Here is a 63,728-nt window from a genome sequence, read left to right on the forward strand (position 1 = left end):
ACTGACAAAAGAAAAACGCAAGTAAACCTCTAGACGTGCACAACGCGGAGCTGTCCGGTCTAAAAATGAAATCAAACGAGCTCAAACGGCACTGCCCAAGGTTGCGGTCATTGAAGTGTGAATGTAAGTATAATTTATGAAGAGATAAGCCAGAAAATCTATATCCACAAGCGTCAACAATGGTCATTACTGAAATAATGCAAGAACAACCAATCGCATCTCAGCAGAAGGGCCCACAGATGTGTTTCAGCTAGCACACACATACAGAGGCATGCAGAGGAGCTATACGCACATGCACACACTCTGACGCACACGCACACTCGCACACGCAAATTTAACGCACATGTTGGAACCTATGTGAAGTGGTTAATTAAACACAGTGTTTAACTGTAACAGGTTAGTTAACTACAGTACGCGATGCGTACAGTATTTATTTTTCATTCGATACCTCGTGTAACAAACCTGCTAGAAGTGTATGCACACATGCTTTAATGTTTGGATAACAGCGCAAAGACAGCAGAGGGGACAGAAGAGAGAACAGAGCGCTGTAGGCATTGAAAAGGGCCCGTTGTACGAGAAATGTAATTAAGAAGGGTGTAGGATTGGGCTTGTTGGTAAAACATCCTTTAAAGTTTGAATAATAGTGCAAGGACAGCAGAGCAGACAGAAGAGGGAACAGAGCTTTCTGTTATCTCTTCTTCCCCTCTGCTGTCCTTGCGCTGTTATTCAAACTTTAAAGAATGTATTATCAACAAACCCAATCCTACACCCTTCTTATGCGCACACACACACTCACGCGCACACACACGCCCGCACGCATGCAAGCACGCACGCACGCACGCAGACGCGCACACACAAACAGAGCGTGCACGCTCTAGTATAACAATAATGCAACAAATTGGCCTCAAATAAGTGCATCTCAGCGCAATATGAGCTAATCGACGCGTCAGTGCTGCAAGAGCTTTCTCGCTATTAAAAATGCCTCCATCAGCTCACGTGCCACCTTATTGCCACTCGAGCCCAGAAATCTTAACAAGCGAAAAGCACGGCTCACATGAGTAGGCATTGCAGTGCGCGCGCGTGCGTGTCCTTCCTTTGTACGTCACCTTTTGCTCATACAAACAAGATTTAGCGTCGATACTTCTGTCGGTCGAAGCATCGATTGGAATAGCAAATTAGTAGACAGCTATACGAAGTAAGGATATTATCTTTATCGGCCGTATAAACTTGTAAACATTCGCTTACTATCTGAATTAACAAGCGAAGTGTCACTCGCGCACAAGCAAACATGAACACATCTTACTCGATGACCGCGGAAACTCGCTCTGAAAACGCTGGTGTGAGTAAGAGTGCCGGCGGCAACGGGCCAATTGACCTTCGTGCCGCCTTTCGCTTCAACGTTAACTAAGCGGCCAAAACACAGCGCACACGAAGCTATCAGCACTCGGCCCACTCTGTCCCAAGATTGGGTCCGCGCGGCTGCGCCATACGTAGCAGCCACCGGAGTTGAACGTCCCCCCCACCCTCTGTCCCCTCCTCCGGGTGGCTTGCGCGCGACGGAAGAAGGCGCGCTTACAGCACACTTTCCTTCCTCGCACGAGCGAGATTGAGCCGCCATCGTCGGCTCATCCTTGCACGCTCTCTCTCGCACATATAGCATACGGCGCGCAGCGACGATGTTATTGCCCTTAGGCTTTATACGCGACATCACGGCGACGGCAGCAATACGCCTGGAGTGTCCAGTTGCTATCGCAGTAATACAAAGAGACACTTGTCGGGATGGTACACACCGAGTTCTTCCCACTCCAAAGCACCACCACGGCTGCGGGAGCACAAGCTTCGGAATGAGTGAGTGAAAATCTTTAAATAAGGGCTGGCACACAGGCCTGCGTGGGAAAAGAGATTAATAGCCACCCTGAAGGTCAGCAGCTGTAACAAACTCCCAGAGGGAGCTGACGATAACAGACCGGGCGTACAGGTGTGTTGGGCAGATTCTGTTCGCTGCCACGTTTTAGCATGTCTCTTGCTTCGAATTAAGCATTCCGAAGCGTCATGGCAAACCACGGTGTCGCAAACTCAACTCACGCATTTCCAATTACGCTTACTCCTCTCACTAGTCTTTATGTTCGAGCGCTCTTATCAGTTGTGAAAAGGTTCAGCGCAAAGTGCCTGATGGTTAGACAATCGGACTTCTGTGCGGGGGAACCAGAACAGAACAAAAAAGCTGCACGCGACTAGTCGCCCGGAATTCTTTCGTATTTTGCGGACTTTCCTTCAGGTTTGGAAAAAAAAAAAACTTTAATGTAGCGTGTATTGAGCAACAGAAAGCTGGATAAGGAATTTTTCGGCGTGGTCTACAATTTCACCATTGACACTCTTGCTCGGAATATAATAGTTGAGCAGTTTATTAATTACCAACAACTAATTATGTAATTAGGCGAAATACAATAATAGTCAGACTTGCTTCAAGCGGCGGCAAACAACATTAAATCGGTTCTGTTCAGCTACGTAGCACTTGCGTATACTCAAATTTTGGCGCAATTTACGTGGGACACTCAGTATATGGACACAGCAGTAATCAACGCAAGGGCTGCTATAGCCTGGCACACCTATAGAGGCCGACACAACCAAGTTGCATGTATATCGAGGGCGATCGATCTGCAACAAGAGAGGCGGAGATATGAGTCTAAGAGCCCGACATGGGTCTAAATGTACTCAGACTCGCCGTAGGCAGTCAGGGCGCGCGCGTCTCACAGGACAGAGAGCCGGACAGTGAGAAAGATCAAGTCACTGACACCGTGAGCTGCAAGCATGTGGACACATACTCACTTCACACTGGTTTCTGAGCTATGCCCATACTCCAGAAAACGAGTAATCTGATGCGGCCACGCGAGGGAAGATCCTAATCCTACAAGGTCCTAATCGCGAATACAGTGCAAGAAATATTGAGTGCGCACTCGTCAGATATAGCACCACACGAGGAAATGTATGGACATGAGTAATACAGCAGACAAGTGAAAGCAGAACACGAGGCTGCGATTAAATGTCTGCTGCCGGAAGAACCAGACCTCATTCCACAAGAATACGGACGAGCGAGCAAAGTTCACATTTACGGTATATTTTGCAGCGATTGAGATTAGCATTGAAATAGTTGCGAGTATGTATGTAACCTGTTTCCGTCAAAGTATTTTTGTATAATAAGCATCATGCCAGCGTTCGCATACTGCCCCTCGCATTCGTGCCACTGTTCGCGCCTTCGTCGTCTTTTTCCACAGCTGGTTCCGATGCCGCTCATCTTGCTAGCGTTCCCATACTGCCACTCCCTCTGCGAATGCGCTGACGGCAATGACCCACTGCCATTCGATGCGGTGATTTCGGTCTCAAATTATCTTTGCCATAGCCTCAATATATCGCGAAGTGAAAACACGCATACAACTGCGCTCAAATTTTGCATTAGCGTGTATCGTCGGACATTTTTTTTTTTTGATGACTTCACACGGGTGTGGCGTATCTGGGATCTGGCTATCTTGTAACTCCTTCCAGAAAAAATAATGGTAAGTAACTTGTAGACGTCGTATGAAACTGAACATGTTCTCAAATAATACCTCGCCAGGCTGAGGACCCGTAGCAGTAGTCAGCAACGAAGGGTGTAATATAAAAGGAGTACGATTAATAGTAATCGCTCGTATAGAGCGCGCGATACCTTACAACTAGCGCCACCTACCCAGCATGCGCTTACTGGATACATTGAAGTCGCCAAAATCTCCTGACGTAGACTTAAAAAAAATAAAAACAAGCTGAGGTCGTATCGCTTCGAACACGAAACCCGAAAGATAATTTCTGACTTCAATGGTTTCCCCGGTTCTGAACTCATTTCTACAGCAAAACTCTCCCAGAGGTCAGAGTCCTTTTCTGTTATGTCATAATATTTTTCTGCGTCCTAAAGAATGCCCGCAAACCTTGGGAAAAGAATCGCGTGACGTGCACGCTTGCGCGTCCCGATTGCAGTGCTCTCATACGTGCCGCGTATGAACGAACAGCGCAGTTAGCCCAGAAAGTAAGCTGCCCTGTCTGCTTATCACTACAATGAACCGCCGCGAGGAAAACGCACCATCGGCGTAAATTGCGCGACCAACACCTGCGTCGCTTCGCTGTCACTTTTTAAGCGGCAGCACACCAGAATGAATGCGCTGTTCGTTCATATGCAGCACGTTTGAGACCACTGCAATCGTGGCGCGCAAGCGAGCACGTGACGTGGTCTCCTTATTCAAGCGAAGCTTGTATTGCCTCACTCGTGTCGGTGTCGTGTTTCCGTGCGAAAAAACCTAAGCCGCACGAAAATAAAAATTGCTTGTCGGGCTGCGGATTCGAATCGCCGACCACCTAACATATTCAGCCACGGTCGGTTTTTTTTCTTTCATGGTATTTATTACAGTAGCATGCAATCCGATAAAACATTCACCAGTTTGGCGAGGTGCCTATCCTTACTACCCTTCTAAAGCGGAACCAACGTTTCCACCCGAAGTATGAACGCAGGCTTTTTTAGACCTGCTTGTTCTGCCATGGGTCTAGCCGGTGCGCGACGAGTTCGCGTCCTCGCCGGACCTGCAATAAAGTTTTTTCACTCACTCATTCTGCCAACACCGCGGGCGTCACCTTCGTCGACGCAGCTGAGTAGCAAGATGGATGGCGCTTTGCGGCGGTAACCACAGCAGGTGGCTTGCTCCGACATGCTGCCAGCATCGTTACCCAAAATGCCGAGACGTCCGAGGAAGTGGCCATCGCCCTGGACACTCTTGACACAGCCTGTCGCACCATACTGAGCGATTCTCGCACAGCAATCAACAACTACATCAAGGGTCTTATTTCTCAGCAATCACTCCGTATCTTAAAACAAGCCCCGCATTTGTCTGAAAAATCAAATCGCCCTCGTCTGGATCCCAGCACACGCCGGCGTTTTCCACTCGCGCCTCACTAACCTCAACGAGGTTACACACTCCGTAGCACGAGGACTAGTCAACCGTGCCGGAGACGGTGCAAGTGCACCCGCAGGACACGACCGCCTTACAAGATACAACGACCTTGTGAAGTCATTTTACCTCGCAAGAAGAACCTTCCCCACCCCTCACCGCAAGTTAAACAGACCACAAGCAACCACCCTTCGCCTGTTACAGACCAATACATACCCCTCCCTCACACACTATCACACCATATACCCCGACACCTACCCGAGCCAGACGTGCAAGGTCTGTAAAACTCAATCAGCAACCCTACCCCACATGCTATGGGAGTGCAAAAATCAATACCCAGAACTTAATCCCGTGACCCTCTCGTCGAGATGGCACGCCGCCCTGCGCAGCTCCCATCACGACGACCAACTCTGGGCGACTCAGCAGGCCTACGAAGCGGCGAAGAGGCAAGACCTCGACGTCCCATCGTGGGAGGCCTAGGCCCAGCCGACTAAACTGCTGGTGCTCATTAAAGTTCACTCTCTATCTCACTCATTCTGTGTGTGACTGTCATTGTTGTCATTGTGCCATCCATTCAATGAATATGCCACTGTCGGTTCATCATACGCGTCCTTTAAAGTGGGGTTTTATATGCATGAAGAAGTAGACGCAGTGCGAGGCGCGAGCCAATCACACTTGTCCCCTCCCTCCGAAGGAGGGAAAGGGTATGATCGAGTGTTCGCTCGCGTCGCGCCCACCGTTTCCCGCCAGTTAAGGCCCAGCAGTTAGAGGGGGAGGCCGAATTTGGTTCTTTCTTCCGAAGAGCAGGCTGCGTCGAAGGAACGGCAGTGGTAGCGGGCCGCGCGTTCGGCCGAAGAAAAGGCGACGTTTGATGAACGCCACCGGGAACTCGCTCAAGAAAAGGCTTGTCGTCCACGTACCGACATCACCGTGAGGGAGCGCGAAGTCAAGGCGTTACGGCAACGAAGAGCCGCGCATCCCGAGCTTCGCTTGCACCCCTCTTCACAGTAGTGGAAGCGCGGTCATTTTTTTCTTCATATTTTGTGGGTTAGATGATCTAGCGTAATTGCATTGCTTGTACACTTCTTGTAGACCGCTAGACCTCCTTGTACAGTTCAAAACAGCTATCTCTGTGTTTGAGTCTATATGTTACCTTTAATAATTTTAATAATTTTTTTTAATTATGGGGTTTTACGTGCCAAAACCACTTTCTGATTATGAGGCACGCCGTAGTGGAGGACTCCGGAAATTTCGACCACCTGGGGTTCTTTAACGTGCACCTAAATCTAAGTACACGGGTGTTTTCGCATTTCGCCCCCATCGAAATGCGGCCGCCGTGGCCGGGATTCGATCCCGCGACCTCGTGTTCAGCAGCCTAACACCATAGCCACTGAGCAACCACGGCGGGTATATGTTACCTTTAGGCTTCTTGCAGACCTCTTTGTAAACAAGAGTTAGAAAACTGTATATGAAGACTGGAGCATTTCTTCTCAAGTTAATGTAGAGTATACAGCTAGCTCGTAACAGCTATCACTGTTTCACTCTGTAGCTTACCTATGGACGATTTGAAGACCGCTTTGTATATAATGTAAGACAATTATAAAGTCTAGACCACGGCATACCGTGTTTATACCGTGTACAATAGATTGGCAGTGGCTTAGCTCAGCTATGCCAGGATATACGTAGCGTAAATGTACGGTTATATGCTTCGTTAATCTCTTGCCTTGCTTGCTAACCTTAGCTTATCCGGCTATGGCCTTGTTTGGCCTTGTAATTCAAATGCCACAGTCTTTCACATACGTCACAAATGTGCCCAAACGGATTGTTCACAAAGTAGACGCACTCGCACTGTCACCGAGTTTCATAGCATGTTCAGTGCACCGACGAGTCTTGGGATCGTCTGTGACACTCTCTTGATCCTGCCGCTGTTGTTGGGAGGCCATAGCACGGCGTTGAGCTTGGCGACGTCTTTTCGCTAGGCGTTATTCGCGTTGCTCCGCTGTCTCGACCGCACGTTTTGCCTTGGCACGCTCGTTCTTTCGACGCTCGACGGCCAACTGCCAAGCGACAACCTCGGGCTCTGAAGAATTTAGTTTTTCCAGTGTTTTGCGCCGACTGGCAGCGGCTCGACTCTCCGTAACCTCCATGTCCAGCGCGCTGCGTCAACCGTCTCTCCCGCGCATTTATATGCGCGGTGCGCCCTCCTCGCGCATACGCAGTGCCGCATGGCGCCGCAATAGTAAATGCAGCAGCGGGCGCCACTGCGACGTCACACCTCCGGAATGGGCCGCAGTCGGCACGGAGCGCGTGCTGACAGCGGCGAGTTTAGCGGCGAGGGCTACGCAGCTGCGCCTCTCTTGAAGTCACGCGGCTCTAGCGCATGCGCAGTAGCATGCGAAGCTCTGCTCCAACCCGCGTAGTGTAGCTTTACGCTACTAAAAATTCCACGGAACCCATCTCACGACGACTGTCGACGGTAATGCGTTTAGCATTCAATCAATAACTTATTGCCACCGTTGAAATGAGTTATGTTTGAGGCTTGTACTGCAGCGTGACTCTTTCGCGCTTTCCTAAGAACACCCGGCGCCATCTAGAGGCGCCGCCGCAAAGCTTGCGTGTGGCCTCCAAAATGCATGGCGCGTTGGTGTGTGCTAACGCTGACGAAACACGCGATGCGGCAACCAGGCTCGACGCTTGTGCTTCTTTCTGGACATGCTGCTCCATCTAGTGGGCCAAGAAGTGCACGCGTGTCCTCGGAGATGAGAAGCGTGGGACGCCGGTGCGTGCGAACGCTGAGTATTGTTCCCTCGATTGCCACACACCTAGTGCAGACTAGGCACGCATATTGGGTACTTCATGAAGACTATTATGTCATCATCCAATCGGTGACAGAGTAATCAAGGATCACGTTGTTTGGTCGGTAGGCTGCAAATTTGAGATTAGTGTTGTGGCAGAGTGACCTCATGGCCACCCTGATTTGGGCTGTTCGCTGGGTGAACTGCGGTATTAAATTTAAATTATGGGGTTTTACGTGCCAAAACCACTTTCTGATTATGCAACACGCCGTAGTGGAGGACTCTGGAAATTTCGACCACCTGGGGTTCTTTAACGTGCACCTAAATCTAAGTACACGGCCAACTGGCCAAGTCAGCGGCCAATAGGGGCCACAATACCGCAGTTATCCCAGCCGCGGCAGCCGCATTTCGATGGGGGCGAAATGCGGCCGGGATAACTGCGGTATTGTGGCCCCAGTTGGCCGCTGACGCATCCTCGTCCAAAGTTTAGGCAAGGGCTCTTTGTGGTCACAGTCACCACTCGCCCATACTGTGGGTTCTTGCAGGCGGGAACTGGCAGCTGCAGCCGACGAGGGGATGACCGTCTGCAGGCGGGTTGGCCACAGTACACTTTGTTAATCTTTCTTTCCCTTTCTGCAGCAATAGCAGTTAAGATCCATCTGCTACATATAGATATGCAATGTCCAAGACTTTATATACGGTGGCTTAACTTTACATACAATGCCGTTTGCAAGAAGTCCAAGGGCAACCAACCGTGATAGCTATTATGACTCTGTACGCCGTAGTCTAGTTTTCACTGCAATGTAGGGCTCACTTACTTGCAAATCCAAAAGTCCAATCTTATAATCTGGCCTCATTTATTATTTCTTTTTAGAATCTTCTGAACTGCGCTTCACAACAGTTGTGTCACCATATGATAGCTGTGTTATGAGAAACACAACACCTCACCTAACTCATAATAAAAAGAATGTCCGACTATTACAACACTCCTTAATGCAAAATATGACCACAGCTGTATAAGTGTTTTCATTTCGCGACGTATTGAGGCAAACATTATGAGACCGAAATCTCGGCAATGACTAGCAGTGGGCCAGTGCCGTCAGCGCCATTGCAGAGGAGGGGGCAATATGAGAACGCTCGCACGATGAGCGACACTGGAGCCAGCTGTGGAAGATGAGGATGAAGGCGCGAGCAGTGGCATGAGCACGAGTGGCAATATGGCAACGGTGGCATGATGAGTGGCATTGGAGCCAGCTGTGGAAGATGATGACAAACTCATGAAGAGTTGGACAAGCGTGTTGGCACTGTTAAGCCAAGGGACGCCAGTGTGAGTTGTGTACATTGCAACGTACACAGAAGAAGAACAAGATGGTCCCGAATTTGAGAAAATGGCACTTTTGCCGTGTGTTCTGCTGTAAGTGGTACCATTGTTGCAGGCTATGTAAAGTTATCAATGATAGTTCATAAGACCGCAGGACCCATAATAACATGTTAAGAGAGCTCAGTGAAGGTAGTTTTTAAGCAAGCAAGGAATTTTCAAAGTTGGGTCACTGCTCCTCCCAGTAAGCTTCGATCTGCAGCACATCGTTACTGCAAGGCATGCATTAGCCTGCAGAGCAACTTTTTGCCGACAGAGTTTTTTTTTTCCTTTTTTCCCTATATGAAAGTGCTGCAATTAAGAGCGCTGGACATGTGATTTTCACTGCACTGCCATGTAGTTCTTCCTGCTGCATTTTCCAACTGAACACTTGGAACAGAACTTTATGCTGTGTATGGACGTTTCTTTAAGAGAAAGGAGCTTTTCAGCGGAGCAGCAACAGTTTACTTCACCATGGCAGATTTGATGTATGTCGCATAGCTAACCTAGAGTATCTAATGAATGAATGAATGAATGAATGAAATAACTACCAGTCGGTACAGTGATTTCGGTCTCAAATGGTTTACCTCAGTATATCGCAAAATGAAAACACCTATACAGCTTTCGCATTAGGTAGCATCATAATTGTCTGACAATCTGTTCGGCTGCAATCTGGCTGACACATACAACCAAGTTGTAGGCCAATATAATGGTGACCAGCCTGTGGCTCTGGCACAGGCTAGACTGCAGTTATAAGACACCAAAAGCAATGAGTGCAGAAAATCCAAGTTTCAGGGGCATTTTATTTCTGTGCAATGCATGATCTGCTGCAAATTAATAGCTTAAGTGAAACGGCTGCATAAAAAGCATTAAAACGATGCAACACAGACCATCATTATAAAGTATTTATCAATAACATGTGTAAATAGTATTGCTCTGTACATATTAAAAAAGAATTTGTATGTACATACTAATACAAAGTACTGTGCATTGCAACATCCACAGAAGGCAAATGAGATATTCACCATGCCAACTCAGAGACAGAGTAGTACATTAACAAAATTGAATATCAGCACTAGAGTTAAACGCAGTTCTGGTGTTCCCAGTGCACAAAATACTAGTACATGCGAAAAGTAGTGAAATTTGTCTTTTATGTTGGAGTTTATACTGGCAAATCAAAGTGATCAAAAAGTATTAAAGGCAAAGAAAGTTGCATCGAGTGAAGCCAACCTCACTTGTTTGCAGTGACTACAGCTACTGGCTGAAAATTGTGACAGAACACAACTGAAGGAACTAAACAAGTAATGGTGAATCTACTTGCTGTTCTCTCCAAGTGCTCTTGAAAGACTGAGGACTACTTAGTATGCTCGACTCTCCAACTTCCCTGTCACATCACTATGTAATGCCTTTTGAAATGGATCTTGTTACTGCAAACCCTGAAAAAGATTTGCTCATTACCATGTTTTTCAAGTGTTTCTTGTGTGCATTACAATGGAAACGTGGTAACATAAGGAAGACAAATTGGTTTTGCCTAGGAATCCAGGCAGCCGTGAAAGAAACAACAAATACTGGCAAATACTTGCACAACTGACCGATTTCACTGACTTTCATCTCAGTAAGAAAAGAATGGGGTCAACATTTCTTGTAACTGTCGAAAAGATTCCACCTGATGAGCTTCAAGTTTTCATGACAAGCACACTGCAGTCCATTTTTCAACTAAGTGGCTTTACACCATAATTTTGAGCAAAGAAGTGATGCCTTCCCTCTTGGACATGAATATGGGACAAAGCAAACAGGGTTTCCACAAGCCAACCTTAAGTACAAGTATTATGCAAAAGTGGGAAAATAATCCAATTTGAATAAGTTAGTTAAAGATGCCTGCATTGGTACTTTTGTCACACTGAAATAGAGCTAGTGACAGCAACAATAAGCAAATTTTAAGATAATTTAAGGCTAGTACAAAACTACCAAGTGACAGCAACAATAAGCAAATTTTAAGATAATTTAAGGTTAGTACAAAACTACCATCAACAAAACAAAAATAACCCTAGGAGTGCGTTTTTATGCAAAACATGTTTGCCTAAAAATATTTTTACTAACAAAACAACACAGACTGATGCATCTCCTCATTTATAGTGCATAATGTACTGAAATACACAACAAGAATGTCCAAGCGGTTGTACTGAAGCTTCCAAAGTCTGTTCTGCCTTCTTTACGAAGCCTCACGCATGAGCACTACATGCACTTTTGCATTTGGACCACATAAACAAGCGATAGAATAACAAAACAAAATTATCTACAAGGAAGCATGCCTGAAGAAGTGTGTGTTCATAATCAAAATATATACCAAGGGTCACTACTATTCGAAAAACCATCAGAGCATCACTTTCTCTTCCAATAAACATGCATCAAGTGAACTAATGATTTAAGCCATTTTCTAATTTAAGCATGCCTAAGGATGAAGCTCCTTCATGTACCCTGACCAATCTAGGGCACAACTTCACAGCACATACATGACCAAAATAATGCACCAAGTTTTGAACAGGATGTAGTAGGTTACAAAAAGCTCACCAACTGCCATGACTGCTCTTAACATAATGCATATATTGTGTCCTTAAGAACTCGTACGTTGCATTGATGATGCCCCACGAAACTAGTGCCCGTGTGTAGTTAAGGTGCACACCATAGAACATTTTACGAATGCTCTTCCGTTCCGCGTAGGTCTCCTTGAAGACAGTTAACATGCTAGGGCGTGGAGGGCCATACTGCACTTGGATTATAGTTTTAATAACGTTTACAGGATAGAATACAGTGCTTACAAATGCACCCACCAAAGCACCACTGAGAAAGTCGCTCAGTGTCCGCTGCCAGAGAACCTTCTTGTCCATCGGCACGAGGCGCCCCATTTCATCCCTCAGGGTAAAGAACATGAATGTGCTTGGGCCATTTCGGAGAAGTATGGGCACCAATCCCCTGTAGTACTCCCTGATGCCATACGGAGACAGGAACTTGAAGGCATCAACTGTGTTCTTGAATCGGTGATGGTGTTCTTTGTCTTGCAGCAAGGCTTGAACCCTTTCCAAAGGAGTGAGTATGGCCTCCGTGGAACCAGCCATGAGGCCAGCAAGGAACTTCACGGTGAGATCGTTTGCCTCGGGAAAGTGATGAATTGTGAAGCGACTATAGCCACTGAATGTGCCAAACATAATGGAGACTGAGATGGTCTTCTGAACAAGTGGTGGCAGGCAACCACGGTAGAGGTGGCGAAAACCTTCACTACGAAGTTGGTCCAGGGCATGGTTGGTACGCACACCATGCAGCATCTGCCTAAACATCACCTTGTTCATTGGAAAAGTGCAGATTATGTTCACGAAGGCTGCACCCCAACCACAAACAAAAGCACACATGTCATCGTCGGGTGTTGTGACGTGATGGCTGCTGTGGCCGCCCTTTTGGAGAGTCAGGGATCCCATTTTGGCGTCGACGTCACGCAAACGGCCCCAGTGAAAGGGTGGGCTATTTTCACATCGCAGCAGCTGTCGATGCTCAACCTGCAAATGGAGTGTGTTGCATGACTGAAATGCTCTCTTTATACCACAGGACATACATGTCAACAAATATAATCAATAAACAAGCAAGCACAGAATAAACTGCAAAACAAAGGCCATCTACGTACAATACGATTGTAGTAATGCTAACATTAAACGGTAATGCAATACTGACAACCTTGAGCTTCTGAATCAAGGTTAACGTATGTAATTGGTACTCAAGCTTCACGGACGAAATGCTATAGAGGATATCATTTGAGCGTAACAGGCGTGTACCTTTAAGATTAGTGGCTGCTCGGTCTAAATGCGTTGACTAAACGCAGTTTCTGCTGGCACCACATGGCAGTGGAGCCACGAGAACTAATGAAAACTGCCCATCTACGAGAAAAGACTGCAGCCGCATTTTTCAGTCACGGGCAATTTTCGATAACTCTTTTACACGCAGGCATCGAGCCACACGCATGTATTCTGCGATACCTAAGCAGACGGCTTAAACTTTCCTGCGAGAGAAGACAAAAGGCAAAATCACTAAAAAGAAAAGAGCTGTGGTGCATAGCTGTTGGGGCATTCCTACTTAGAGGTAATTCCCACGTCGGGGTAGTTGACTGCACAAGGATAACAACGAAGCGGGCAAAAGGGAGGCGAAATAATGAATACGTACACCAAGATCACTAACGCAGACATCACTTTCGATTTTAATTTGACGAATGCTTATTGATCAGTTGCATATTTACCGCTTGTGCAAGCAACAGGATGTGTCCCAAGGTGCAGAAACTGGTCGCTTCTGTCAGATTAGTTCGTGCGTATAAACAGCATTAGATATTAAACTATCCATCACCTGTTTTCAATCACTCCACCGTCAAAAACGACAGCAGTCGACGCCACTGTTGCCTAGAGGGCAGTTCCTTACCCACTCACTCTCGGAGGGAAACACGGCGCCAGACGCAAGATAAACAAGGAAAAGAAAGAATTTCGTGGTAATGCGTAAACAAGCCCACACAAAAAAATAACAAAAGCATTACGCAAACTTGACACGCATGCTTGTGATATGCACCAAACTTTAGTTTCTAATCTCATGAAATATACTGCAGAACGTCCTTGACCTTCTGCGACCTTTAGCAATGCGATCGCTTCGACAATCGGGTCAACAGCTTAGCGGCTTACTTGGACTAAATTCGGCAACAATGTGCACTTTATCCAGAATCGTATGCGAAGCTGAGTCAATCCAATCTTGATTAGCAATATGGCGCTGGCCATAGCCGCTGCCATCGTTGAGAGGCTAGAAGACTTTTCCAGCCTCTATAGCCATAGCATTCGTAGATTGTTCTGCGGTTTGAGCCTGTAGTCCGGTTCGCTAATACGATTGCAATTTCTAAACATTGTCTGGGCTCACAGGTCACCACGGCCTTTCTGCCAACATCAGTCGAGCTCCGTATCTAGGTCCCGTGGCCGTTGGAGTGCCCTATTTTCGCGCTGCTGTTTCATCGGCAGCAGGACAGTCGCTTCCATGCAACGTGAAAACAGTACAAGTTATAGTTTCTTTACGAAATGGCCGATTCTATTTGGTTGCCTCATCAGCGACCAAATTTCTAAGTTCGCTCGATTGCTGCAGCTTGCCATTGCTTCGACTGCTGCATGTCCGCTCATCATCCAGGCCCGGCGTCGTGATTCGAAGAGCGGTGCGTCTGGGAAGGCCGGGCAGGCCGGGGCTCAACCTGGACGTCAAAGACTGCTAAGGCGAAGTGATGACGCAACTTCAAGACCGCACTGGCAAGAAAGCCGAAGGTAGCAGATAGGCAGATAGCTGCTTCGCCAACCCGACTCGCCTTGGCTTCCGAATATTCACTTCCTCGACGGGAAGTGCTTTGTTCTACTTACTGTGTAAGCAAACACGTTGACGTCTGGCTTTTGAAGGAGCTCTCCGACAACTTATTTCCCTTTCCTATTCGCGTTCATGTTCTTGCTGCGAGCGAGTGACACGACTCCTATTTTATATAAAGAGCCATGGGTGATGTACTTTTTTAACTGACTGAGGTCACATCACGAACACAACAAGGTGCAAGAATAGTTTTGGTTTCATTCCAGCATGATAGTGTGCACAGGGCATCCCGCAGCACAAGAAGACATTTTCCAAATGTAGCAGCTCGGAGTGCTTGGCTGTAGCTTATAAAATCGCCCAAGGCTGAAAATTATGAGATAAAGTGTTAGCTTTGAATAGCTGCCTTGTCTGCTCTTAAACCATGCGTGAGAACAGCCTTTAGCAGCCAATTCTATGCTATACTCTGCACAACTCAGTTTTTAACCACCTTACGCAAAGAAAAAAAAATATATTAAGAATTTGAAGCATTGCAACAGTTTTGGCAGTTTGTTCTCTATTTCTTAAAGCACTGGAGAAGCTATTTGGTGCTGTCAGAATCATCCTGCATTTCCACAAAGAAATATGTTTAAACTGAAATGCCTGAAATTCTTGTTCTTGCCTGCTCTTTCAGGACCTGCTTGTGGCTTTAGGATCAACGAGTATGCCACCCGGATGACTGCAACATTTTTGCAATACTGGTTCCCAAAGTTGTCCTGGTAATGAATTGGTAAGGCACCTTCTTGCACTTTCTTTGTTGTTCTTATCTCTTGATACCCTTCCTGTCTTGAGGGTTGCTTGCAGCTCTTTGGCTTGCAATAAACATCCTGTAGAAGTGAAATTAAATGCAACACCAACGATCTTGTCAGGTGAGAGTAGTGACTGCACATACACTTGCGCCACACTTGAAGCAGGTAGTAGGGCACCAAACTTTTGCATCAGCTCCTTCACAATGGCGGCCTCAGAAGCAGTGATATATATATATATATATATATATATATATATATATATATATATATATATATATATATATATATATTGACACACGTACTTGCCTATCTTTATTGGGCGACCACGTTTCACCGCCTAACAAATGTTATCGCACAGCAATGAACGTGCCTGCATGTATCGGAAGTTTCTGGAATGTTATCGATGGTTCCATTCGATGTCTGTCACCGAACTTTGTGTAATCCGATTGCATGTATGCGCGACGCGAATAGTGTAGAACTTTGTGGAAGACACAGTGACTACTCTGGAACATTCGATGATTGATGTATATAAGCCGACACACTTGACCTGCTGATCAGGTTTTCGCCGGTCGCTGAGTGTGTTCGCCGCTGTCGTTCTTTGAGTGGAGCCTGCTTTTGAGGGAAAAGTTTGCCCAATAACACGCTAGTTTCGTTAATCACAGTTTTACTGCCTTCTTCACCGTCACTGCTACGTGACATCTAATGGAGGTGCTTTACGTTCATGTACCGGACACCCCCCAACAAGCCCTTATCCAAGCCCGGACTGCAAAGATAACACCAACAACGTCCCGAAACATCGAGCAAGCCGCTAGCTACAGCAGCTGCCTTCGAAACACGAACTTCTGCCAGAGACGACCAAGAAGACAGCCCCAGTGGCAGCCACAGCGGCCCCAACAGTTCTGCAGCAGCCCAGCAGCCCACATTTGAGGACCCGGAAAGCTGGCTGGAAACATATGAGAGGGTCGCTACGTTTAACAGCTAGAACAGGGACGAGAAGCTGAGACATGTCTATTTTGCAATGGAAGATGTGGCCAGGACAAGGTTCGAGAATCGAGGAGCCACCTTCATGACGTGGGACCGGTTCCGAACCGGCTTCCTGCAAACATTCACAAGCATTGTGCGTAAAGAGCGCACCCAAGTGCTACTGGAAACCGAAGTACAGCTTCCCAATGAGACCATAGCGATCTTCATGGAGGAGAGGGCCCGTCTTTTCCGGCACGCCGACCCGGAAATGTGGGAGGAGTAAAAAGTCCGCTTCCTGTTGCGGGGTGTCAAGCAAGAACTTTTCGCCGGACTGATTTGCAACCCGCCGAAGACCGTAGCTGAGTTTTCTGCAGAGCCATCGACGATCGAGAAAACTCTGCAAATGCGCACCCGGCAATATAACCCCCAGGTGCTCACGCCACAGTGCGCCATCCAAAGACTGGATTCTGACGAACTTCAAGAGACTACCAGGGCCATTGTGCGTGAAGAACTGCGCAAGGTCTTGCCTTCGTCGCAGCCTCAAGTGATCGCCAACATTGTGAAAGATGAGGTTCAGCGATCGCTTGGAATTCTTGAGGTGTAACCTCGGTTACTGCAGCTCCAGCGAGAAGCGATCACCTACGCCGCTGTTGCACGCCATCGAGGTCCCCCTCCGCAACAGTGCCAGGGCCCTGTAACGCTGCAAATTCGTTGTCCGCTGCCGCCGCTGCCAGCACGCCCACCTGTCGCGCAGCACACCTACGCGAAGAAGATGGACATTTGACGAGCCCCGAACCACTGCCCGCTCTGCTATCACTGCGGAGAAGCCGGCCCTGTGTACTGCCGATGCCCATACCGCGACTTGGGACTTAGAGGGTTCGCCTTCAATGCACTGTGTCCACAGCTTGGAGAGCGCCCATGTGACATCACCAATTACCTAGCTACCACTCAGTGGAACTCTCAACGACTGCACCATTCGCCATTACCAGGCCGCTACCTGTCGCCACAACAGCGACCATACATTGGCCCAGCCCGGGGCTGGTCCATCAGCCCATATCCAGAAAACTAAAAGCAGCAACCGGTGGAGGTGCGGCTGCTGTTTGCTGAAGTGACGAAGATCCGCCGCCGAAGACACCGAAGAGACTATCTTGACGACATAACAACGAAACGCCGCCGTCCCGATGAAGTCTGGAAGCACAGAATACGCAGACGAAAGATGACCTGATGACGCCTCATACCAGGCACAGGTCAACGCGACACAGCCATGATCTGACGCCAAGACCTAACTGTAACGCAAGACAAAGAACCACCGACCTTGACATGCTTCTCAACGGCCATGCAGTCACTGCCTTACACAGGTGCCGATTACTCCACAGTGAGTGGACACATCGCCGCCCAGTTGAAGAAAGTTAACTTTGCATGGGAAGGCCCTCAAATTCGGACCACTAAAGGACACCCCATTACGCCAACTGCCTGCCATGCGCTCCCATCGATCCCCCACCACAAGATGACACGGACGATGCCTTCCTTGGAATAATAAGCGCGGAAGACTTTACTAAAAAGCAACGAGCAGACCCGGAGCTAAAAGGCCTTGTCAAGTACTTGGAAGAGAACAGCGACGTTGTCCCTAGGGCATTTAAGCGCAGATTGTCCTCGTTCACGCTACAGAACAACCTGCTCATGAAGAACTTCTCACCAGTCTGCGCCAACTACCTTGTTGTTCCGTCAGTACTGTGTCCAGAAGTACTTCATGCCCTGCATGACGATACAACCGCTGGGCACCTCGGATTCTCCCGGACGCTGTCGCGGATACAAGAAAGGTATTACCGGCCACGCCTAACCGCCGACGTCGCCCGTTACGTTAAGACATTCCGAGACTGTCAGCAACGCAAGACACCACCGACAAAGCCAGCAGGATTACTACAGCCGATTGGACCTCCTTGCAAACCATTTCAGCAGATCGAAATGGATTTGTTGGTATCGTTTCCAATGCCAACATCCAGAAATAAGTGGATCGTTGTGGCGATGGACTATCTCACCCGCTTCGCTGACACTAACGCTCTACCGAAAGGCAGCGCAGCCGAAGTGGCGAAATTTTTCGTCGAAAATGTCCTGCTGCGTCATGGTGCCCCAGAAGTCCTCATCACTGACAGAGGAATGGCCTTTACAGCAGAGCTCACCCAAGCCATTCTGCAATACAGCCAGACAAGCCACAGGAGGACAACTGCCTACCACCCACCTACCACCCAAGATCGTCGCCGACATGCTAGCAATGTAGGTCGACGTCGAGCACAAGACATGGGACGCGGTTCTGTCGTACGTAACCTTTGCTTGCAACACGGCATTGCAAGAAACAACACAGATCACGCCATTCAAGCTGGTCTATGGCAGGAACCTGACGACGACTCTCGATGCCATGCCGACGCACGTCACCGACAAAGAGAATCTTCACATCGCTACCTATCTCCAGTGCTCCGAAGAAGCCCGACAGCTGGCCCACGTACGGACAAAGAACCAGCAGCGTACAGACATCCTACACTACAACCTCTGACGACGCTTCATTGAGTACAAGCCAGGCGACCATGTTTGGATTTGGACCCCGATATGTCAACGAAGACTCAGTGAGAAACTATTGCGATGCTATTTTGGACCCTACAAAGTCATCTACTAACGTATTGGCGCAATGAACTACGAGGTCGTGCTAGACGGCATTTTGCATTGACAGCGACGCCGTGCACAGTCTGAAGTAGTGTACGTGGTGCGTCTTAAACCCTTTTACGCACGCTGACAAACTTCCTTATTTTGTTGTTTCTTTGCTACGGGTGTTTTTCTTTATTACTTTCGTTTGTTTGCAGCATCGGGTTGATGCTTTCTAAGAGGGGGGTATTGACACGTGCACTTGCGTATATTTATCGGGCAACCACGTTTCACCACCTAACAAATGTTATCGCACAGCCAAGCACGTACCCAAGGGGGGGGGCCCCGGGGGGGCCCGGCCCCCCCCCCCCCCGAAATTAGGACGCATACGCCCCCCCTCCACTCCTCCCCGCTCACACCACCACTTCTCACACATTCCTGAAGCGCCGCCAAATCAATGTTGAGACTTGACAGCTATTCGGCGGTCAACATTTCGCTGCCTATTTCACTCCTTTTGGATGGCGGTAGTTATCGGTGTCTCCTGAGATGGGAAGGCCAGTTTCCTCATCAATTCGGTGCCCGCGCAATTAACTTGAGATGCATTCAGTTGTCACCGTCTATTCAACGCTCACGCGCATCGTTGTTGCTTCGTTAGTTCAACGTTATCCGTCTGGAACCCCCCCACTCTTCCCTCACTACCAGGGAGCAACACTTATGGCGCCGCTTGCAAACGCGCACGCTGCCTACTCCATCCCTCCTATCCCACTACCGACCTATCCCACCTTCTTGCCGTCTGTGCAATGCGCCAAAAGCACACTTCACCTATATACTCCTGGCCTGCCCGGTTTCTCCTTCCCCCGGCGGGCCGGTACCACTCCAAACCTGGAAGGACTGGGAGATCTCACTACACTACACGGACCCGGCAAGGCAGAAGATCGCCACCAACCGGGCTGCCAGCGTCATGGACATGCTAAACATGAACGTTTGAATGCAGTGGGGTCGTGCGGGGACCCAGGGGCCTGGGAGGTCCCAAATTCCTTTCAAAATAAAGTTTTTCTGCAAATAAACTTTTCTTTTTGTTTCATTATTTCCTCGAGTGACGGCTCGCCGCGCCGCTAACAGATCCTCGGAACCATATACCCGTGATATGCATGGGTTAGATAAGGTGGAAAATAAAATAATGCGAGGCAGCGTCCATCATCAAACCCTGCAATAACCCTTAAACTCATAGGCAATATTACTGTCACCCGTTAACTCGACTGGGTTTTCCCTAATTGTACAGCTCTTTTCGTGCAATATTGCCAACTGGAAACAAGAGTCGCAAGAATTTGAGAAATTAAGCGATCTACTAAGGGAGAGAGCCAGTGCAACAGCCAAACAAGAAGGAAAAGCGAAATTAACAAATTTAACCATCGTTTATGAAAATATTTATGGATCAACATCTTTTTATTTAAATAGGAAGGAGAGAAAACGCCGCCGGAAGTGGAGGATAATTCTGTGCGTTCTGAATGACGCTTCTACAGTTATCATTAGAGCCGCCTAACGTAGCCACTTCTCTGCTGTGTGGGTGTTTTTCTAACCTTTCGCGGTGGCCGCAGTACGTCTAGAATCGCAGTTTCTTGCGCCACACACGGTTTATCGCGACTGGCGGCCACGCATCGTTACGTAACTTCCCAAATAACAATACCATTCGGTTGTGGCACTTGGTAGAGCAGTAAACGACGGATCCAAAAGAACTGTGATTGTTCCGCAAATATATATTTCTGTATAATTCTTCCAGAGCTAATTCAAAAAACGCTACTATAGTCGGATACAACTTAAGTCTGCAATGAAGGCCCGTCCACGCCCTCATAACCGCCAGCCACTGTTCCCCCGCGAGGCTGCAAATAATTCGTACTTCACTTTTTCTGTTACCTAAATAAGGCGGTAACTACAAAAATAAGATTATTAGCGTGCAATTTGATAACTTTTCCCTCGCCTATTATAGTGGAATGATGAATGCCTAATTCTTTATTGAACTGAAATAACATGCTTGCTTCGCTACAACTATTTGTTGTGAAGTTTCATGAGTAAAACAGGTGCAGCAGTGAAGTGAACTGCGCCGCAGACTTTTGAAGATTCCATACATTTTGCCCATGTCTGTTGCACACCTCATTGCTTCCACTGATGAAGACTTTTGAAGAACAGCAGACGCTCCGAAGGTTTCAAGTACGACGCCATTTTGAAAAGGCCACATGACGACGATTTTGTTCGCTTCTGTGATTGGCTGGTGGAGTAACCTAACTCTGCGCGGTCCATGTGCCTTTGTTGCCAACTGCTGTTTTTTTAAATTCTATTCTACTAAAGTAATCTTTATCTTACACTTTTGCTTCTTGTCCTTGGCAGTGTTCTTTCTGCGCTTCTTTCCTGCGCGAGTCCATTTGACGGGGTTCTTTGTTTGCCAAGTAAAGGAGAGGTGTATCGCACATGCGTACCTGTAAAACACACCTTATTTAATTTCTCTTTTGTGGGTTTGCGCATTTTTATGGCGAATGGGGGGCTTTACTAGTACATTTGTACTAGTAAAGGTACCCCCCCTCATTTGCATAGAAAAGTTAGGGGGGCTTTACTAGTACATTTGTACTAGTAAAGGTACCCCCCCTCATTTGCATAGAAAAGTTACCTTTGGTTGGGCCCCCCCCCAAAAAAAATCCTGGGTAATACAGGGCCTGTGCACAGCACAGGACGCGCCTGCATGTATCAGGCGTTTCTGGAATGTTATCGATGGTTCCATCCGATGTCTGTCGCCGAGCCTTGTGTAATCTGATTGCATATATGCGCGACGCGAATAGTGTAGAACTTTGTGGAAGACATGCGGGTCCCAGTGATTACTCTGGAACATTCGACGACTGATGTATAAAAGCCAACGCGCTTGACCCGGTGATCAGATTTTCGACGATCGCCAAGTGTGTTCGCCGCTATCGTTATTCTTTGAGTGTAGCCTGCTTTTGAGGGCACAAGTTTGCCCAATAAAATGCTAGTTTCATTGATCTCAGTTTTGTTGCCTTCTTCGCCGTCACTGCTACGTGTCAATATATATGTATATACATACATAACAGAACTCATCTTATGGTGATTGTGGACATTAATGCAATTAGCATTAGAGCAGTGACACGCTGTATTGCTGAAGACGCCTTTATTTGCAATATGTAGTTGGGGAAGTAGGCTAAGATGCTCATTACATTAATACATCCATGTGCCGCAGTGCCACCGTGGACCACAGTGTCTGCACCTCTGGATGCCGCAAAGAAAGCTTCACTAAACTGTGCCTCCCAACTGCAACCAGGATTGTACCACTGGCCCCACAGACCATAGTGTCTGCACTTTTGAATGCCACAAAGAAAGCTTCACTTAATGTGGCCTCTAGACTGCAGCTAGTTTTGTCCCACTAGCCCTGTAGAATTGGATTTCAGCATGTCTCACTTCGAATAAACTACAACGCAATTCCATAGGCATACATTTCAAGCCCAAAGCTTTAATTTTCACCTAGAAGAGTGTGCATTCTAAATTTTATGAGTTGGACATGCACATGGAGGGAGCCCCCACAGCAAGTCGATAGAGGTTAGAAATATAGACCCAGACGACACAAAGTTAGGGAAGTAGGCTACAAATGCTATCGCATTAAAAAAAATATTCTTTTAAATGTTTGGACCCCCTTCTTTATGCTCATTCCTTGCTCTCACTGTGGCGTGTGAAAAGCTAATTCCTTCACCTTAAAAGGGTGTCTTCTTTTTTCACTAAATCAGTTTGAAGCGATACACTATGGTGTCTTCTTTATCCCCTTCTGTGGCCTCTTATTGTGCACTGCAGTGCTTTTCATGCACTGAGAAACAAACTTTAAGGCTTCCCTTTCTCATGCCCATTTCCATTGTAGGTTTCATGGCCTATGGCACCATTGTTGCAGTAAGAGCTCCATAGCCATGGCCCAGTGGGTACGGCACCTGGCTCGACTGCAGGAAGTGTGTGGTTCAAGCAGACCCTGGGCCAGGCATCCAGCTTTCCAGATGGGTTTTGTTTGAAAGAAGTTCGGACAGGCCACTATGATTGCTGTGCAACAACTTACTTAGACCAACAAAACACCACACAAATCTCAACAAGGAGTCTGGTGATTCTATGTTGCTAACTTCCCATCAGGTGGGTGTCTCTTCAAGCATCTGAAACTCCTGTAGTTACAGAGTACCTGTCTGGGAGTGCGCTTATGCCTATTTTACCTATAGGTAACCAGTGGCAGCACACATCGGCCTCCCACAGCAGCGGTAGATGCTCGACTATTTCGCAAAAGCTGTGGTAGGACAAGGGGCTCCCAGAGACATTAGTAAATCTCTATAGGGCCCCTATTTTGAGGTGAGAGCCCATACAAACAACTGAGTGCTGGGTGGTAGTGCTACATCTCTACCTCTTAGAAAAGCCGGTGGGCATCTAGCGCCTCTGAAATTAGAGCCCATGACCTCCTGCATATGAAGTGGATGCTCTACCATTTCACCACCACTGCAGCAGCTAAATTTATCTCCCCCAAGTGGCAGTTATTGAACCTTTTCATAAAGTTGCGTGCTCCCCTTGCTGCAGCCTGCTAAAGAACCCGGATGAAAATGAGCTGGCTCCACTATAGTCTGTTACTGCCGTCTATTTGCATAGACGTTGTTGGGGACGCAAGCAACATCAAATGTTTTCTAGCTGTTTTAGGTCAGCAAATGCTTTGCAAGCTTCTTAAATTCTTCTCATATGTACAGCTATTTGCTTATCATGCTTCAACCCTAAAAAGATAATGTAAGTCAGCCTTTTTTTATGTTGTTTATTACTGGGAGCACCGTCGGCGAGGATCTTGTACAGGGACATGCATTTTTCCCCTAAAATTGTAGAAAGAACATTTTGCCCGTAGTGCATCTCCGTTCTTGCTCAAATAATCTGAAGCAACACTTGGCATTGTTACTTGACTACTTTATCATGAAAGAACTATGAATTTGTGTTTGTCTGCACCTGTCAGATGCACCCCAAGTAATTATTGGAGTCGAAATTCAAAGCCTCTTTCCTACCATGTTGCAGATGGCATAAGTGACATTAGAGGCATGTTTCAGACATTGCCAACTGTGAAAAGTGCAGACGAAGACAAATTTGCAGTTTTTCTCTTGGTAGATGTGGCAAGTAATTGCAGAAAACTTTATATGCCTAGATAGATAAAAATAATACCGGCCAACGGAGGCATTAGGACCTGATGTAATGATAAAGCAGATAGCGCAGGATTTCAGGTGCGATCCGTGAATTAGAGCTACCAGAACGTGCCGGGGAGTGTTGGCGCACAAGATCGGCTTTCTGTGATTCTCGCTTTCTCTACAATGCACCATGTATGGTTCACCACATTGCACAACGATGATGCGGCTAAGCTACGTAAGCCCCTTGCTGCTGCATGTCATTTGTTAAGCTCTTGTTGTTGCAGGTACATAGCACCTTTGCCTGCCACCTTTCTTCTTTTTCTGTGGTGTGCTTAAGGCAGTGAAATAATAGTAAAATGCTTGTCGTAGGTTCTGCAGTATCACACTAGCAGCTCGCAACTAACAACTACACAAAAGATAAATCAGAACTTAAAAGGAAATAAACAAAGAACAAAAAAAGAATTCACATGACGGCTTCACATTTGCATTGACAGCTGCTGCCCGGTGCACCCTCTCACAAAAAGATGCCACCAGGGGAGAGTGCACCACTGTATACTTGAGTTGAATCCTGAGGTGTGACGTGCCAAAACCATGATTTGATTATGTGGCCTACCATAGTGGAGGACTCCGGATTAATTTTGACCACGAGGATCTTTAACATGCCCCCAATGCACGGGACACAAACATTTTTGCATTTCTACCCCATCAAAATATGGCCGCGGCAGCCGGGATTCGATCCTGCGCCCTCGTGTTTAGCAGCGCAGCACCATAGCTGCTAAGCCACCGTGGTGGGTCCACTGTGTGTTTCTAAAAAGGTAAATTTTTCCCATTGAAAATGTATTTTCTCCACATTTCTTGCATTTTCAGAATGATTCAATGTGTACAGTTGCAAAATAGATTAAGAATTTCAGATTATTCAGTCAAGTTTGTCAAGTTTATACAATGTGAACTACATGCGAGAACTCTACAAGGACATCAGATATGACATTATTTCATGTCTAGCATACTTAGCACTTAACCAACCACTCGAAACATTGTGAAAAGCAGCGGAAGAAGTGAACCTGCTATGAGACTGCATACTGACGTCCGGAGCAAACACCAAGTCGTTTCAGCACGTTTCACCTTTAACACGTTTCACTTTTACTTTCCAACATATTTACACATACTGTTTATACTTTACGCATGCAGTAAAACCTTGTTAATGTGTACCTGCTTTAATTATAGCTACGATGAATACCTCCTCTGTTGCCATTGAACATAATGTATTGGCTGACCGCTTATGCTGTAGCTGCTTAACGGATGTTGAACAGTCAGTGCACAGTACTTAAACCATTTTTTGACGCTCACAAGCATGGAATCGGCGAAATGTCATGCGCACAGACCATACTTAGCAAAATCGCGGTGCATGGGCCTTTCCCCAACTCCAGTTGCCACCAGTAGTGACGTCAAAACATGGTAGCTGTGACCTGTTTCCTGCTCTCATAGTTTCTAGCGCTTCCACGTCGTCATCATGGATGACGATGTCGCTGACGACCCTTCCATATCCAATGCTGCTAGTGCAAAGATCGTCAGGACGGCGTTCGCAGAGAAGTGGGGCCTGATGGAAAAAATTGCTCATGGTCTTGTTGAGTTGTTGAGGCCTTGTTGAGTCTATAGCCACTTATCTGCCATTGTCAGTTAATTAGTACATTGCCTAGTACACCTACTCCATGGTCCCTGCCAACTACATATGAACGCGGTTTTACTGCATTAATTAAACTTTCACTATAGATCCAATCAGAAACATTTCAAGATGTATATGGTGATGGAAGTGCTGTGCCAGTTGCGCCAAACTGCGCCGTGAAGGAAATCCTGCTACAGTCGAACCCGGATATATCGAACCCGCATATTTCGAATTATTGGCTATATCGAACACACAGATTACCCCCTTTAATATACTATGTAAAAGTATAGGACAATTGCATAGTATATCGAATTCCATTTTCGTCGGACATTCAATATGTCGAACGCCGCGCCGCGCCCCTGGAAGGTGCGCTTTTCCCAAAGACATTCGTGTCCGGTCCTCAGGGAAAAACATTTCTGCAGTCAGTCAGCAGGCTCCTCCTCTGTGCATGCGCGGCCGTCGCCTAGCGACAGAGACGCAGAGCCTTTCCCCTGTTCTTGCGCCCCACCGGTGCGAGCTCTCTCGCTCCTCCTCTACCGCCGGCCTGTGCATTGGGCAAGGGCATTAGAGCTCAGAGAAGAGAGTGCGTGGCATGGAGACTCGGCGACGTTTCCAAGCCACGCTTCCTGGGAAAAGGGAGAGAGAGAGAGTGAGGGGTCGGCACGGTCGCTCGTGGGCCAGGGGTGACAAGAGAGCCAGAGAGGGCTCAAAAAATGAACACAGCGCCTTCGACGGCATATTCCGCCGATCTTTTTCCCCGCTCTCTTCTTTCTTTTCCCTTTGCCGTTCCTTCGCAGCCCCGTTGACTGCCGCTTGAACAGGGTTCGCTCGGACTGCTCCATCTGTGCATCGCGCATTTTGTTGTGCGTACCTCTGTTTCAACATGCCGTATGTAGTGTGTGTGATTGCGGTCATCTGGTGAGCTATGGCATCCGCGGACATAAAAGAAGAGGAAGAATCTGGAATTTGCAAGAAAGCTTGAAGTAATCCAGCGTGTCGAGAATGGAGAAAAGAAGTCCTCCGTGGCAGACGCATTTGGCATTCCGCGGAGTACTTTAAGTACGTTGTTAAAAAACAAGCAGGACATCAAGCTTAAAGCAGGTGAGGAAAGTCGCTCGGGAGCATGTTGTGTGTGCCCTGCTGCTTTTGACAAGTGGAGAAGGCACTCTATACATGGTTTCTTGAAATCCGAGCAAAAAATATTCCCGTGGATGGCCCGATGTTAATCGAAAAGGCCAAATGGTTCGCTACGGCTCTTGGCGAAGAGAACTTTTGCGGTGGCACTGGATGGCTGCAACGGTTTAAAAACCGCCACGGCATTGTAGGAAAGGCCATTTCAGGCGAAAGTGAGGCTGTCAGCAGCCAGGAGATGCAGCAGTGGCTTTCTGAGGAGTGGCCGAAGATCACTGAGAAGTTTTCGCCTGCGGAAATGTTCAATGCAGACAAAACTGGTCTCTTTTGGCAAATGTTGCCGAATAAGACACTCGCTCTTCGTGGAACCTCATGCCACGGCGGTAAAATGAGCAAAGTGCGTGTGTCGGTGCTGCTTGCAGCCAACATGGACGGCTCGTGCAAGCTACGGCCATTCGTGATCGGGAAGAGCAAGTCACCGTGCTGCTTCAAGAACTATAAACAGCTTCCCGTCCACTACGGCTGTAATAGGAAGGCCTGGATGACACGTCAACTTTTTGTTGAATGCCTGCAGGCTTGGGACGCTGAGTCGGGCAAGTCGGGCAAGTCGGGCCGCCGAGTTTGCCTTCTGGTAGACAACTGTTCGGCCCATCAAACGACTTGCAAGCTGCAGCACATTGAATTGAAGTTTCTCCCGCCGAACACCACAGCGAGACTGCAGCCCCTCGACCAGGGTATCATAAAGGCATTCAAAGTAGGCTATCGGAAGCGACTTATTCAACGGCTCCTCATAAACCTCCGCATGGGAACCGATCTCAAGATTGACCTGCTCGGCGCGATCCAGATGATTACCGGCGCTTGGGGCGACGTGAAGCAGGCCACAGTAGCCAACTGTTTCGGCAAGGCAGGCCTTGAGGTGGCCGGCGATGAATGTCCGGAAGCTCTAGATGACGATGAGTGCTTGGAGGACGTGCTCCTTGACTTGTCCAATTTTCCCGGCGCATGTCCCATCCGAAGTTACTGTTGATGACTTCATTAACGCTGACAGCGAAGTTCAAGCGGTAGCCGACTTCGCTGATGAGGACATTGTGGCCGGAATAGCTGGCGTTCAAGACGGCGATTCCAGCAACGATGAGGGCAACTGTGTTTTCGAAGAAACACGTCCATGCACAGCCATTGAACTGGCGTCAGCATTCAGCCTGATTCGGCGCTGTTGCGGCGAAATGGAAGGCACTGGGCTCTCGCACCTGGACAGTCTCGAGAAGATTGAGAATAGTGTTTTAAACTTCATTTCCCAGAGGAAAAAGCAGCCCAAAATTAGTAATTTTTTTTCCGTGAAATAAAGCGCTTTCATATTATGTGCACATGCTATGTGATTCGCGGCTGTTCCAATCGGTAAGCCACAATTTTTTATGATCATGAGTGCTTTTTTGGCCTATATCTGTATATTGAATTTTTGCTATATCGAACTATTTTCTGATCCCCGTCGAATTCCATATATCCGGGTTCGACTGTATATGCTGCACAAAATTGTCATTTATGGCAGGTATTGTGCCAGGCCTGCGCTTATCCGTACCTGCTCCAAATTGGAAATACATATTTAGTGTGCGCGAGAATTTGCCGCACATCAAGCTACGTTTCTTTGTGGCTCACCCTTACACGCTTTCCATCACAGCTACAGAATATAGACCTAACCATGTTTGCAAACGGTAGGCACCGTCGATGTATTCTATAGTATTCTAGGCCTTATAGCGCCATTGCGTAGGTTTCACCCACATTCTTCACCGCCGCAGATTGCGCTTTTCTTCTTTTTTGGGTGGGGGGTGGGTGGGGGGTGGAGTGGGGGATGTGCTGAAGCCACGATTTGATTATGAGGCACGTGGTAGTGTGGAACTCCATATTAATTTTGACTACCTGGGCTTCTTTGACGTGCATCCAGTACACATTCTTGCATTTCGCCCCCATTGAAGTATGGTTGAACAAAAAGGTAGGCCTATCTCGCTGACCACCACAATACTGTTGCTAACGGCATGGTCTTTCGCGCAATTCTCATGTCTGTGAGTTCATACGTAAATGGCTAACCTAAAAGCTAATACAACGTACAATCAACAAAGGGAAGGCTCGTGCTCTGACAGCACTGTGCACTGTACATGACTGTCCATTCATGTAGACTCAACAAGGAGGTGTGGCGTGGCTGATGCTGTTGGTGCTGGCTGTGACTGTGCTGGTGCTGCTCACATTGATTGCGGCTTGTGGTAGCAGGAAGGGTTTGAGGTGGCATTGGTCATAGAGATAGTGGTGGCGATGACATACTGGGGCTACTGGTCAGGACCGCCCAGAGGCTCTCCCAGGCAACCATGCACGACTGAGCCTGGTGCTCAACTGCCGTTGCTCACGCAGTCGCCCTTAATCTCGGCAGTGGGTACCTTGTAGTCCCGGAACTTCATGCAGCTTCAGGCCTTATTCTTGCTCAACGGAGCTCGGTTGGCTGCCTTGGTCGGTGACTCTGGACTGTTGGGGTCTCCAGAGATGCCAGTCATATCCGATCTCCTTGGCTGAAGTCTTCCACCTTTTTTATCCTGCCATCTTTCTCTCCCCACATTTTTGGCACATGCTTCACTTGTGTTACCGAATCTCAGTGCACCACACCTTTGGAGCAGCACGAAGCCATCGCACATTAGACCAGATCATTGTGCACACATGGTCCCTGTCGTCATCCTCCTCTTCTTTTTCTTTGCTCTACATGTCTGCTTCGATTGATTCACTTGCTACACATACTAAGGCAAGAAGATCAAGGACCAAAGCATCATGTCAAACAAGCAGAAATTTCAGTCAGCAAATTGGAGAACTTCTTTGTGTCTTGTCGTGTCCTTTTTATTGCTGCCATTGTTCCGTCCTGGTGGTGACCTGCCAAAGGCCAGCCAAAAAGTTCAGCGCAAGCTCCACTGTGTTAAGAAATAGCCTGGCATGAAAAAAGGAGCATGCAAGTTTGTAGATGCTGCGGTCTTCCTTGAACTGGCTGCTGGGCCTACTTTGTAGACCAAAACATGTGCTCGGCTCTAGTGTGACTTGTAGTGCTTCCTCCTTCAATGCTTCCAAATGTGTGCAGCATGCATAGCAAACAACGGTCGCGGAAAGCAGCTGCAGTCATTTTCTTTGAAGTGTTCCATTGAACCAGAGGAGTATGATAGGGTGAAATGTTACATCCTTACCAACACCACACTAAGTAGTTCTGGCATTTTGCTGGCACTTTACAGGAGCAGGAAAACCAGACATGGACACATGCAAGCTCTTCATTTGATATGAAATAAATCTTGAACAAAAAAAATATCAGAATAATTATTGGTACTGTTTGTTTTATGCTACGTGGCTTCCAGTTGCTTAGATTTGCGGACTACATGCAGATGTGCAATAAAAAAAAAAGCACTTTGGCTCTGTAGCTTTGGCTGCGCTGTCGTAGAAAGTTGTTGCCAGGTATAGATGACTCAGAGTGTTCTTAGGGAAGTGCGATAGATGAATGCCGCTGCTATACATGCCTCGTACGTCACTTGTTTTGATGGTGGCAATACATTGTTTGACTCTATTGATTCAATACTAGTGCATTACCGTCGACAGTCAACGTGAGATGGTTTCAGCCACTTTTCTTTCTGTTGTGAAATCTGTTGATCGCTTATACAGTTGAACCCGCTTATAACGATACCGGTCTTAACAATATATCCGTCATAACAATTAGAAGCTGTTGCACTGTCAACTTTTGTATGTTTTCCATGGTGAAATAACTCGCTCACTACAATGCCCTGATGCCAGATTATCGGTTATAACGATAAAGTCTGGCTGCTGGCTGTCGGTGCTGCAAGGTAATGGAATGCAAAATCCTTAAAAAGAAAAATGAAAAAATGAAATGTGAGCCACTGAATAATTGCCCGCCTCCACAACTGCCGCCATGCGCTTCTCTCCATGAGAGATGCATGCCAGCCTCGCACGCATCTCTCCCGTTGCTTTTCCACCCTTCTGAACACGAATGGACTGCCCCAACTGCGCTGCCGGTGCTGCTCTCAGATTGCTTGCTGGGCCATCTCTATGCCTGGGCCTTCACAGTTGGTTCTTTATTCTATGGCCCTCATTCTGCGTAATTCTGCTAATGGATTAACTCTTTTTCTACAATGGGGAAAATATGTGTTTTTTGCAAGTTACACTAGTTTTTTTGCTGAAGGAACTATTGCACTCAATATTTCATGTAATACATAAACAAAAGGCATAATGAATGCAGTTTTCATGCATAAAATTTTTATTAACGAGATATATGTCATAAAAAAGATAAATTGCCAAAATTAAGATTGTGGGACAAAACTGAACAAAATTTGTGAAGACACGCTTGCATTTACTTAGAAAAGAATTAACAGAGATTATGAGATATGCAAAATGTATTGCCATCTAATAGGCACTATCTCCGAAAAAAAATCAACATTTTTCATTAAACAGGTATTCCACTATAAAAATTTAAGTGCAAGTGCTACAGTTTGGCTGTGGCTGCTGAATCTCCCCAGACAGTTATACGTCCCGGACATATCCCTGGTGTAGCAACCACACAGCGACACTCGTGCACATAACACACAAATGCACCGACCGTCCGGGCGACACAATTTCGCCACGAGTCGCAACACACACACTCACTACGTGGTCTTGGGAGGCGAGAGGTCTTGGGAGGCAAGAGGTCTTGGGAGGCGAGACTCTCCGAACTGAACCTGGGAAGCTAACTGGCGACCCTCGACCAGGCCCGCCAAGCCGCGGTTGCCAGTGGAGCCCTGTCAGAGGGAACCACCCAGGAATAAACCGCGCAACGGTTTCTGCATTAATAAAGTTCCTCCTCCTCCTCTGGGCTGGCTTGCGTTGTCGTCGCTCTCAGAGTCAAAGTCCGAGGAAAAAGTAGCATCCTCAGACTCACTGCTGCTTGATACATGGATCAAATCAGCTGAAAACATAGTGGAATTGCAATATCTGCGCTCTTTTGAAGTGCTTGCGCCACTCCCGGAGGTGGCCATTTTTGCTTTCTGCTTTCACGATCGCCAAACTTCAGAGTATGTTAAAAAATCAACGTCTTGTGAAAAAAAAAAAAAAAAAAAGGCGAACTGCTTAGAAAACAAAAATATAGTTTTCCTCCTTTACGTCCTAGGCACGGGGTGTCCGTGAGTGGCGCGGAAAGTCTCGAAAGCGGCCGGCCATTTTTGTTTTCTACTTTGACGAGCATGAAAACTTGGAGCACGTTCAAAAATCACCACCTGAGGGAAAAGAGTGAGCTGCTTAGAAAACAAAAGAATAGTTCTCCTCCTTCATGTTCGATAGTGTAGTGAGTCTGTGAGTGGCGTGGAAGGTCTTGAAACCAATTGAAACCAATTTACCAAATCAGTAGATCATTACCACCATCTCTTGGCTCACTTAAAATGCTTTATCTCATGCCATATCTTCCTATCCTTTAGCCTGCCCTAGGAAGGTTTTCAAGCAAAAAGGGCAGCTTGCAACGAATGGTTACCATATTTGCCTAATTCTAACATGACTTATTTTTCAAGAAAATTGGCGTGGAAATTGTCCGTGCTGTGCAATTGGATACCAAACTGAAACCGTGTTTACAACAGCCTACTGCGAGGGCCAGCGTTATTGCCATTTTCACCACAAAGTGGCATCTGAACGAATTTTCGAGTAGGATGGCAATGACGAACTGCACCTTTTATTCTGATTATGAAAGTTCGTTCAAAAGCGAATTTATCTTATGAAACAGAAAATTGTTATCCACTTGACTACAGCATGAAGCTACAGACGGGTCAGATTTTCCATGAGTTATTCTAAATACTAAGCAACAAAGTCGTGTTGTGTTTTCAGTGTACCGGAGTACTGTATGCTTTGCTGGACGAACTGTTGAAGTGGTTAGTCTAGGCATCGGCCACCATCCTGGTAGTGATTGCCGTTAAGTTCATCTGTAAATGCAAAATGCACAATGGACCAACACTGAAGATGACATGCTGTGTTTCATAGACAGCAATAAAGAGCTGTCTGAGATTGACAACAACGCACATTGAATGCCAAATGCAAAGAAATTGTGGACTGTGTGAAAAATCTAGATTAAGATAATGTAGATATAGAAGACATTACTGCTCAAAGGAAGTGATGCAGCTTTTCGACATGACCTCCGAGAATTTCGGATGCCGCACTGCTGCGTAGCATAGATACTGTGGTGGCTGTGAGGTACCATGACAAGCCCTCTACCTGGGTAAGATGCTCGGTCCCTGTGGTTCTCCATGTGTGGCGACATGAGCCACTACGAGTGCCCGGTGCCCGTGCCTGACCATGATGTGCTGGGACTTTTGTTACGGCGACACCACCAACTGCACGCATCGTCTGCATAGGCACTCTTTAAAGGCTGCTAACAAAAAAAACAAGGTACAGTCGAAACCTGCAATAACGAAATCGCCAGGGAAAACAAAAAAATTTTGCTTTTGCGAAAATTTTGTTAACGCGAGAATGAGGCAGGAAAGATAGGGAAGGGAATTGGCTTGCAAAAATAAAAAAAGTTTATTGCCAAAAGTCACTCACCTTACTTTGCCAAGCCTTGCCTTGCAGCAATTTTACTGCTTTCGATTCACACTGCAAAAAGTGGTCTATTGCCACGTCATCATCGTGCTCACCGAAAAATGAACGAATTGCGTCGAAGGCACGCAACACATCCCACGGGTTCGCTGTCTTCTCATGATTAGGTATCTGGTGCTCGTTGGCGTCGTTGGCACCTTGCCAAACGCTACTTATGATGACCTCATCAGTCATCTCTTCATGCACGACAACACCTTCATCCGCATGAACGAACTCATTGATGCTGAGGCCATCCGGAATACCATCTGTCACGGCAGAAAGCTCATCCCATGCATGGGCCAACAATGGTGGCACTGCGCCGTCAGCACTGTCATCGAGTGCGCCTTCAGGTGAATCTTCTTGCAATGCCACTGGATCAGTGCATAATGCTTGCCGAGTCGCAAAGAAGCTGGCATGTTTAAAGCAATTAGCTATCACGGCTGGCAACGTCGCAACCCATGTGGCGGCCACCATCTCAAGCGCCATGAACATGTCCACTACAGCGGGATGCTTCAACTGGAGGTTCATCAGCAGATGCTGAATCAGCGTCTCCCTGTAGGTGCACTTGATGTTACGAATGACGCCTTGATCGAGCGGCTGCAGCACGGAACTGCAGTTTGGTGGAAAAAAAAAAAAAAACAAGCGCACGTTTCCAAGCTCCACTTCGTCAACATGATGGGCACTGCAATTGTCCAAAAAAAGGCAGACCGACCGGCCTGCCTTCCCCATGTCCGTATCGAAGGCCTCAAGCCAGCTGCCAAATCTGGCCCAAGTCATCCATGCCTTCAGGTTTGCGGTGTATTATACGGGCACCCGACAATTTCCCTTGAAACAGTGGGGCTTCTTGCTTCAGCCGATTACAAGCAGTGGCTGTTTATCTGTGCCGTCCATATTAGTTCACAACAAAATTGTTACATGCCGCTTGCTGTGTTTCTCCCCGAGGCATCTCTGGCCTTTTAAGTCCAGGGTCTTGTTCAGGGTCTTCGATGGCAGCATCTCGTAGAATAAGGCCATCTCATCTGTGTTATAGATGTCCGAGGCCTTGTACTGGTCTAATACTTCTTTGTTGGTCAGCAGCCACGACAACGTTGTCACAGGGTCAACGGCTGCTGCCTCCCTGGAAATGACTTTGGCCACTATGTCGCAGTGGGCTTTGAAACGGCTCAACCAGCCATGGCTAGCCTTAAAATCAGCGTGCCCAAGAATGCACGCGAAGTCCACCGCCTTCTGCTGAAGCACTCTGCCAGACAGCGGCACTTTGTTGGCACGCTGTTCACAAAACCACGCGAACACCGCCTTGTCTACATCTGGAAATGCTGCCGCGCTCACTGTTTTGTTCTTCGCACTAACATCATTTCCGAGCGTGCCGAGAATGGAGGTCTTGTTTTTCAGAATCGTAAATATTGTACTGCTTGCAATTCCAAATTCGTTGGCGATACTATCCATATACTTCCTGCCCTTTTCAGCTTGGGCAATAATTGCAGCCTTATCCTGCAGTGTCATAAATTTCCGCTTTTCGGCTGGAGGTGGCATCTTAGCAGGCTGGCAGAGCAAATGGTCCGATTGGCACACAGACACATAGTTGACACACTCTAGCACCGACGACACTGAGCACACAACCATGTGCGGCAGTATACAAAGCCCACTGATAAAGTGTCATCGCTGTCGCCTGTCACAAGGGGTTGCAAGGCTTTTTTTTTTATTGTAAGCAATAATGGTGGTGGCCACGCAAGTGTGTTGTGCCAATAGTTCATGCAATTTAAGCGCACAACGAATGCATTTGAGCAGTTTCTGGACACAATTAGTGTTACGTGAGTAGATTATTTGCGGACTGCCATTTCAGAAAATTTCTTTAATGAGGGATTGCTTTACAATAAAGTTCCGTTGTCGCGAGATAGGAAATGCATTGACTCCTATGGGTGTTCGCCGGGGATCCGAAAATATTTCATTACGGCAAGAATTTCGTTACCTCAGGATTTAGTCACCATGGGTTTCGACTGTATACAATTACCAGCTCTGTGGTTTTATCAAGATTAATTTAATTCTATATAGGGTACTCATTTGCACTAAATTTAGCTATAGTGAAAGTCTGTTGCAATTGGCCTCTAAAGGATCCCTTACCAGGCCGTATAGCAAATTCTTGTTATACGCTGGAAGTTGATACGTGTCCTCTAGGGAGCGTTCTGCCACAAGAATTTTCCAAATTGCTTCGTTAATAGTGTAGATAGAAATATTTCAGTGCCACGAACCCATGATTTCAGAGGGCGAGTGCCACTGCCAAGCGAGACTCTCTCCACTTGCCCTGTCTAGCCTCTGCAAAGCGAACTTCCTTTCCTGCGTTCTCCCATACCGGAGCTCAAGGATGGCGCAACATGTACTTCACGGGCCCCGCCTTCATTTTTTTCCCCCTCGCTTTTTCACTGCATGGTGCAATTCCACTGACGGCGTCGCGTGCGAGCTGTTGTGTTTGTCTCGTTTCAGGCAGCGCACAATTTTGCGTGCTGTGCACGGGAACACCTGACTAGCAGTACAAGTCAGTGCTACGTGAACAGTGAAGCAGACACAAGCAGGTCACAGAGCATGATCAGGCACTGGAACACAGTAGAAAGTGACATAGTTTTGGTGTCTGTGTGCATGACTGCACTTCACGGGAACAAGCAGACGAAACGGAAGTACATCTGTCTTGCTGCGGTGCGATGTAAAAGAAAAACATGCAGACATTCAGTTTATGTGTTTTATTATTTCTCTAAACTTTAATTTTTCTATTGAAGTGACATATCACACAAATAATGGATGTTGCCTTGAATAATTCTTGAAGTCACGTCTCACTATGAGCGATGTCACAGCACAGACACATGTACGTAGGCGCGCTTGTACATGTACGTCAACCCTCTGGTTTGGAGCCCTGCGCCTGCAAGGAGAAGGGCAAACGTTCATTCATTTTGAAATTTCAGCTCATTCTGCAATGCATAGCAATGCAATACTTAGCATACATGATTGTTAGCGTGCATTGTATGCACGGTGCTTGTAAGCTCAAAATGGCCAGACCTGGTAGGGGCACTTTGAAGGGACCTTGAAACGATTTTGACAGTTTTGTAGAAATGTACTGAGTCCTTAGGATAGGTTCTTCTGATCATTATTTGATGCATCTAAGTGCTTCGTATAAAGTGTGTAATTTATGATAAAGTTTTAAAATTTACATCACTAACGATCGCAGCATGCCACTCGCCTGAGTTTTTTCTGCCCCATACCAGGTGATGCAAGGTGCCCATATGACGCCAGTAGGGTGAGCTATCCGATTGGCTGCCCAAGGCACGTCATCGATAATTTTTTCAACTTTATGGCGAACAAATGTTGTTTGTAATAGTTGGAACATTTGTTGATTGTGTCTATAAAAAAGAAAGTAACAATAAGAGAATGCACTAGGACAATTTATCATCATCATCATCATCAGTCTGTTTATGCCCACTGCAGACCAAAGGCCTCTCCCATACTTCTCCAACTACCCCGGTCATGTACTAATTGTGGCCATGTTGTCCCTGCAAACGCCTTAATGTCATCCACCCACCTAACTTTCTGCCGCCCCCTGCTACGCTTCCCGTCCCTTGGAATCCAGTCTGTAACCCTTAATGACCATCGGTTATCTTCCCTCCTCATTACATGTCCTGCCCATGCCCATTTCTTTTTCCTGACTTCAATTAAGATGTCATTAACTCGAGTTTGCTCCCTCAACCAATCTGCTCTTTTCTTATCCCTTAATGTTACACCTATCATTCTTCTTTCCATAGCTCGTTGCGTCGTCCTCAACTTAAGTAAAACCCTTTTCGTAAGCCTCCAGGTTTCTGCGCTATACGTGAGTACTGGGAAGACACAGCTGTTATGCACTTTTCTCTTGAGGGAAAATGGCAACCTGCTGTTCATGATCATTGTATTCATATTATCAATTTATCACTACACTCAAGACTTCCAGCACACAGCAAGTGTCGTCTGCTTGTGTTACAACGTGCTCCGTCTTGACGAGAGCTCAGCGGCCATTGTTGGCCTCGATCTTCTTTTCGTGTGCACCATGTTTCGCCCTTGTTACGTTGTGGGCTGCAAACGTAGCGACTGGTAATATTTGAAGCTGCGACATGGTGTCCCTCTGCAAGGCAGCAGACGAGCGGAGTGGCTGCAGCACATTGTACTGTCGGTGTCCGATTGGCACCAGGATTTGCATGTTTGCGGCCGTTACTGTATGCCGGAGGATTACTACCACAATAGTGTTTCGCATGTCTGGTGTTTGGGTAAACACAAGCGCAAGCAGATGTTTCATGGGTTGAGCAGAGGCGCAAACGTGAACGGTCTGCACGATACAGCCACTTGGTGTGGCACAGAGCTCAACCAAATACATAACTAATATAGCACTAATGAAGTGTATTCTACTTTGCTGCTGGTGTAAATTTTTGGCAGGAAGCGTGATCATGAACATCTTGCTTCTGCAAATGTTTAAGATGTTTTACACTTGGTTAGAGCAATATTAGCTCTTTGTTTGGCTGATTAAGCACTGCACCACCAGGTGGCTGGATGGTGCAGACCGATCAGGCCACTCACGTACGTTTGCATCAAAGCTCCTTTTGGGTCCTTCATCAGAGCAGTACTAGTATGGAGAGGCTTTAGTTGATGCCTCCGCCCATCCGTCAAAACGCTCAGCTCGCATGTGGTTACTAGTACACTGGACACACTTAGTGCTGTGACAAAATGTTTGTAATGCACGCTGCTTTGATAGCTCTCACTTGGGATTGGCTGCCAGGCGGCTGGCAGAGAGGTTGGAGAGGCTTCACACACTCGCTCCAAGACAACCGGAAGTAGACAACATGATGTCCTATCATGATGCAGAGCCAGTGAAAGTGGAGCTTAGCCCCGATAACTCGGCAAATGAGTAGAGAAGAAAATGCATGGCTATGGGGGAAGGTAACTTGTAATCGTCTGTAGCTCTCTTAATAGAAGACGCTTCGCATAAATTGTGGTGCGAATGAATTACTGTAGCTGTACCCCTACGCTTCTACAAAATTTGTCGAAACTGTTTCAGGAACCCTTTATGAGTAGATAAATTTTTATTCCGTGAAGGTAAGCATAGTTAGTTTAGTCTTTTTTCATTTGCCAGGATCGCAGGCATGCTGCCTTTTTCTTCTTAAAAAATAGTGTGCGCGTTAGATCTGGGGGCACATTGTTCTCGGCTTTGAACCCATAAAAACTGGATGTGCATTAAACTCGGGTACACGTTATAATCAAGCAAGTACTGCCAAATGTAGCACTGGTGTGCTCCGGTGTTTTTCTCTACCTATTCATTAATTCAACACAATGGATAATTTGATCAATTTGGTTGGTCTCGTCAAGGTCGAATTAATAGAAGTCGACTGTATTTCTACTTTTAGTTAGTTTGAACAAGTGCCTTATATTGTTGCGGACTACTTGGTTGCTTTCAAGCACTTCTGAATGCTTTGAAATGTGGCAGCACAATAAAGTAGTTGAAAATGAGTGCTCCAAGTATGTATTTTAGTGCTTCTCTAGTTAGAGCCATTTGGGGGTGTAAATGCATCCAAATATCTCCCAGGAGTGACTGTGCATAGTTATGTGATAATTTTGTACCTGCTGCAGAGATGACTGGTCACAACTTGCCTCAGCCATGGAGTGCCCTGCCTGCAGTCCCTTGCATTGCTGGACCATTGTGAGTGACTTATGATGGGTCGAGAGCATGGAGTTACACGAGGTCAGCTGAACTGTCCTCGGCTTCCTGTTGTGCATTCTTCTATTTTTAATTTTGTTTCAGCTCTGGAGAGCATTCCACTACTGTGGCTTATTGTCATTTGTTGCCCTCGACGATTTGACTGGGGTGAAAATAAACATCTTTAGTTCAAAAAAAATTGTGCCTGTTCCCCTTTGGTGTGAACCCATTGCACTTGCAACTCATTGTGACTTGTGGGTTAGTAGTCACAGCTGTGACTGTTAGGGCTGCTGCAAAGGTGTTAGCGAACGATTGCAGCTCTGTTAACCTGTTGTGATCCTGCAACCCCAGTGGCCATCAGACTCGGACTCATAGTGTCTCAATACGATCTCAGTTTGAAGTGAGTTTGCAGGCAAAATCTGGCCTAGAGAGGGTCATGTGACATCATCTGCTGTGTGGATGAGCCAACTGCAACGAGTGTAAATGTTTATAATTGCTCTACGGAGTGCATGATGGTGCCACGGGCACACACTGCTGTGCGATATGAACGCATTTGGTTGGCTAGCTATGTATCGCAATTACATTGTAAGTGGCCTACACATCTGCTGATGCATATGCAATGCAATGCTGATGCAACCAGATGCGTAGGCATGTTGTGTAAGTAAAGCCATAGGATCACTGTGACCAACCAAATATACCATCAAAGTGCTTCATTTGCTTTATTATGCTTTATTATGCTTCTTTATTACAGTTTCAATAGCACTCTCAAAGCAAAGATGAACTGCACACATTTTTCAGTGTGTGACCACTGCTGCCAAGCACATGCTGTACAAAGGGATATTACGGGCTCTTTTAGCCTAGTGGGAAATGATGGCCAAATTCTCAAAAGCACCTTGACTTGATGCTGATTCTTGGCTACACTGTGTGGAAGGTAGCGTTGTCTCTCATTGTGAGCAGTGACGGTTCAGTAACATTTAGTAATGTGCCTAGGCACTGAATTTATAATCACGGATTGTGAATTTCTACTTTGAGGTGTTGAAGGGGGGGAGGGTCATTTGGGAACGTAGAGCAAGTGCAGTGTTGCGGATGGTCTGGGTCACGGTGATTTATTATCAAATACTGCTTATAAATTTTAGGGTTTGCACAGAATGCCTAAACTTTGCTATTGTAATCACAGAGTCCTTCTGTAGCAATTGAAATATATAACCTTAAAAACCTGCTCCGGGTCCCTTTAAGCCATTGGCTGCCAAAGCTGGCAAACTGCCAAACATAAGAATGGGAGCCATATTGTCAAAGTTGGCTATTTGCCAGCTGGGAGGTATTTGTTGGTTTAGGAAAACTGACTCGCCACCCGGCCCTGTGAGAGTGGATGTCTAGCAAAGCTGTTGGAAAACCAGCACTACAACTGCTAAGAGGGTATGTAATGCTTTATTGATGGCTTGGATGGTTGTTTTGAGCCTGTTCTTAATTTAAACATATGCTGTTCTGCATATTGCATGTGGGATTTCGATGAATATATCCACTGTTCACCTCACTTTGCTGAGTGCTTGTAGCCTCTGCCTTATGCAGATATGGGGCATTGCTTTTTTGTTTGCTTAGGGGGGGTGGGTGGGTTATGATCTATTATTGATGATGATAATTTTTACTGACAGATGGGGACATTTATTTATTTATTTATTTATACAATACTGCGGACAAGAAGTCCAAGCAGGGTGAGCAAAAAACAAAGATGATATACACAGAAGAACAAGATGAAACAAGTGTGTAACACGTTTTTCACACAAATTGTTTGGTTGTAAGGTAGACGATTAAGAAAAATTTTAACTTTATTACAATACAACTATAATAATACACGAAATAACAAGATTTACACAAATTATATACAGCTCACGGGCGCTGGGGGTATGCTTCAGTTAGTTTATTCCAGTCATCTATTGTTTCTGACTGGAAGATTCTGACCTACTAGAGGCTAACAGATTCGCTGTAAAAAGCTATTTATGGACGCTGTGACAGCTAGTGCTATACTGTGGTGCACATCAGGAACATTGGTTAAAGCACAAGCAGCAATCCACTTTCTGCATTTCAAAGGACACAGTGGCAAAGATATTCATGTCAACCAGGTGGCAGCGTATGGTCGCTGTCATTGTGCACCATCACCAGTTCGGCATGAATCTCTTTGGCATGGTGTTCCTAGAAATGTAGAAAGCCGATGCCTGCTCGGGTTTCAATCAACATTCCCAATGGATGCTACCACTTCTGTTTCATGGTACTATATAAAAAAAAATTATATTCCTATAAAACTAAGCAGACATGCACTGATTTTGATGTCCACCATGTATGCCTGTTCCAGTATTATGGTACCAATAATATGAACTTTATGAACGCCCCTTGTATAACTGTATAGTAGCACTAAACAAATTTGACAGCAGATATTTGTGTAGTGTGCATACAGGGCAAAAATAATTCTAAAGAAGGGCCACAGAGTGTACATACCTAATATTTGGTAGTTAATGGGTTAATGAATACAGTTTCAGTCTGTGGTTGCCAAAATATTTAGGCTCGCAACATTTTTTTTGTTGCCAGCTTGAAAACACATTTTCTTTCAGGAACAAACTTGTTTATTCACACCGGCATGGTGCTTGGAAGGTGACTTGTCCCCTACATCTGTTGCCACAGCATACAAAAATTTGTGGGAACATGAATCACTTTTAATAGCTTTAATGAGACGAACACAGGCATTTGTGGTTAGCAGACATCAGTGTTGGGGCACCACAACTACAAGCACGTGTAGTCATGACCTGCCCGTTCAGCGCCCTAGTCCGTATGTGGCCAAGCCATGACCTGTAAAAAAGATTCAGATTGTTTAACCTTAGTTCCTAAGATCACGCAGCACGAAGGCTCGACCAGCTTTGCCATACAGAGGGAAGGACTGTAAGTTCAAAATACAGTTGAGCCCACATGTAGCAATCTCACTTAAAGTGAGCTTTTAGCTATGAGGTAGTTTTTCAACAACCAACATTCTTGCAGAGTCTATGAGAAAACTGTCCTCTTTTAAGTTCCCATTGCCATGCTCAGTTTGCTACGAACAATATGAATCTTACCGTGGCAGCGTCACAACAAGAACAAAAACGAAATGATCAGCACGTGACCCCAGAGGTCTTGACCTAGTCCATAGGCTCCGGGGGTCTCCGGGGCCCGAGCCCCCTCCAAAGATTGGTGGGGGAGGGGGGATGCGATGCCCCCTGGTGATGCAGAAGCCTCCCCCACTCCCCCCACCTAAAGTGTCATTATCAGAGCTCTGTCACCAACATCGCTTGAGGTGTCTCTTGAATGGCCTTTACCTTTCTACTTAAAATTTTCTTGTAGCTAAAAGCTTACTGCATCATTATTGGTGCAAATGTGCATGGCCTTAATTCATACTTTTGCTTTATTTCTGCAAATCCTGACAATAGGAGGACCAGCACATTAGAAACACCAGAGGCAGCTACTTCATCCTTATTTTCTCACTTCAAAATTTCTTTTATTTCCACTTTAAAAACCATGCACAGACACAGTATACTGAAATACATACACAGGACAAAGATTATTATATTTATTAAAGAGATGGGGGTAGCCAACTAACAATTATTTCTAATGGTATGGATAGCCTACGCCTCGAGAATGAATATGTTGCTGTGTGCTCACCTCGCTTCAAATTTCTTTGCGTGATTTCTTAACCTTGAAAAAGACCTGCATACTTTAGTGACCTCTTCGGCAGAGTATTTTATCAATAGCACGTGAAATGCACGTGAATGATGTGTGTCTCATTGTTGCTTCTCTTTCCAGTAAGCAGTGCTAAGGACTCATGAAGAAGAAAAACTCTTCTAATAATTTACAACATTTATTAGGGATTGAAACATCGCCACTTGCATGCAGAGGTCATAAATATATATGTCACTCAGTAACTGAAATGAGGCCAAGCCGGATTCACTTGAAATCTGAATCAATAGCAGTCATGTGTAGCAGCGCTTGTACTCGAACTCACACTAAAAAAAAAAAGAAGGGGTTGCAGTATCACCGAAAAGGCGAATCAGTATTAGTTATAGCGAAGTACTATAAGACAATTACACGAAGGAAGGTTACACCACCGAGAGATGCCATATTGTTGGTGGTGTGACAGGACTCGGGCTGTGAAATTGAACTGACTCCTACTTTCAGGTAAGTACTCATACAAGGACGTCACTTCCGCGAACAATTATTCAAATGCAACTGTTATTAATGTAACACACACACACACACACACACACACACACACACACACACACGCACACGCACACACACACACACACACAGACAGACAGACAGACAGACAGACAGACAGACAGAGTCGAATCTCGTTAATTCGAACTCTCGGTTTATTCGAACTGACGCTGTTGTCCCGTCATGTATTCCAGTTGGCGAAAACGCCCGGTAATTCAAATGCGCCAGCATTTGTGACGGTTAAATCGAATAAACTGCGCTCCGACAATGCTCCCAACAGCGCGCCAAGTCACGCGGCGGCCCCTCCAACTAGCACTAGCATTCCTCTGATCCCGACGTAGAGGAAAAGGTTAGGAGAGACTCAACGCTGCTCGCGAAAAAAAAAAAAAAAGCAGTGGCGGAAATTTGTGCGCAGGCGTGTGCAGGCGCGCAGTACTTATTACTTCTGTTCATGAGGGGTTAACGACTTCTGTTAGTATCGCGGCATCGCCATGTACCCTAAAGTCAACGTATAAGAGCGTCTGAAATTTCGGACGCAGAAAACCTTCTCCCTCCGATTGTCCGGACTTTTTGCCATAACCGCAGGTCCGAAACGGCATCAATCGAAGCTACCACCATCGCTATTTTGAACATCGCGCCGCCTCGAGCCGGCGCTCTCGCACGCAGAGCTGCCTGGCAGCCATGGCCACACCACGATAACGCTAGGCCTAGCTACTTTGACGTTCGCTACCAAGCTTCTTGCTATTTGGTGCCGTATTTTTCATTGAAACAATTCGCCGCTCTTAGCAATGGCGCCGACTCCGCCTTTGTAATCCTCGCCAATGTTTACGGAGCGCGGAAAGCACGGCTTTCCCCACTTACTTTCCCCACTTTACCCCCGCAAAGCTGTATTTAGTTTTTGTGGAAATAAAGCATACATACATACATAGCTTTGCATACTGCCGATTCCCGAAAGTCAACTTCGCCCCAATACAGAAGTTTTACGTGGTGAAGCATACCAAAAGTTTGAAAGGGCAATCGTCACGGGGCATATTTTTCCTTTTATTATACACGCGTGCACCCGCCGCCTCCTATCACAGTCCGAGCATCGAGACGCCTAACGCTAATGTGTAAATACGTGTGAATAAGTATTGTGGAACTTCCCACTCGTGTTAGCTCAGTGCAGATGCGCCACTGCAGTTAAGTCCTCTATTCAATTAGCTTCCTTTAATTCGAAAAAAAATTTCGGGCCCATAGACTATATATGGGGTTAGGAAATTTGATGGGGCCCCAGCCCTCCTCGGAAAAACGAAAACTTTCAGCCTGTGACATAGTATATCATAAAGGGGCCCTGAACCACTTTTTTATGGAAGTCGAGAAATGCATTTGAAGTTAAAATGGACTATTTCAGAAATACTTTGCCGCAGAAAGTACATCAATGCGTTCAGCTGAAGCGGAGCCATTCGCAATCGAAAGTCTCCTATGATCCCCTTTGCGGTGCTTCCGCTCCTTCTTCAATACTTTGCTCTGTGAAGGCTACGGCGAAGCGGGGCGTGACCACAATGCTCCGCCTACTGAAGGTCGCCGTGGCACTCGGTTCAAATTTAGTTCGTTTAGAGGCCGCTATTTCCGTTTTTGGTACCTACGACGCTCCAAATGCGGTTGTCCTCAAAGCCGCAGTGGGCTCAGTGGGCAGACTCGTCCGGTACCCTGCGGCATTGCAGACAGCAGCTTCATGCAATCGGAGCGCGTATGCGCAGCGTTTGCTTGGTGCACGACAGGGCTTGAGTGCGTAAGCATGCTCCAGTCTGGCTGCGTTACGTGGGGCGGACCGGTTTTGTCCTGCACCAGCTGGACCGATGGATAGTAACCACGTCCAACTTGCGCATGTAGAAGTGCTGTCAATAGCTCAATACAAAGTGAAGTCTGCCTAGGTGTTGAGCCAAGGGCGGCCAGGAGTGAGCACGCATAAGCAGCCATGCGTGTGGTCTGACTTTAAGTTTCGTGCAGTGCGGCTAAAGTTTAATTTCACGCTCGGCCACGGCCGAGATGATAGTCGGCTTCTTCTGCAAGTGCATAGTTCTTATTGAAATTCAAAAGCAGATTTTCGCTTACTTCAGCCTGTTTATTAAACCGTATCAATAAATATACACAGTAACAGTAGGAACGAGTGCACTGATTCAGACGCCCTTCTTCACTGATGTCAGCTATTCGCCAATAGCAGCTGCAAATAGGAATCTGCTATATGACGAAATATAGCAGTCAGAAAAGAGTGAGGCGTATATTTCTGTTGAAAAGAGAGAGTTGGAGAAAAAGGTGACTTCACGCTCCAGTGCGAGCTCCACGTGCCGTGCACAACTGCAAAATTTGGCTGAGATGTTCAGAGTAATGCGTGCTATTCACAGACTGCGTCCTTCACCAAGCCCGACGGTTGGTTCAGGACCCCTATAAAGGAGTCCTGAACCATCCCCGACAGACGTCTAGGAGACAAGGCAATTAATCGGTTTAATTAATCGGTTTAATTTTAATGGGTTCACTGCGGGCCATTTTTTTTTTGCGCTGCCATCACATAGTTGAAGTACTGAAAGCTCAGCGAGTTGGTATGTAATCGTAATCATACTTCGTTCTACGCAGTGTAAACAGCGCAAAATGGAGGACGTCTCGCGTTCGTCTCGTGTAGTCCTTCGCCCGAGTGTACCCGCCGTGGTTGCTCAGTGGCTATGGTGTCGGGCTGCTGAGCACGAGGTCGCGGGATCGAATCCCGGCCATGGCGGCCGCATTTCGATGGGGGCGAAATGCGAAAACACCCGTGTACTTAGATTTAGGTGCACGTTAAAGAACCTCAGGTGGTCGAAATTTCCGGAGTCCTCCACTACGGCGTGCCTCATAATCAGAAAGTGGTTTTGGCACGTAAAACCCCATAATTTCATTTTTTTTTCGCCCGAGTGTTTCGTGCGCAACCTAAAGTATGAACATGAGCACACAGTTGGTCTGTATATTGAATCTGTCCTGCGTAACGACAGCGCAAACTGCAAATTGGAAAAAGGGTGGGCTGAGCCTGAGCCCCTTGTAAGGACTGGGAGGGTTCAGGCGCTGCAGGCTGCCCCGGGCCCATGCTTCCAAAGCCCCTGAAGCGTTGTTTCGGCGCGTACATCATTACTCCTGACAGTGCACGTACTGATGCCAATTTACGCGATGAATAAATGGATATATCTGCGCAAATTGGCTACCCCCCACCCCCAACAGAAGAAGGAAAAGAAAAAGAAAGGCAAGCCTAGGCCCATTACAGTGTCGGCGCTGCCAGGTCCACTCCCCTGGAAAAAGGTGTTTCAGCGCATACATCACTCCCAGTCCTAACGCGATGAATAAATTGAGGTGCCCAGAGTGGTGTTTGCGCACAGAGAAGGTTAGCCTATAGCCCGTTACAATGTAAGAGCAGCCAGGTTCGGTCACTGATCCGGAAAACCGTGGTTCGGTGCGTACATCACTCCAAGTGCTAACGCACGCGCTTACGCCAATTCACGTGATGAATAAGCGAATATTTGCAGATTGGCTTTCTCTGCAGAAGTAAAAAAAAAAGAGAGAAAGGTAAGCCTATAGCCCAATACAATGTCGGCAGAGCCAGGTCCAGTCATTAATACAGAAAGCCCTGGTTCGACGCGCACATAAATGATAACGCACGTACTGACGTCAATTCACGCGATAAGTAAACAGATATTAGCAGATCGGCTTTCCGGAACAAAACGTAGAAGCCTATAGCCCATTACAATGTTGTCGAAGCAACGTCCACTCACTCACTTTGGACAACGCTGGTTCGACGATTACATCACTTCCTATGTACGTAGGACTACAGCAAATCATAATGTCGGTGCAGCCAGGTTCGTTAACATCTCTGGAAAACAGTCCATGTGCTGAGATCAATTCACGCGACGAACAAATGCACGTGCACAGATAAACTTTCGCGGAAAACAGGTAAGCATATAGGTCATTACACTGTATCAGTCCAACAATCTGAAATGTCACTCCAATCTCTATAAGATGCTGGTTCGGCGCATACACAACTCCATATGCTAAGAGACGTGCTGGCACTGCTTCACGCCATGAATAAACGCACAATCGCTGCTAGGTTGGCTTGTCCAAGAAAAAAAAAGGTAAGTCTATAGCCCATGATATTGTCGGCCCAGCAAGGTCCATTCACTTCTTTGGAAAACGCTGGCTCGTCGTATGCATCACTCCACATGCTAACATACATGCTGGTACCGATTCATAGCATGAACGCACAAGCGCACTTTGGCTTTCGCTGGAGAAAAGGTAAGGTTATAGCCCATTATATTGTCGGTCCAGCCACGCCCACTCCTCTGGGAAACGCTGGTTCGGCGCAAACATCACGCCACTTGCCAACAGCTGTGGATTTACCGATTCACAGCATGAATAAACGCATATGCGCAGGTGGGATATCACTGAAACAAAGGTAAGACTATAGCTCATTAGATTGTCGGCTGTTGCGGTTGGCGTGTAACACCCCGTGCAAAAAGGATGATAGAAAGACCATGCCTAATCGAAACGGAGGATGGATCCCTACTTTGCTATGGGTTCTCGAGAGGTTGCCGGTCTGGCGGGCGCCCCGCAGTGATTTCGGGCTCCTTTGTGTGTATGTGCCAGGAGGTAGGGCCGCCTTCCACGAATTGTGAGACTCAAGGGGAGACTCCTTTCCGCGCACCAAACTGGACCTAGGAGTTGCCGCCAGCGGAGGCAAGCACGTGAAACGTCGCCTAGGAGAGAGGGAGCAGCCGCCCATTACCGACCGGACTCAGTACATGTCACGAGATGACGTGAGCAAAATCCCGCCTACGGTTTTAGCGGGCCTATTTAAGCGGTCCCGCAATGTATTTTTATTATTGCTCTCTTCTTTTATATACTTCACCAACCATGGAATAAACAGTGCAAGTTTCGCACTAGAAATCGTCTCGCCCCTGCCTGGTCGCTATGGTCTACCGGACGCCTGCAGCCTGCCGACAACGTCACGCTACCCAGCAGTAACGCCGTTCGCGGTACGAGTAACCGGCGTCGCAACACGGCCCAGCCTGGCCCACTCACTTCTCTGGGAAACGCTGGTTCAGCGCAAACATCACCCCACGTGCCAACAGTTGTGGATGCACCGATTCACAGCATGAATAAACGCACAGGCGCAGGTGGGATATTACTGTAACAAAGGTAAGACTATAGCCCATTAGATTGTGGGCCCAGCCAGGCCCACTCCTCTTGGAAACGCTGGTTCGGCGCAAACCTCACCCCACAGGCCAACAGTCGTGGATGTGCCGATTCACAGCATGAATAAACGCACAAGCGCAGGCGGGATATCACTAACAAAGGTCAGACTATAGCCCATTAGATTGTCGGCCCAGCCATGCCTACTCACTTCTCTGGGAAACGCTGGTTCAGCGCAAACATCACCCCACAGGCCAACAGTCATGGATGTACTGATTCAAAGCATGGATAAACGCACACGCGCAGGTGGGATATCACTGAAACAAAGGTAAGAATATAGCCCATTAGATTGTTGGACAAGCCAGGCCCACTCACGAACGGTGGTTGGGCGCAAACATCACCTCACGTGCCAACAGTTGTGGATGTACCGATTCACAGCATGAATAAACGCACAAGTGCTGGTGGGATATCACTGAAACAAAGGTAAGAATACAGCCCATTAGACTGTCGGCCAAACCAGGCCCACTCACTTTGGGAAACGCTGGTTGGCCGCAAACATCACTCTACATGCCAACAGTTGTGGATGTACCTATTAACAGTAGGAATGAACGCACAGGCGCAGGTGGGATATCATTGAAACAAAGGTAAGAGTATAGCCCATTAGATTGTCGGCACAGTCAGGCCCACTCACTTCTCTGGGAAAGGCTGGTTCGGCGCAAGCCTCGCCCCACAGGCCAACAGTCGTGGATGTACCCGATTAACAGCATGAATAAACGCACAAGCGCAGGTGGGACATAACTGTAACAAAGGTAAGACTATATACCAATAGATTGTTGTGCCAACTAGACCCACCCCTCTGGAAAACCTGGTTCGGCGCAAACATCACCCCACATGTCAACAGTCGTGGATGTACCGATTCACAGCATGAATAAACGCACAAGCAAAGGTTGACTTTCGCTGAAGGAGAGGTAAGCTCTAGCCCATTAGACTATCGACCTAACCAGGCCCAATCATTTCTCTTGAAAACGCTACTTCGGCGCATAAATAATTCCACTTGCTCACAGGCGTGCTAGTACCGCTTCACGTCATAAATGTACGGGCAAGCGCAGGTTGGCTTTCGCGGTAAAAAGGCATGGCTATAGCTCAGACTGTCGGCCCACCCAGGTCCCGACACATCGCCGGAAAATGCTGGTTGGGCGCATACAACACTGCGCATGCTAACAGAGCTGCCGGTACAAATTTACAGCATGAATAAACGCACAAACGCATGTTGGCTTTTGTGGAATAAAAGGCTAGGCACATACTGTGAGCTGTCCCATTATACTTTCGGCTCAGCCAGGTCCACTCATTTCTCTGGAAAATGCTCGTTCGGCACAAATGTACCACTCCGCATGCTGTCAGACATGCTGGCAGCGATTCACAGCATGAATAAACGCTCAAGTACAGGTTGGCTTTCGCGTAAACAATGGTAAGGCAATGGCCCTTTAGATTGTCGGCCCAGCCAGATCACTTCACTTCTCAGGAAATGCTGGTTCGGCGCATGCATCATCCATCCACGTGCTAACAGACTGGCTAGTAACGCTTCAAGCCACGAATAAACGTTCAAGCTCAGATTGGCTTTCGCCTAAAAAAGGTAAGGCAATGGCCGAATACATTGTCGGCCCAGCCAGGTCCCGTTACTTCTCTGGAAATTCTGGTTTGGCGCATACATCCGTCCACGTGCGAACAGGCGGGCTAGTACCGGTTCATGCTACGAATAAACATACAAGCGCAGGTTGGCTTTCGCGGTGAAACAGCGTATGCGGAGAACCAGCGCTCTCGACAGAAATTATTGGACCTGGCTGAGACAATATTTCCTTGGGCTATAGGCTCAGTGTTTTTTCAATTTTCCGGGAAAATTTTTCTGCGCTTATTCGTTCATTTATCGCGTAAATCGGTGTCGGCACGTGCGTCTGGAGTGATGTATGCGGAGAACCAGTGCTTTCCAGAGAAATTATTGGACCTGACTGAAACAATATTTTCTTGGGCTATAGGCTTAGTATTTTTTCAATTTTCCGGGAAAGTTTTTCTGCGCTTATTCGTTTATTTATCGCGTAAATCGGTCCGCGCACATGCGTCTGGAGTGATGTATGCGGAGAACCAGCGCTTTCCAGAGAAATTATTGGACCTGGCTGAGACAATATTTTCTTGGGCTATAGGCTTAGTGTTTTTTCAATTTTCCGGGAAAGTTTTTCTGCGCTTATTCGTTTATTTATCGCGTAAATCGGTCCGCGCACATGCGTCTGGAGTGATGTATGCGGAGAACCAGTGCTTTCCAGAGAAATTATTGGACCTGACTGAAACAATATTTTCTTGGGCTATAGGCTTAGTGTTTTTTCAATTTTCCGGGAAAATTTTTCTGCGCTTATTCATTTATTTATCGCGTAAATCGGTCCGCGCACATGCTTCTGGAGTGATGTATGGGGAGAACCAGCGCTTTCGAGAGAAATTATTGGACCTGGCTGAGACAATATTTTTTGGGGCTATAGGCTTAGTGTTTTTTCAATTTTCCGGGAAAATTTTTCTGCGCTTATTCGTTTATTTATCGCGTAAATCGGTGTCAGCGCTTGCGTCTGGAGTGATGTATGCGGAGAACCAGTGCTTTCCAGAGAAATTATTGGACCTGACTGAAACAATATTTTCTTGGGCTATAGACTTAGTGTTTTTTCAATTTTCCGGGAAAATTATTCTGCGCTTATTTGTTTATTTATCGCGTAAATCGGTCCGTGCACATGCGTCTGGAGTGATGTATGCGGAGAACGAGCGCTTTCGAGAGAAATCATTGGACCTGGCTGAGACAATATTTTCTTGGGCTATAGGCTTTGTGTTTTTTTCAATTTTCCGGGAAAATTTTTCTGCGCTTATTCGTTTATTTATCGCGTAAATCGGTGTCGCCACGTGCGTCTGGAGTGATGTATGCGGAGAACCAGTGCTTTCCAGAGAAATTATTGGACCTGACTGAAACAATATTTTCTTGGGCTATAGGCTTAGTGTTTTTTCAATTTTCCGGGAAAATTTTTCTGCGCTTATTCGTTTATTTATCGCGTAAATCGGTCCGTGCACATGCGTCTGGAGTGATGTATGCGGAGAACGAGCGCTTTCGAGAGAAATCATTGGACCTGGCTGAGACAATATATTCTTGGGCTATAGGCTTTGTGTTTTTTTCAATTTTCCGGGAAAATTTTTCTGCGCTTATTCGTTTATTTATCGCGTAAATTTGTGTGGGCACGTGCGTCTGGAGTGATGTATGTGGAGAACCAGCGCTTTCGAGAGAAATTATTGGACCTGACTGAAACAATATTTTCTTGGGCTATAGGCTTAGTGTTTTTTCAATTTTCCGGGAAAATTTTTCTGCGCTTATTCGTTTATTTATCGCGTAAATCGGTCCGCGCACATGCGTCTGGAGTGATGTACGCGGAGAACCAGCGCTTTCGAGAGAAATTATTGGACCTGACTGAAACAATATTTTCTTGGGCTATAGGCTTAGTGTTTTTTCAATTTTCTGGAAAAATTTTTCTGCGCTTATTCGTTTATTTATCGCGTAAATCGGTGTCGGCGCGTGCGTCTGGAGGGATGTATGCGGAGAACCAGTGCTTTCCAGAGAAATTATTGGACCTGACTGAAACAATATTTTCTTGGGCTATAGGCTTAGTGTTTTTTCAATTTTCCGGGAAAATTTTTCTGCGCTTATTCGTTTATTTATGGCGTAAATTTGTGTGGGGACGTGCGTCTGGAGTGATGTATGTGGAGAACCAGCGCTTTCGAGAGAAATTATTGGACCTGACTGAAACAATATTTTCTTGGGCTATAGGCTTAGTGATTTTTCAATTTTCCGGGAAAATTTTTCTCCGCTTATTCGTTTATTTATCGCGTAAATCGGTGTCGGCACGTGCGTCTGGAGTGATGTATGCGGAGAACCAGCGCTTTCCAGAGAAATTATTGGACCTGACTGAGACAATATTTTCTTGGGCTATAGGCTTAGTGTTTTTTCAATTTTCCGGGAAAATTTTTCTGCGCTTATTCGTTTATTTATCGCGTAAATTTGTGTGGGCACGTGCGTCTGGAGTGATGTATGTGGAGAACCAGCGCTTTCGAGAGAAATTATTGGACCTGACTGAGACAATATTTTCTTGGGCTATAGGCTTAGTGTTTTTTCAATTTTCCGGAAAAATTTTTCTGCGCTTATTCGTTTATTTATCGCGTAAATCGGTGCGCGCACATGCGTCTGGAGTGATGTATGCGGAGAACCAGCGCTTTCGAGAGAAATTATTGGACCTGGCTGAGAAAATATTTTCTTGGGCTTATAGGCTTTGTGTTTTTTAAGTTTTCCGGGAAAATTTTTCTGCGCTTATTCGTTTATTTATCGCGTAAATTTGTGTGGGCACGTGCGTCTGGAGTGATGTATGTGGAGAACCAGCGCTTTCGAGAGAAATTATTGGACCTGACTGAGACAATATTTTCTTGGGCTATAGGCTTAGTGTTTTTTCAATTTTCCGGAAAAATTTTTCTGCGCTTATTCGTTTATTTATCGCGTAAATCGGTGCGCGCACATGCGTCTGGAGTGATGTATGTGGAGAACCAGCGCTTTCGAGAGAAATTATTGGACCTGGCTGAGAAAATATTTTCTTGGGCTATAGGCTTAGTGTTTTTTCAATTTTCCGAAAAAATTTTTCTGCGCTTATTCGTTTATTTATCACGTAAATCGGTCCGCGCACATGCGTCTGGAGTGATGTATGGGGAGAACCAGCGCTTTCGAGAGAAATTATTGGACCTGGCTGAGACAATATTTTTTTGGGCTATAGGCTTAGTGTTTTTTCAATTTTCCGGGAAAATTTTTCTGCGCTTATTCGTTTATTTATCGCGTAAATCGGTGTCGGCGCGTGCGTCTGGAGTGATGTATGCGGAGAACCAGTGCTTTCCAGAGAAATCATTGGACCTGACTGAAACAATATTTTCTTGGGCTATAGGCTTAGTGTTTTTTCAATTTTCCGGGAAAATTTTTCTGCGCTTATTCGTTTATTTATCGCGTAAATTTGTGTGCGCACGTGCGTCTGGAGTGATGTATGCGGAGAACCAGCGCTTTCGAGAGAAATTATTGGACCTGGCTGAGAAAATATTTTCTTGGGCTATAGGCTTAGTGTTTTTTCAATTTTCCGGGAAAATTTTTCTGCGCTCATTCGTTTATTTATCGCGTAAATCGGTGTCGCCACGTGCGTCTGGAGTGATGTAGGCGGAGAACCAGTGCTTTCCAGAGAAATTATTGGACCTGACTGAAACAATATTTTCTTGGGCTATAGGTTTGTGTTTTTTCAATTTTCCGGGAAAATTTTTCTGCGCTCATTCGTTTATTTATCGCGTAAATCGGTCCGCGCACGTGCGTCTGGAGTGATGTACGCGGAGAACCAGCGCTTTCGAGAGAAATTATTGGACCTGGCTGAGAAAATATTTTCTTGGGCTATAGGCTTAGTGTTTTTTCAATTTTCCGGGAAAATTTTTCTCCGCTTATTCGTTTATTTATCGCGTAAATTTGTGTGCGCACGTGCGTCTGGAGTGATGTATGCGGAGAACCAGCGCTTTCGAGAGAAATTATTGGACCTGGCTGAGAAAATATTTTCTTGGGCTATAGGCTTAGTGTTTTTTCAATTTTCCGGGAAAATTTTTCTGCGCTCATTCGTTTATTTATCGCGTAAATCGGTGTCGCCACGTGCGTCTGGAGTGATGTATGCGGAGAACCAGTGCTTTCCAGAGAAATTATTGGACCTGGCTGAAACAATATTTTCTTGGGCTATAGGCTTTGTGTTTTTTCAATTTTCCGGGAAAATTTTTCTGCGCTCATTCATTTATTTATCGCGTAAATCGGTCCGCGCACATGCGTCTGGAGTGATGTATGCGGAGAACCAGTCCTTTCCAGAGAAATTATTGGACCTGACTGAAACAATATTTTTTTGGGCTATAGGCTTAGTGTTTTTTCAATTTTCCGGGAAAATTTTTCTGCGCTTATTCGTTTATTAATCGCGTAAATTTGTGTGGGCACGTGCCTCTGGAGTGATGTATGCGGAGAACCAGCGCTTTCCAGAGAAATTATTGGACCTGGCTGAGACAATATTTTTTTGGGCTATAGGCTTAGTGTTTTTTCAATTTTCCGGGAAAATTTTTCTGCGCTTATTCGTTTATTTATCGCGTAAATCGGTGTCGGCGCGTGCGTCTGGAGTGATGTATGCGGAGAACCAGCGCTTTCGAGAGAAATTATAGGACCTGGCTGAGAAAATATTTTCTTGGGCTATAGGCTTAGTGTTTTTTCAATTTTCCGGGAAAATTTTTCTGCACTTATTCGTTTATTTATCGCGTAAATCGGTCCGCGCACATGCGTCTGGAGTGATGTATGCGGAGAACCTGCGCTTTCGAGAGAAATTATTGGACCTGGCTGAGACAATATTTTCTTGGGCTATAGGCTTAGTGTTTTTTCAAGATTCCGGGAAAATTTTTCTGCGCTTATTCGTTTATTTATCGCGTAAATCGGTGTCGCCACGTGCGTCTGGAGTGATGTATGCGGAGAACCAGTGCTTTCCAGAGAAATTATTGGGCCTGACTGAAACAATATTTTCTTGGGCTATAGGCTTAGTGTTTTTTCAATTTTCCGGAAAAATTTTTCAGCGCTTATTCGTTTATTTATCGCGTAAATCGGTCCGCGCACATGCGTCTGGAGTGATGTATGCGGAGAACCAGCGCTTTCGAGAGAAATTATTGGACCTGGCTGAGACAATATTTTCTTGGGCTATAGGCTTAGTGTTTTTTCAATTTTCCGGAAAAATTTTTCTGCGCTTATTCGTTTATTTATCCCGTAAATCGGTCCGCGCACATGCGTCTGGAGTGATGTATGCGGAGAACCAGCGCTTTCGAGATAAATTATTGGACCTGGCTGAGACAATATTTTCTTGGGCTATAGGCTTAGTGTTTTTTCAATTTTCCGGAAAAATTTTTCTGCGCTTATTCGTTTATTTATCGCGTAAATCGGTCCGCGCACATGCGTCTGGAGTGATGTATGCGGAGAAGCAGCGCTTTCGAGAGAAATTATTGGACCTGGCTGAGACAATATTTTCTTGGGCTATAGGCTTAGTGTTTTTCCAATTTTCCGGGAAAATTTTTCTGCGGTTATTCGTTTACTTATCGCGTAAATCGGTGTGGGCACGTGCGTCTGGAGTGATGTATGCGGAGAAGCAGCGCTTTCGAGAGAAATTATTGGACCTGACTGAGACAATATTTTCTTGGGCTATAGGCTTAGTGTTTTTTCAATTTTCCGGGAAAATATTTCTGCGGTTATTCGTTTACTTATCGCGTAAATCGGTGTGGGCACGTGCGTCTGGAGTGATGTATGCGGAGAAGCAGCGCTTTCGAGAGAAATTATTGGACCTGCTGAGACAATATTTTCTTGGGCTATAGGCTTAGTGTTTTTTCAATTTTCCGGGAAAATTTTTCTGCGGTTAGTCGTTTACTTATCGCGTAAATCGGTGTGGGCACGTTCGTCTGGAGTGATGTATGCGGAGAACCAGCGCTTTCGAGAGAAATTATTGGACCTGGCTGAGACAATATTTTCTTGGGCTATAGGCTTAGTGTTTTTTCAATTTTCCGGGAAAATTTTTCTGCGCTCATTCGTTTATTTATCGCGTAAATCGGTGTCCGCACGTGTGTCTGGAGTGATGTATGCGGAGAACCAGCGCTTTCCAGAGAAATTATTGGACCTGACTGAGACAATATTTTCTTGGGCTATAGGCTTAGTGTTTTTTGAATTTTCCGGGAAAATTTTTCTGCGCTTATTCGTTTATTTATCGCGTAAATCGGTCCGCGTACATGCGTCTGGAGTGATGTATGCGGAGAACCAGCGCTTTCCAGAGAAATCATTGGACCTGACTGAGACAATATTTTCTTGGGCTATAGGCTTAGTGTTTTTTCAATTTTCCGGGAAAATATTTCTGCGGTTATTCGTTTACTTATCGCGCAAATCGGTGTGGGCACGTGCGTCTGGAGTGATGTATGCGGAAAAGCAGCGCTTTCGAGAGAAATTATTGGACCTGGCTGAGACAATATTTTCTTGGGCTATAGGCTTAGTGTTTTTTCAATTTTCCGGGAAAATTTTTCTGCGGTTATTCGTTTACTTATCGCGTAAATCGGTGTGGGCACGTGCGTCTGGAGTGATGTACGCGGAGAACCAGCGCTTTCCAGAGAAATTATTGGACCTGACTGAGACAATATTTTCTTGGGCTATAGGCTTGGTGTTTTTTAAATTTTCCAGGAAAAATTTTCTGCGCTTATTCGTTTATTTATCGCGTAAATCGGTGTCGGCACGTGCGTCTGGAGTGATGTACGCGGAGAACCAGCGCTTTCGAGAGAAATTATTGGACCTGGCTGAGACAATATTTTCTTGGGCTATAGGCTTGGTGTTTTTAAATTTTCCAGGAAAAATTTTCTGCGCTTATTCGTTTATTTATCGCGTAAATCGGTGTCGGCACGTGCGTCTGGAGTGATGTACGCGGAGAACCAGCGCTTTCGAGAGAAATTATTGGACCTGGCTGAGACAATATTTTCTTGGGCTATAGGCTTGGTGTTTTTTAAATTTTCCGGGAAAAATTTTCTGCGCTTATTCGTTTATTTATCGCGTAAATCGGTGTTGGCACGTGCGTCTGGAGTGATGTACGCGGAGAACCAGCGCTCTCGAGAGAAATTATTGGACCTGGCTGAGACAATATTTTCTTGGGCTATAGGCTTGGTGTTTTTTAAATTTTCCGGGAAAAATTTTCTGCGCTTATTCGTTTATTTATCGCATAAATCGGTGTCGGAACGTGCGTCTGGAGTGATGTATGCGGAGAACCAGCGCTTTCGAGAGAAATTATTGGACCTGGCTGAGACAATATTTTCTTGGGCTATAGGCTTGGTGTTTTTTAAATTTTCCAGGAAAAATTTTCTGCGCTTATTCGTTTATTTATCGCGTAAATCGGTGTCGGCACGTGCGTCTGGAGTGATGTATGCGGAGAACCAGCGCTCTCGAGAGAAATTATTGGACCTGGCTGAGACAATATTTTGTTGGGCTATAGGCTTGGTGTTTTTTAAATTTTCCAGGAAAAATTTTCTGCGCTTATTCGTTTATTTATCGCGTAAATCGGTGTCGGCACGTGCGTCTGGAGTGATGTACGCGGAGAACCAGCGCTTTCGAGAGAAATTATTGGACCTGGCTGAGACAATATTTTCTTGGGCTATAGGCTTGGTGTTTTTTAAATTTTTCAGGAAAAATTTTCTGCGCTTATTCGTTTATTTATCGTGTAAATCGGTGTCGGCACGTGCGTCTGGAGTGATGTATGCGGAGAACCAGCGCTTTCGAGAGAAATTATTGGACCTGGCTGAGACAATATTTTCTTGGGCTATAGGCTTGGTGTTTTTTAAATTTTCCGGGAAAAATTTTCGGTGCTTATTCGTTTATTTATCGCGTAAATCGGTGTCGGCACGTGCGTCTGGACTGATGTACGCGGAGAACCAGCGCTCTCGAGAGAAATTATTGGACCTGGCTGAGACAATATTTTCTTGGGCTATAGGCTTGGTGTTTTTTAAATTTTCCAGGAAAAATTTTCTGCGCTTATTCGTTTATTTATCGCGTAAATCGGTGTCGGCACGTGCGTCTGGAGTGATGTACGCGGAGAACCAGCGCTTTCGAGAGAAATTATTGGACCTGGCTGAGACAATATTTTCTTGGGCTATAGGCTTGGTGTTTTTTAAATTTTCCAGGAAAAATTTTCTGCGCTTATTCGTTTATTTATCGCATAAATCGGTGTCGGAACGTGCGTCTGGAGTAATGTACGCGGAGAACCAGTGCTTTCCAGAGAAATTATTGGACCTGACTGAAACAATATTTCCTTGGGCTATAGGCTTAATGTTTTTTCAATTTTCCGGGAAAATTTTTCTGCGCTCATTCGTTTATTTATCGCGTAAATCGGTGTCCGCACGTGTGTCTGGAGTGATGTATGCGGAGAACCAGCGCTTTCCAGAGAAATTATTGGACCTGACTGAGACAATATTTTCTTGGGCTATAGGCTTGGTGTTTTTTAAATTTTCGAGGAAAAATTTTCTGCGCTTATTCGTTTATTTATCGCGTAAATCGGTGTCGGCACGTGCGTCTGGAGTGATGTACGCGGAGAACCAGCGCTTTCGAGAGAAATTATTGGACCTGGCTGAGACAATATTTTCTTGGGCTATAGGCTTGGTGTTTTTTAAATTTTCCGGGAAAAATTTTCTGCGCTTATTCGTTTATTTATCGCGTAAATCGGTGTTGGCACGTGCGTCTGGAGTGATGTACGCGGAGAACCAGCGCTCTCGAGAGAAATTATTGGACCTGGCTGAGACAATATTTTCTTGGGCTATAGGCTTGGTGTTTTTTAAATTTTCCGGGAAAAATTTTCTGCGCTTATTCGTTTATTTATCGCATAAATCGGTGTCGAAACGTGCGTCTGGAGTGATGTATGCGGAGAACCAGCGCTTTCGAGAGAAATTATTGGACCTGGCTGAGACAATATTTTCTTGGGCTATAGGCTTGGTGTTTTTTAAATTTTCCAGGAAAAATTTTCTGCGCTTATTCGTTTATTTATCGCGTAAATCGGTGTCGGCACGTGCGTCTGGAGTGATGTACGCGGAGAACCAGCGCTTTCGAGAGAAATTATTGGACCTGGCTGAGACAATATTTTCTTGGGCTATAGGCTTGGTGTTTTTTAAATTTTCCGGGAAAAATTTTCTGCGCTTATTCGTTTATTTATCGTGTAAATCGGTGTCGGCACGTGCGTCTGGAGTGATGTATGCGGAGAACCAGCGCTTTCGAGAGAAATTATTGGACCTGGCTGAGACAATATTTTCTTGGGCTATAGGCTTGGTGTTTTTTAAATTTTCCGGGAAAAATTTTCGGCGCTTATTCGTTTATTTATCGCGTAAATCGGTGTCGGCACGTGCGTCTGGACTGATGTACGCGGAGAACCAGCGCTCTCGAGAGAAATTATTGGACCTGGCTGAGACAATATTTTCTTGGGCTATAGGCTTGGTGTTTTTTAAATTTTCCAGGAAAAATTTTCTGCGCTTATTCGTTTATTTATCGCGTAAATCGGTGTCGGCACGTGCGTCTGGAGTGATGTACGCGGAGAACCAGCGCTTTCGAGAGAAATTATTGGACCTGGCTGAGACAATATTTTCTTGGGCTATAGGCTTGGTGTTTTTTAAATTTTCCAGGAAAAATTTTCTGCGCTTATTCGTTTATTTATCGCATAAATCGGTGTCGGAACGTGCGTCTGGAGTAATGTACGCGGAGAACCAGTGCTTTCCAGAGAAATTATTGGACCTGACTGAAACAATATTTCCTTGGGCTATAGGCTTAATGTTTTTTCAATTTTCCGGGAAAATGTTTCTGCGCTCATTCGTTTATTTATCGCGTAAATCGGTGTCCGCACGTGTGTCTGGAGTGATGTATGCGGAGAACCAGCGCTTTCCAGAGAAATTATTGGACCTGACTGAGACAATATTTTCTTGGGCTATAGGCTTGGTGTTTTTTAAATTTTCTAGGAAAAATTTTCTGCGCTTATTCGTTTATTTATCGCGTAAATCGGTGTCGGCACGTGCGTCTGGAGTGATGTACGCGGAGAACCAGCGCTTTCGAGAGAAATTATTGGACCTGGCTGAGACAATATTTTCTTGGGCTATAGGCTTGGTGTTTTTTAAATTTTCCGGGAAAAATTTTCTGCGCTTATTCGTTTATTTATCGCGTAAATCGGTGTTGGCACGTGCGTCTGGAGTGATGTACGCGGAGAACCAGCGCTCTCGAGAGAAATTATTGGACCTGGCTGAGACAATATTTTCTTGGGCTATAGGCTTGGTGTTTTTTAAATTTTCCGGGAAAAATTTTCTGCGCTTATTCGTTTATTTATCGCATAAATCGGTGTCGAAACGTGCGTCTGGAGTGATGTATGCGGAGAACCAGCGCTTTCGAGAGAAATTATTGGACCTGGCTGAGACAATATTTTCTTGGGCTATAGGCTTGGTGTTTTTTAAATTTTCCAGGAAAAATTTTCTGCGCTTATTCGTTTATTTATCGCGTAAATCGGTGTCGGCACGTGCGTCTGGAGTGATGTACGCGGAGAACCAGCGCTTTCGAGAGAAATTATTGGACCTGGCTGAGACAATATTTTCTTAGGCTATAGGCTTGGTGTTTTTTAAATTTTTCAGGAAAAATTTTCTGCGCTTATTCGTTTATTTATCGCGTAAATCGGTGTCGGCACGTGCGTCTGGAGTGATGTATGCGGAGAACCAGCGCTCTCGAGAGAAATTATTGGACCTGGCTGAGACAATATTTTCTTGGGCTATAGGCTTGGTGTTTTTTAAATTTTCCAGGAAAAATTTTCTGCGCTTATTCGTTTATTTATCGCGTAAATCGGTGTCGGCACGTGCGTCTGGAGTGATGTATGCGGAGAACCAGCGCTCTCGAGAGAAATTATTGGACCTGGCTGAGACAATATTTTCTTGGGCTATAGGCATGGTGTTTTTTAAATTTTCCAGGAAAAATTTTCTGCGCTTATTCGTTTATTTATCGCGTAAATCGGTGTCGGCACGTGCGTCTGGAGTGATGTACGCGGAGAACCAGCGCTCTCGAGAGAAATTATTGGACCTGGCTGAGACAATATTTTCTTGGGCTATAGGCTTGGTGTTTTTTAAATTTTCCAGGAAAAATTTTCTGCGCTTATTCGTTTATTTATCGCGTAAATCGGTGTCGGCACGTGCGTCTGGAGTGATGTATGCGGAGAACCAGCGCTCTCGAGAGAAATTATTGGACCTGGCTGAGACAATATTTTCTTGGGCTATAGGCTTGGTGTTTTTTAAATTTTCCAGGAAAAATTTTCTGCGCTTATTCGTTTATTTATCGCGTAAATCGGTGTCGGCACGTGCGTCTGGAGTGATGTACGCGGAGAACCAGCGCTTTCGAGAGAAATTATTGGACCTGGCTGAGACAATATTTTCTTAGGCTATAGGCTTGGTGTTTTTTAAATTTTTCAGGAAAAATTTTCTGCGCTTATTCGTTTATTTATCGCGTAAATCGGTGTCGGCACGTGCGTCTGGAGTGATGTATGCGGAGAACCAGCGCTTTCGAGAGAAATTATTGGACCTGTCTGAGACAATATTTTCTTGGGCTATAGGCTTGGTGTTTTTTAAATTTTCCGGGAAAAATTTTCTGCGCTTATTCGTTTATTTATCGCGTAAATCGGTGTCGGCACGTGCGTCTGGACTGAAGTACGCGGAGAACCAGCGCTCTCGAGAGAAATTATTGGACCTGGCTGAGACAATATTTTCTTGGGCTATAGGCTTGGTGTTTTTTAAATTTTCCAGGAAAAATTTTCTGCGCTTATTCGTTTATTTATCGCGTAAATCGGTGTCGGCACGTGCGTCTGGAGTGATGTACGCGGAGAACCAGCGCTTTCGAGAGAAATTATTGGACCTGGCTGAGACAATATTTTCTTGGGCTATAGGCTTGGTGTTTTTTAAATTTTCCAGGAAAAATTTTCTGCGCTTATTCGTTTATTTATCGCATAAATCGGTGTCGGAACGTGCGTCTGGAGTGATGTACGCGGAGAACCAGCGCTTTCGAGAGAAATTATTGGACCTGGCTGAGACAATATTTTCTTGGGCTATAGGCTTGGTGTTTTTTAAATTTTCCAGGAAAAATTTTCTGCGCTTATTCGTTTATTTATCGCATAAATCGGTGTCGGAAATTGCGTCTGGAGTGATGTATGCGGAGAACCAGCGCTTTCGAGAGAAATAATTGGACCTGGCTGAGACAATATTTTCTTGGGCTATAGGCTTGGTGTTTTTAAAATTTTCCAGGAAAAATTTTCTGCGCTTATTCGTTTATTTATCGCGTAAATCGGTGTCGGCACCTGCGTCTGGAGTGATGTATGCGGAGAACCAGCGCTTTCGAGAGAAATAATTGGACCTGGCTGAGACAATATTTTCTTGGGCTATAGGCTTGGTGTTTTTTAAATTTTCCAGGAAAAATTTTCTGCGCTTATTCGTTTATTTATCGCGTAAATCGGTGTCGGCACCTGCGTCTGGAGTGATGTATGCGGAGAACCAGCGCTTTCGAGAGAAATTATTGGACCTGGCTGAGACAATATTTTCTTGGGCTATAGGCTTGGTGTTTTTTAAATTTTCCAGGAAAAATTTTCTGCGCTTATTCGTTTATTTATCGCGTAAATCGGTGTCGGCACGTGCGTCTGGAGTGATGTATGCGGAGAACCAGCGCTTTCGAGAGAAATAATTGGACCTGGCTGAGACGATATTTTCTTGGGCTATAGGCTTGGTGTTCTTTAAATTTTCCAGGAAAAATTTTCTGCGCTTATTCGTTTATTTATCGCATAAATCGGTGTCGGAACGTGCGTCTGGAGTGATGTACGCGGAGAACCAGCGCTCTCGAGAGAAATTATTGGACCTGGCTGAGACAATATTTTCTTGGGCTATAGGCTTGGTGTTTTTTAAATTTTCCAGGAAAAATTTTCTGCGCTTATTCGTTTATTTATCGCATAAATCGGTGTCGGAACGTGCGTCTGGAGTGATGTACGCGGAGAACCAGCGCTTTCGAGAGAAATTATTGGACCTGGCTGAGACAATATTTTCTTGGGCTATAGGCTTGGTGTTTTTTAAATTTTCCAGGAAAAATTTTCTGCGCTTATTCGTTTATTTATCGCATAAATCGGTGTCGGAACGTGCGTCTGGAGTGATGTATGCGGAGAACCAGCGCTTTCGAGAGAAATAATTGCACCTGGTTGAGACAATATTTTCTTGGGCTATAGGCTTGGTGTTTCTTAAATTTTCCAGGAAAAATTTTCTGCGCTTATTCGTTTATTTATCGCGTAAATCGGTGTCGGCACGTGCGTCTGGAGTGATGCATGCGGAGAACCAGCGCTTTCGAGAGAAATAATTGGACCTGGCTGAGACAATATTTTCTTGGGCTATAGGCTTGGTGTTCTTTAAATTTTCCAGGAAAAATTTTCTGCGCTTATTCGTTTA

General features: G+C 46.0%; 1 protein-coding gene and 1 long non-coding RNA gene across 7 annotated transcripts; one reads left to right on the forward strand and one right to left on the reverse strand.

Moving 5' to 3' along the window:
* Positions 1-9,900: 9,900 nt before the first annotated feature.
* On the reverse strand, positions 9,901-13,957 carry LOC142585705 (mitochondrial nicotinamide adenine dinucleotide transporter SLC25A51). 5 transcript variants are annotated; one of them, XM_075696671.1, is made up of 2 exons: positions 13,835-13,957; positions 9,901-12,673 (listed from the first exon to the last, which is right to left on the reverse strand). In XM_075696671.1, the coding sequence occupies exons 1-2, from the start codon at positions 13,937-13,939 to the stop codon at positions 11,690-11,692; spliced, it is 1,089 nt and encodes a 362-aa protein (XP_075552786.1). In that variant the 5' UTR covers positions 13,940-13,957; the 3' UTR covers positions 9,901-11,689. The 5 variants fall into 5 exon arrangements, with proteins under 5 accessions (XP_075552786.1, XP_075552790.1, XP_075552789.1 ...); XM_075696675.1 differs by lacking the exon at positions 13,835-13,957 and adding an exon at positions 13,581-13,764; XM_075696674.1 differs by lacking the exon at positions 13,835-13,957 and adding an exon at positions 13,509-13,764.
* A 456-nt stretch (positions 13,958-14,413) lies between these two features.
* LOC142585706 (uncharacterized) lies at positions 14,414-39,375 on the forward strand. 2 transcript variants are annotated; one of them, XR_012829124.1, is made up of 5 exons: positions 14,414-14,551; positions 15,160-15,255; positions 22,788-23,047; positions 23,131-23,257; positions 39,116-39,375. It is a non-coding gene; the product is annotated as an uncharacterized LOC142585706 (long non-coding RNA). The 2 variants fall into 2 exon arrangements; XR_012829123.1 differs by lacking the exon at positions 23,131-23,257.
* Positions 39,376-63,728: the final 24,353 nt, after the last annotated feature.

This window comes from Dermacentor variabilis, chromosome 6 (genome assembly GCF_050947875.1).
Source record: "Dermacentor variabilis isolate Ectoservices chromosome 6, ASM5094787v1, whole genome shotgun sequence".
NCBI classification, from domain to species: Eukaryota; Metazoa; Arthropoda; class Arachnida; order Ixodida; family Ixodidae; genus Dermacentor; species Dermacentor variabilis.

Coding starts and splice junctions, on each gene's coding strand:
- LOC142585705 (XM_075696671.1), bottom strand. CDS start 13,939: ATGGCAGCGGCTATGGCCAGCGCCATATTGCTAATCAAGATTGGATTG. Junction 12,674..13,834: donor TGTTGCCGAATTTAGTCCAA/GTAAGCCGCTAA, acceptor CTCCATTTGCAG/GTTGAGCATCGACAGCTGCT.